The following is a 72,089-nucleotide window of genomic DNA, read 5'->3' on the forward strand; positions in this document are numbered from 1 at the left end:
GAATGTTTTATTTCTCTCCGACTGCAGCCTTGTTGTCTCTCTTACACAGTAGTGCTATGTTTTCTCTGCACTATTCCAGCTTGTCACACAATGGGGGGATTCCCTGGGAGACGGGCCTCTCCTCTGTTAACAGTTCACCTGGGTCATAGGGCACCACGTCCCTGTGGGGATGGGGAGAGCTTTTGAAGTTCCAAAGCTCTTTCTGCACCAGATTCAGAGCCCGTTTGTTTTCGCAGTTCTGTTTACTCCTGCAGGGATCTGCCCAGATAGGTGGGGCCAGGGACGCGGTGAGTTGTGAGAGGTGGCCCAAAGCAATGGCGGTGACCACCACCACGGCTGGTCCTGCTTCCACAGCTCCCTCCCCTTTCCTGGAACTAGTTGGGCTGCGAATCTGTGTCTGCAGTCCACAATTCTCAGAACAGCAAATATTCTGTCCTTTGATCCGACACTGCTACTTTATCGCTTCTAGCACCGGACAGGTGGGGGCGGGGCGAGCTCTGGGAGGGTAGGGAGGAGGCGGCTAGTCTCTGTGCCTAAGGCTTCCGTTCTCTGCTCGGCAGTGAGGGCTTAAACCACCGTTTTCAGCCTTCTTCCCTCAGTCTTTGCTCCGAGGTCTCTGCCGTGAGCATTGGGTTCAGCCATGTTATATGCTGCCCCCTCAGCCCTGTGGGCCGTAAGCGAAGCCCTAGCAGTCCGAGTTCTTCCCTCTCCTGCAGCTGCGGTAGTTCTGGGATGCAGCGAGCTCGGAGCACTGAGCTAGGTCTGCGTCCTGCGCCCCGCAGCTCCGTCTCCGCACTTCTCCCTTCCCTCCTCCCCCACTCGCTATTCTCCCACCTTTAGGTGAATTCAGTAGTGGGCCTCTTCATCTTGCCTGTCTTCTGTGCAGGGAGTCCTTTGTGGGGTTATTGTTGTTCGATTAGTTGTAAATTCCAGGGGAACTTTACACAGGCTCACCTCACGCCACCATTTTGATCGCAAATATGAATTTAAAACTGGTAGAAGGTATTCTGCGTTAGGCAGAGATCTAAAATTCCCAGTCCCTGATGGACACATCCCTCTCCACTCATTTACTTAAACACTAATCTTGGTGCTGCTGTGAAGGGAAGGACCGATTTTTCTGCTGTGAAGGATCAATGTGATTAAGGTCCCACATCTTACCCAATGTGGGGAGGTTATCCAGATGGGCCAGACTTAACCAGGTAAGCGGTTGTAGAAGAGGAAGGCAGACATACAATCCACCTGGCCTGGACAAAGTCAGACACCCTCCTTGTGAGCTGCCTTCAGTTCCACAGGGCAAAGGACTGTGAGCAGCCTCTAGGATCTGAGAATGGTCCCTAGCCAACAGCTAACATGATAATCGGGAAGTCATCACACAGCCACAGGAAGTGAACTCTGCCAAGATGATCTGTGTCAACTAAGAAGGACTGACACCTGGATTTCCACCTGTGAGACCCTGGGCAGAGAATCCCGCCATGCCACACTGGACTTCTGATCTTCAGAAACTATAAAGTGATCAATTTCTGATGCTATGAGCCATTGTGTCATGTTAATTTATTATGGAGCAAATAGAAAAGTAAAACAATTAAAATAATAAAGAACAAGAACTAAATGCTTAAGTAAGAAAAGAACTTCCAGAGATAAGAATGACATTTCATAAAGGAAAACACATACACGGTCAGCAAATGTAGAGGTGCCAAAAAGATATATACACATTTCGGAAAAGAAAAAACTGTATTAATTGTAATACTCAATATATACTGATAACAAGATGAATACAAGTCATGTTTGATTTCTGCAATTACAAGAGGTGCTCAAAGTGGTTACCATCAGCATCCAGACACTTCTAATTATGGCAAACTATTGCTTGAGCATAGATAACATCCCTTAAAATGTATATATATATATATATATATATATGTATATATTTTTGGCACCCCCAGTGTATTAAATATATATTTAACCTCTTTAAAGGGAACGCAAATATAATGTTGATGAAATAATATTTTATACCAAATAAATTGCCACTACTTGAGAAACTTGACAATACTTAAATTTGTAGATAATGGGAATCAAGAATCTCTCACTCATTGTATGTAGAAATGTAAATTGGTATAAGCACTTTAGAAAACAATCTAAAATTATGTTATAAAGTTAAGGATGTGCATGTCTTATTAGGACTAGCAAATTCTGTTCCCAGGAACATACTTAAAAGAAACTCTTGCAAGTGTTCATCAGGAAGCATGTACAAGAAGTTCACAACACTGTCTTTATTAGAATCCTCTTGGGAAAAACGCACGAAGTGTCCATCACCAGAGAATGGACGAGTTGGCTGGTGTGCTCACACGATGGAACACCATATAAATTATGTAATACTCGCAGGCTTACAAAGCCACGTGGATCAATCCCCCAACAGAGCACTGTGTGGAAAAGCCTCAGAAGGCGAGATGTAGCATGACATCATTTGTATAATGTGAAGTGAAACAAGTATGAAAAACACCTTTTCAAAGATTTTAAGAATGTTTTTATATTACAGTGAAAGTTTTTGAAAGCAACAGAATGATGAACACAGGTTTTCATACTGGAGTTACCTCAGGTGGGAGTAAGCAGAAATTTGGGATAGGAAAGATGTAAAAGATAATCAGTGTTCTAGTGAATCATTTAAACATGGGTTAATGTGTCCTGGTTATATTGGAATGAGAGAGATGATGGGAGGGAGGTGGGAAGGGAGGGAGAACTATGCATGGATCCATAATGAAAGCAGCATAATGAACAAATTAGCATGATAGCAATTCAGTACACTCATGCTCCAAGTGCCGTTTGATGACATCCTTTCCAACCAACATATTTCAACTGCCTCAGTGAGCCAGAGGACTTGGCTAAGTCAGCCTTTTTCTGCACAGAAATGCAGAAGCCTGCTGCCCCCCAGGATTAAGTTACTGAATTGATGCAATAACCCAATAAAAAAATGTAGTACTGTTTAGAGTTTGGTTCAAATGAACTGACTACAGTATGCAGGTATTTAGGAGATAATTGAGCAAATTTGACATCAGATATTATTATAGATATAATATTAACTTTATTGTACTGGTTATTTAAGAGAATCCCCATAGTTCTTCGACATATTTTTGACATATTTCATGCATGCTTTTCTGAATCTATAAAAATGTTCACAATAAAAAGTAAAAGAAAAAGCAATTGAAGAGTTGAAATACAAAAGAGGCTCCATTGTAAGTCTAAGCTGGTATTTCTTTTCTCTCCACAATTCATTCCATTCTAATGCCTTTAAAATAGTTGCCTATTTAATTCTTAGTGACATTTTTTCTGTTAAATCATATGCAAGGTACACATAAGAAGTCTGACAGATTCTTGAACTTGTTGCAACAATGTTGCTAACATTTTTTAATATTAGAGGAATTATTCATTATGAATTTGTACCAACTGGACAAACAAGTTAACCAAGCTTACTATATGGAAGTGCTGAGAAGGCTGTGTGAAAGAGTTAGAAGACCTGAAGTTTTTGCTAAAAATTCATTGCTCTTGCATCACAAAAATGCACCAGCTGACACGGCACTGTCTGTGAGGGAGTTTTTAGCCAGTAAACATATAACTGTATTGGGACACCCTCCCTACTCACCTGATCTGGCCCCCAATGACTTCTTTCTTTACCTGAAGATAAAGCAAATGTTGAAAGGAAGACATTTTGATGACATTGAGGACATCAAGGGTCATATGACGACAGTTCTGATGGGCATTCCAGAAAAAGAGTTCCAAAATTGCTTTGAATGGTGGACTAATTGCTGGCCTCGGTGCACAGCTTCCCAAGGGGAGTACTTCAAAGGTGACCATAGTGATATTCAGCAGTGAGGTGTGTAGCACTTTTTCTAGGGTGAGTTTGCGAACTTAATTGTCCGACCTCGTACATAATTATCACTCACATACATACCTACAAAGTTTTCATTGCAGTCACATAGTAGGCACCTTAGCAATCAATACCTAGGAAAGCTTACATCTTAATTATCTAAAAAATGAAAACTAATCATCGATTTGAGGCATAATGATAATTATGGTATCAATTTTTTTATTCATGTCCTCTTGGAGAGCAAATAAAGTTTTTAGAAAAACCTATAGTATCTCAAAAATGTTGAGAACTTAAAAAAAAAAACAAAAAACAAAAAACAAAACAAAACAAACAAACAAACAAAACATGGAAGAGTCCGAGATGACTTATAGAATTAATGGGTAGCATTTGGAACTGCTTTGAGGATCTCATACAAAAACATGAACTATCTACCTAGAAAAATGCACATTTGTATGTACCTATAAAAACTATTTTCCTGGATTCCTGGAGGATTCTTTTCAAGAGATTCAACTCTTTTCAAAATTGAGTTAAGTCAAGAGCAATTCTCATTCTCCCAGCCCCATTATCTTTTCGTCCAGGACTGAGCCCTGGATCACAGCCAAGGTAGGACAAAAGCCAAGATGAAACGGAAAGTTTATAGAAATAGAGAATTGTGGCCATTTAAATGGATCTTCACCTCTTGTTCCTGACCCTCTCTTTTCCAGCAGACCTTCCTCCCACAACCTGCTTAAACCACATTTTCATAGAAAGGTACTAGGCAAAAGCTCACGTTTTTCTTCTCCCTGTGGTTGCTATCAATTAACTATGCATTCCATAAGAAAATGAAAAACAAAAACAAACAAAAAACCTCCAACTATATTGTTTTGCTGTCTCAAGAGGATTTTCCACGTCATTAGGGTAAAAGGTGTTCTTCTCAGCGTGGTGTTCTAGAAGCATGATGGCATTTTCTTTTCTAGTTTTTGGAAGCAGATTAACTTTTACTTTCATAAACTTGTCTATGTTTTTCAAAGAAATACAAGGTTATAAACAAAGGAAATATATCTCATTTACCTGCCAATCAAATCATAAAAATCTTTAAGTTCTTGTCTGTCATAATTCTTTGTACCAATCCCCTTAGCATCAATTTTTTTTTGTTTTTCAAATGCTTTCCATGCTTTCAAAGTATTAAAGAAAGACACGAGGAATGACTTGGAAACTTTCATAGAATAAATCCCTATTGTCCAGAATAGTCAGCAATTGATTTGCTTTAAACTGTTCTGTTTCTCTAGGTCTCAGGTTTAATCAGAAGATATTGGAGGGAGAGGAGCAGAGAAGAGGAAATCAGGTTTTTCTTTTTTCCAACATTTTGTATTTGACCTCATATTACCCCAAACAGCAAAATACTAACCTAAGCACAACAATCTCATCAAAGAACAGAAGTGTAAGTTATAGATGGGAATATGCTATGCATATTAAAATGACACACATATAGAGACTTTAAGGATGTATGTGTATATAAATTTAACTTTTATTTCCAAATATATTCCCTCATATTTCAACATTTCTTAAATTGGGAATGACTTCCATTTTATAATCTGTGGCAAATTGGATTTGGTGGAATACGAATGTGATAGATCCAATACATGGACAGATATCAATATTCTTACTTAACTCTGAGCACTTCACATATGAGGAAGCGGAATTGCCATGAACAGAGTTTGGTGCTCAACCCTGAAGCTGGGTTTATTCATGTCTTGCTACTCAGCTTGTGGTCTGCAAACCAGCATTAGCGTCATTTAGATTCTGTTGGAAATTTAGAATCTCAGGGCCCATCCCAGAACTACTGATTCAAAATCTGTGTTGTATCAAGATCCTCAAGTGATTTGTGGGACATTGTGTGAGAATCACTGCTTGAATAGTTCTAAAGTCCAACTTTACATCCTGTGGAGTCTTTGGTCTACCTCTAAGCCCTGCTTCAGAAAGTCTTTTCCTTGAGGGCAGCTATGAGTAAGGTTTTCCAAATCCATGTGCTCTAACATGGTCTTAGGATTGTTTCAGAGACACCAGAGTCTTTATCCGCATTTCAAAAATTTATCCTCTTCACAAATTATGGGTGGAATATACCAGTCACTCAATAGTGAGGGTGATGAAACAAAGCAGGTATCCCCAAGACAAAAATAAGTTCTAACCCAAACCTATAGTTATCTCCAGGGTTTCCACAGAAATTGCATTAAAGAACTTCATATCCCTACACATATCTTGTTACATCAAACTGGAATTCACCCAGGATAGTCCACTCTTCTGATTTGTTACCTCTGGGATGTAGGCTAGGAATCAAAAATCACAGTGGGAACTGCTGCCATTTAACTGGGGGTCCTTAAACACAGGTATTATGGAATCCTGGGGAGACAGAGGCCCCATATTTAATCCACAGAGACAAGATGGGCATGGTGACAGGAATGGACAGTAGAGCCAAAGCAGTAGCGAGAAGGTCTGAGTCCTAGAGACCCATGCTGTTGGTAGGTTGACTCTGGTGTCCCCAGAACTGAAATGGAGCGGAGGCTTGCTGAATGGGCATCTGTGATGTGCTAGTTCTGTATAAGCAGAAAAGCTCTTAACCTAGTGAACAGATGTGTGACTTGAACCATGAAAACACAGTTCTGGCCTCGCAATCAATTTGGAGACTTGAGTCAGTTCATAGACTGAGAACACCTTGAATGGAAGAGACTTAATTCCCTTGAGGAAGGATCTTGCTACACCACTGGAAATGTATACTGTTAATCTTCCTACCGGCCTTCCTCAAAGGGACTTATGACCATTTACCAGGCTAGCTGTGCATCAGTGAGGGGGGAATAGTACCCTTTTGAGAGATTACTGGACACTGGCCCTGAGCTGACACTAATTCTTGGAGACAGAAAACATCACTGTGGCCCACCAATCAAAGTAGGGGCTGATGGACATCAGGTGATGGATGGAATTTTGGCTCAGGTCCACGTAACATTAGTGGGTCCCATCCAGTGGGTCCTAGACCCCAAGCTGTGGTAGTTTCCCAGTTCCAGAATGAATTCAGATAGGCTCCGCAACTGGCATTGCTCTCACACAGGAGTTGAGATTAAAAAACTTCCATAGGGCCGTGGTTACATTGAGGCACATGATTAAGTCTTAGAAGCCAGGCAGGTAATTCCAGCACGTGACCAGGGTTAAGATCTTTTGCTGTGGACAGCACTTGGGTGAGTAAGCATTCATCATGTAGGAGCTTCTACACCCAGCTGCACATTAGACTTCCCCGAGGAGATAGAAGCATAGATGCTGAGATCTGCCCAGGTCACAGTCTAAGTGAGGACCGAACTGGAACTGCGCTTTGCAGCCCGAGACTCACCAGTTTGTGATTCTTCTTCTGTTTCCTTTTATTTCCTGGATATACCTTAGTAGCAGACGTAGCATATGCTTGTCCCAAGGCAAACAGGATGTGGGTCTATCCACATGCCTCCTAACCCTGCTCCTGGACAGTCTGACTTCTGTTATGGACACATCTTAGCTTTTCCTATGCTCATGCTCACACATATGAGGTCTGACAATTAAGTTCACAAACTTGCCACCGTGCACTAACATTGGCAGCACTGTACAAACAGCCGGTTTAACAGGTTTCATAACCCTGGTATATCAGTGTCTCACAGCTGTGTTCGTGCCAACATGTGGTGGTGTCTTGCTGAGAGGCGTTATTATTGTCGTTGTGTGTTTTTGAGTGCCATCATGAGAATGTCTGAGCTTGAAATAGAGCAATAAACAAACAAAATTTCTTGTTAAACTTGGTAAGAGTGGAAGTGAAATCAGGGACATGGTAGTCCAAGTTTATGGGATTAACGCCATGAAGAAAACAGTAGAGTAGAAATGGATTAAATGTTTTTCTGTGGGGAGAGAATGTGTCACTGATGAAGAGAGGTCAGGAGAACCAGTAACGAGCAGAACTGATAAAAAACATTGCAAAAATTCATCGAATTGTGCTTCAAAATCGTTGGCTGACTATGAGAAGCATAGCAGACCGAGTAAACATCGATAGAAAAACAGTTAGGAAAATCTTAACTGAAAATCTTGGCATGAGAAAAGTGTCTGAAAAAATGGTTCTGAATGAGTTCTTGCATCATGACAATGCACCAGCTCACACGGCACTGTCTGTGAGGGAGTTTTTAGCCAGTAAACAAACAACTGTATTGGAACACCCTCCCTACTCACCTGATCTGGCCCCCAATGACTTCTTTCTTTACCCAAAGATCAAAGAAATATTGAAAGGAAGACATTTTGATGACATTCAGGACATCAAGTATAATACGATGACAGCTCTGATGGACATCCCAGAAAAGGAGTTCCAAAACTGCTTTGAAGGGTGGACTAGGCCTTGGCATGGGTGCATAGCTTCCCAAGGGGAGAACTTCAAAGGTCACCACAGTGATATTCAGCAGTGAGGTATGGAGCACTTTTTCTAGGATGAATTTGTGAACTTAATTGTCAGACCTGGTATACATGTTTTGGGTTTACTGGCCTATTTTTTCCCTCTTATTGTGGCTATATTTTGCACACTAACATATACCTTGCTTGTTTCACATCACATTATATCGTGGATGTTACTCAGTCTACCCAACATTTGTCCATCAATTGTACACCTTTTACAGGGGCATAAAAGCCCAGGCCCCACTGGCCAACAGGCCATTGGTCTCCCAGGAGCGGCCCCATGATGTGAAGGAGCCTGGGCACGCATGACAGAGGCCCCTCTCCTCACCCTGTCTCCTGGCTCCTAGGACAATCTCCCCTCACAGCGTACTGCAGCACAGAAGGCGGGGAAGAGATAGAGAGGACCAGAGAGAGTCACAAACGAAGGAAATAGTGCGGTATAGAAAATATTTAATTCAGTGTTTCTTGGAAGAGACTGTTCAGGCTACTTTGGTATGAGCTAGTGATATGCAATTCAGTACTAAGAAGAATTTTGGAATGTGTAGAATGTACAGGTTGCTTTTTGGGAGGATGTATAATTGAATGTGGACTGTAGGACATTTGTAGTAAATAAAATATTAAATTAAGTCCCCATTGATGTTTTAGTCTCATTTTAGCCAATGGATTTTTTTTTTTACCATACCATTTACTTATACTGCAAATATAACAATATAAAAACATAAAGGAAATTTCAAAATGAAAAAAATAACCAATTATCCCTCTACAAAATTAAATAATTAATTTTAAAGTGATTTTGTGATTGTGTCTGTCATGTCAGTAATTTATTGCACATTTTTTCATTTTGATAATTGGCTTTTGAGTAGAAATTGAACATCCCCACCTCTGTGATGATTTATAGGGACAGATGGTCTGGGGAGTTAATGTAATATGCTGTGCACTAACTGCTTTGGAATAAATCTATTAAGAAATTGTTGACAAACTGGTAGGCTAATTTCATTAGAAGGCGTCAGTTCCCTTCTTCAAACAGCTCCCCTTTCCCAAACAGGCAAGGGAAGGTATAAAAGGAAGAGCTTTTGCCTCAGTCACTGGGCACCCCCATTAGGGACCCTTTCCCATTTGGGAACTCTGAGCCTTTGCTTTCAATAAACTCTCCCCTTTAAGAAAAAAAAAGAAGAAATTGTTGAGTATTATTAATGGATCAGTTTTGCAACTCAAGCTAGCACAGTGTTAGTATATTAACAAATTGTAAAAAATAAAAGTTTTACATCAAATTAATGTTTGCAGAGATGTTCAATTTGCCTGCACTGTGTTGGATTAGAGAACTGCAGAAAACCTAACTGCAGTTAACCCAGCTGTGTACACTTGAGCTGGCCATGTGCCCTCCACGGGCCTGTGCTTCCTTGCGATAGATAAAATGAGGAACTAGATTCGATGAGCTCTACTCTTCATGTCACATCTCAAATTCTGTAAACCTCATCACGAAAAAGAATATTTCAAAACAAGATAATGACAATACCATCATTTGGAAATATTCTTACTTTTTTGGTTAAACTGTTGTTACTCTACAAATAACACATCAAATTTTAACCCATTGCACCCTGGACACATAGAATAGGAAACAACAATAACAAATGAAATCCTCTTTTACATATTAAAAAAAAGTAAAAAACAAGGAAAAGTTAAGGTAATATTGGCAAACCGGACAGTTAAGAGGATTTAAGTAGCATGACAAAACGTGGGGAAACCATGTGACTAAGAAACTGGGTGTGCTCCTCAGGGGAAAAAAACAAGGTTTAGGCCAGAGGTGTATAGAGTTTGCTTTCAGACATTTGAAATATTGTCAAAACAAGGAGATTAAATTTCCTCTATGTAGTTACAAAAGAAGTATTCGAACCAGTGGATAGAATAAGACAGGCAAATATTGAACATCAATTTTTTTTTTAAATCCTTAAATATTAGACCAGTTCCAAAAAGGAATCAGTTTCCTTTGAAACAATGCAATAGAAGTTGCAAAATTATCAGTGTTTGTGGAGAAATATTTTTAATCAACTTAGAAGTCAAATGAAGTGACCCTGAAGTTCCTTCCAATGCTAAGATTCAGTTTCTTATATTCTTCTGACAAGGGAATGTTGTAATAATTTTGTGTTGAATTTTAAATAGCCACCTGTCTTCCAAAAAAGGAAAAGGAAAACAGAAAAACTCAAAGATTAAGTCATTCTCTTTGAGTTAACACTGAAAGATTGTCTTTTTCCCTTTGAGTTATTTCTTTCTAATTGTGGTACAAAAAAAAAAAAAAGCAAAAACAAAAACACAATTTACCATCTTAATCATTTTCAAGTGTACACATCAGTAGTTCTCAGTATATTCACATTGCTGTACAACAGATCTTTAGAACTTTTTCATCTTGCAAAACTGAAATTCTATACCCATTTCCCCCTCCCTCAACCCCTGGTAACCACCGTTCTACTTTCTGTTTCAATGAATTTGACTACTCTAGACAGTTCATATATATGGAATCATATACAGTATTTGTGTTTTTGTGACTGGCTTATTTCACTTAGCATAATGTCTTCAGAGTTTACATGTTGTAAAATGTGACAAGATTTCCTTCATTTTAAGGCTCAATAATATTGTATTATACGTATATACCACTTTTCTTGATCAATTCATTTGTTGATGGACATTCGAGTTTCTTCCTCTTGACTATTATGATTAATGCTGCAATGAACATGGCTGTGCAAATATCTCTTTGAGATCCTGATTTCAATCTTTTGAATATATATTCAAAAGTTAGAATGCTGTAGGAAATGGTTAGTGTATATTTTTAATTAAAGTATAGTTATACAGTATTATATTAGTTTCAGGTGTACACAACATAGTTATTCAACATATATATACCTACAAAGTAATCACTACACTAAAGGGTAGTAACAATCTGTCACCATCCAAAGGTTATTATGATTTTATTGATAATATTCCTTATGCTTTGCATATCTGTGATTTATTTATTTATTATTTGTATTGCAATTATTGGGGTGACAATGGTTAGTAAAATTATATAGGTTTCAAGTGTACATTTCTATAATATGTCATCTATGTCTCACATTGTGTTTCATCACTCAGAGTCAGTTCTCCTTCCATCACCATATATTTATTTTATAACTGGAAATTTGTACTTATTCCCCTTCACTGTTTTTGCCCATCCCTCGCCATTCCTTCTTGCAACCATCAGTTTGTTCTCTATATCTATGAGTCTGTTTCTGTTTTGTTTTGTTTGTTCCTTTGTTTTGTTTTTTAGATTCTACATGTAAGTGAAATTATAAAGTAGATGTCCTCTTCTGTCTGACTTCACTCACCTTACATATACTAGATAGATCCATTTTTTACACTATTAATAACATTCTGTTCTTATTTTTTGATAATTATCTCTAACTTATTCAGATAGACACATTTTTTAATAACTTGAAAAGCTTATTCATATCTATAGTTTCATCCTGAACTAAATGATTACTTTAGTATGCCCATACCTCTTTCTTCTCTCCTGTTACCCACCAGATTACTATATTGCTATTTTCCAAACTTTTAGCTCTGCATTGCCATAGATATATTTTTGAGTTCAGGATGACTTCACCATTTTAAAATAGTCATCCAAAAACTTATTTGATGATAAATACCTATCAATGTAAAAATCATACTTATTTATTTATAAAGCATAGTCTGCTTCTTTTAATAACACAATATTTAGACGAGTGTATTCACATACAGGCAGAACTCAAAAATCAGATTATAATTATGAATTCAGTGTTTTTCTTCCTAAATTCAAAGGCTTTTTCCATGCCACCCTAGGATGAATGGAGTCTACTTTAGAAAGCTCAGTAAACCTCCCTAGGTTACTCATGTATCCTACCTAATTCTTAGTCATATTATTCATACCCCATTGTGTATTCAAAGATGTATTACCTTCTCTCAGAAAAACTTCTCCCAAGAGTGTTTTCAATGACAATCTATTTTCTCTTTGTATTCCATGTTGCTGTTGAACATTCTGATGTAAATCTGAATCTTTCTCCTTTTTATTATTTGTCTTTATCTCAGGAAGCTTTCTGAATTCCTTTCATATTTGAATATTAAATTTTTCCTGTATATGTATTACTTTTTCTTTTTCATTTTTTCTTTGTCTTACTAATAAGAAGTGTTATAAAAGGTTAAAAGATAAGCAACAAATAGAACAAACTATTAATTTTCTGGTGGAAAAATGAGTAAATAATACAAATAGAAAATTCACAGAAGAATAAAAGTAAATGTCTTAGAAGTAATTGAAAATATGTTTGGACTTACCTGTAATTAGTAAAATACAAATTAAAATGAGATAAACTTTGTCATTCATCACATTGTCAAGAATCTTAAAAGTGAAAAACTTCTACTGTTGGTTAAGATGCGGTCAACGTTTTGACCGCATTGCTTATTTTTTTGTGAGGATAAGTTGATAAAATTGTATTGGAAGGTTATTTAGCAGTGTATTACAAAAGGGAAAAAAATCCACATGACTTTGAATCAGCAATTCTCCTTTAACAAATCCATTCTAGAAAAATAAAATTACACACAGAAAAAATATGTATACATAGGCACAAAATCAGTCAAATAGATCCTAGACTTAAAACCATGAAACTCAAAAAATATATATAGGAGTAAATCTTTGTGATCTTAGGTTAGGCAGTTTTCTTAGCTATGACACCAAAAGTTCAAGAAATAAAATAAAATATATATTGGACTTCATCAAAACTATGAAAAATGTAATGCTGTAGAGAATGCCATAAAGTGAAAAAATGACACACAAAATAAAGAATATTTGAAAGTCAAATATCTGAGAAGTTTTTCTAGAACATTTTTGTGCCTAGCATTTATAAAAGCTCTTAGAAGTCAATAATATAAGGACATATAACCCAACTAAAAATGGGCAAAGAATCACAACAGATATTTCTCCAAATGAAATATACAAATGGCCAATAAGCCCATGAAATGATGCTCGACATCGTTAGTCATCAGGCAAATACAAATCAAAATCAAAATGAGATACACTTCACACTCACTAGGCTACCTATTTTTTTTAAAAAAAGAAGAAAATAACCTATATTGATGAGAATGTGAGGGAAAAAATAGACTCTTCATGCATTGGTGGCAGGGATGTACAATAGTGCAGTCATTTTCAAAAAGTTCCACATTTCTTCAAGAAATTAAACATAGGATTACCATATGACCTAGCAATTCCATTCCTAGGTTTACACCCAAGATATTTGAAAATATATGCCCTCATAAACACTTGTACATGAATGTTCACAGCAGCATTATTCATAGTAGTCAAAAAGTAGAAACAGCTCAAATATTCATCTATAGATAAGTTGATAAAAATGTGCTATGGCCATATTTTAATATGCTTTTCAGCAATAACAAGGAAGTATTGATATATTCTACAACGTGAATGAACCTTGAAAACATTATCCTAAGTGAAAGAACGCAGGATAAAGAGAGCCACATATTATTTGATCCCATTTATATAGAATAGGCAAATGTATAGACATAGAAATTGGATTAATGGTTCTTTAGTTCTTGAGGAAATAAAGATAACTGCTGATAAGTTACTAGGTTTATTTTGGGGATGATGAAAATGTTCTAAAATTGATTGAACTGATGGTTGAACAACTCTGTGAATATATTAAAATCATTGAATTGAGCAATTTATATGGGAAAATTTTGTGTGAATTATATATTTATAAAACTGTTATGTGAAAAATTTATATACAAGAACTTTCAGAGGCATTGTGAAGAAAATGGAAAAAAACAGTAAGAATATCTATGAGGCAACTAAACAGCATCCTTCTAGTGGCATACTCTGTTGTCCTCCAGAAGACTATAGTAGAGATATCTATGTACTAACCGATAAGAGTCAAGCTCCAAAACACAATGTTAAATGAAAATTCAGTTTTATATCAATGTTTACATGCTATATTCCAATTTTAAATTTAAAGTGTATATTTTTTAATATCTGTGCAAAACTATAAAACTCGAAAAAATTAAGGACACATATCCAGGTGCTGACATTTTTTTCTTTTACAGTAGTGGGTAGAAGAGGATACGAGAGGTGGAGGGTATATAAAAGTTTTATATATCTGACATTGTTGGGATCTCTTAGAATGAGAATGTATTTCTGTATTATTTGAATAACGAACAAATCAATAGATAAAGTAGAAACACTAAGTGTATGGGGATGAAGAGTTAAAGAAAGATCTCTCATTTGTTCAGTGTCCTCTTAGCCAACTGAGCGTGAGTTGCTGCTGTCAGTACAATAGCTTCCACAGAAGACTTTTCCTGGACTCCAGTTATAAACATGGCTATAAGGAGGCCAAGTTTTCATTTTAAGATAGAAAAGAAAGAGATTCCAAATCTTTTTTTTTCTTTCTCTTTACATTCTATTAAATAATTTCCTCTTCTTTTCCGTTCTTTTTATATTTGTAATCTATTTCTATTTCTAACTATTTATACCTGTTGGTAAAAGATACCAAAGTGTGTCAATCAGGTTCCAAATTTGAATTAACTGAGGAGAGTTTATTCATTAAGAGACTCTTTGATAATATACCAGAGGCTTGTAGGGTTGTCACAAAGATAGTGCAGCCAGCATAAGTACTATTACCACCCTTAGATCCAACAAGAGCAGAAGAAGATCTGGTCAATAGAAGTCGAAATGAGTGCTTGAGAAGAAGAGTGATGTTTGATGGAGGAATTCGGCTCTCCCAAGGTTACCACTGTCTGCCTTCCCTCTGATCTGTCAGAGTTCCCCACTGGAAAACCCAATGGAAAACCCACAGACATGGCAGCCTGTTGTAGCCTCCTAGCATAGAGAACCTAATAAAAACAGTCAGAATTTGGGAAATGAACTAGAGTTGTATGACCCTTACTTGTTGTACAATGTGCCAACCTGCCATGTGACCTTGTCATTTTTATTTTTTTTTAATTCTTTTGATTTCTGACCTATTCTGATTGGCAATTTGTCATAAAAAATTTTTCTGCTTTTTTAAATTATTCAAATGTCAAGAATAGCCTTATAATACCTTCAACACAGTTGCTAAGCAACAAAGTTCAGTGTTGAGTTTATGCAAGGTCCCTCATGGCTACAATTTGCACTTTCATTCAAAATTGCTTTTGAGAGAACTCTTGCCGGCTTAATTTAGCCTTTATCTCAATAGCTTTAGAAAAGAAGCACTTTTTTTTCCAATACTGCCTACAATTCATTTTTAATTACACTTTATTTTTTAATTATTGTTTTATTTTTCAGTTACAGTTGGCATACAATATTATATTAGTTTCAGGTGTACAACATAGTAATTAGACATTTCTATAACTTATGAAGTTATGATCCTGATAAATACAGTATCCATCTGACACCATATATATTTACTACAATATTACTGACTATATTCCTTATGCTATACTCTACATCCCCATGAATATTTTATAGCTGCCAATTTGTACTTCTTGATCCCCTCTCCTTCTTCACCCATACCCCAACTCTCCTCCCAGCTGGCAACCATCAAAATATTCTCTGTATCTATGAGTTTGTTTCTATTTTGCTTGTTTTGTTCATTAGATTCCATACATAAGTGAAATCATATGGCATTTGTCTGTCTCTGTCATGCTTACACCACTTGGCACAATGTCCTCTGGGTCTGTCCATGTTTTTGCAGATGGCAAGATCTCATTCCTTTTTATAGCTGAGTAATATTCCATTGTATATATGGAATATTATTCATTTATTCATCTATCGATGGACACCCAGATTGCCTCCGTATCTTGGCTATATAAATAATTCAAATGTCCATTTTTTCTCTTACTTCCCTCTCGCGAGGGGATATATCAGTGAAAATCTTACTCTGGGTAATGTCCCTGAAGTTTCTTCCTATATTTTCTTCTAGATATTTTATGGTTTCAGATCTTACATTTAAGTCTTTAAGCCATTTTGAATTTATTTTTGTATATGGTGTAAGGAGATGGTCCAGCTTCATTTTCTTGCATGTGTCTGTCCAGGTTTCCCAACAGCACTTATTGAACAGACTGTCTTTACCCCCTCGTACATTCTTGCTTCCATTGTCGTAGATTAGATGGGCATATAGGCATGGATTTACTTCTGGACTCTCTATTCTGTTCCATTGATCTATGTGTCTATTTTTGGAGAACGTATTCAATAATGTAAAGATTTTGTTGGGTATCCGATGGACATGTGTCCTATTTGGGAGACCACCTCAGGGATACTGTGGATGCCTGATCATGGCATTGTACACCAGAAGCTAAACATTAATGAAGGCCAACTATAATTTTATATATATAATGTGATGGCTCGGTGTGAGTCAGAGGGATAGTGGATGGGGGCAAAGGGGCTCACAGTGTGAGGGATATAAATGGTGAACGTCTAAGTATTACCTTGTCTTGTACACCTGAAACTAATAAATTAAAATAAAAAAAATAAAAAATAAATAATTCAAATGTCCCTTCAAAGTAGAGTTTTGGGTTTCTTCAGAAAAGCACCCAGAAGTGGCATTACTGGATCTTTCTTTGTCTTTTGTTATAGCCTTTGTTTAAAGACTATTTTATCTGGCATAAGTATTTGCTCTCCTGGCTGTTTTTCTTTCAATTCCATTTCATTAAATATCTCTTTCTATCCCTTTACTTTCAGTCTCTGTGTGTCTTTCGAACTGAAGTAACTCTCTTGTAGGCAGCATATGTAAGGGTCTTGTTTTCTTATCTATTCAGCCACCCTTGTCTTTTGATTGGAAAATTTAATCAATTTACATTTAATGTGTGTGCTGTTTCAGGGTTTAATTGGTGCATTTAGACCATTCACACTAAAGTAATTGTTGATTTAGTTGGGTACACATATAACATACTTGCAACTGTTTCGTCTTCTTTTCTCTTTTCTTTCCTGTTTTCTTTCTTTACTTTTTGTCTTCCTTCTTTTCTGACTACCTCAGTTTTTATTACATTTTCTCTCCTCCTAACATATCAATTTTACTTATTGTTATTTTTAAGTGTTTAACCTAAAGATTGCAATGTATATTTACACCTAATTTGAGTGCACTCTCAAATGATGTATCAAATACCTACTTCACAGGTAGCGCATGTACCGTCTAACAAAATTTTGCCAGTTCCTCCTTCTTATCTCTCATAACATCCTGGTAACTCATTTTACTTATGCATAAGTTTTAATCACTTAGTGTAGTGTTGCTATTATTTATAGATGAATGGATAAAGAAGTTGTGGTACATATACACAATGGAATACTATTCGGCGTTAAGGAAAGATGATATAGGAGCATTTGTGACAACATGGATGGATCTCGAGAGAATAATGCTAAGTGAAATAAGTCAGACAGAAAAAGCAGAGAACCCTATGATTTCACTGATATGTGGTATATAAACCAAAAAGAACAAGACAAACAAATGAGAAACAAAAACTCATAGACACAGACAATAATTTAGTGGTTACCAGAGGGTAAGGGGGTGGGGGGTGGGTGATGAGGGTAAAGGGGATCAAATATATGGTGATGGAAGGAGAACTTACTCTGGGTGGTGAACACGCAATGGGATTTATAGACGATGTAATACAGAATTGTACACCTGAAATCTATGTAAATTTACTAACAATTGTCACCCCAATAAAATTAATTAAAAAAAAACATTATCTATTAGATCAGTTAAGAATAAAAAAATAAAAGATTTTATTTTTTCTTCACTTATTCCTTTCTAACACTCTTTCTTTCTTTATGTAGCGCTGAGTTCTTCTACATATCATTTTTCTTCTTTTCAAATATCTTCTTTTAAGATTTTTTGCAAGACAAGTCTATAGATGACATATTTTGTCAACTTTGTTTCAGACCGTCTTTATTTCTTTTTCAGATTTTTAAAGGCTATTTTAGAACAGTTTTATGTTTAGAATGAAATTAAGAGGAAGATATATAGATTCCCAATATACTCTCTGCCCCACAAATTCTCCGCTCTTTAAACCCATCTCACCCCCATTTCACCAACCATTGGTCTTTTTATTGTTTCTACTGTTTTGCCTTTTCCAGAATTTCATGTAGTTTAAATTGTACAGCCTTCTCAAATAAGCTTCTTTATTTAGTAATATGCATGTAAGGTTCTTCCATGACTTGATAGCTCATTTATTTTAGCAGCGAATACTAGTCCATTGTTTGCATGTTCCACAGTTTCTTCTTCACTTTTGAAAGAAAAATTTGTCAAATACAGAATTCTTGGTTGATAGCTTTTTCCCACAAAAACTTTAAAGATTTATTTCCACTTTTTGCTTACATGGTTTCTGATAAGAAATATGATATAATTTTTATCCTTGTTCCCCTATAGGTAAGGTTCTTTGTTTTCCTTTCTGGTTTCTTTCAAGATTTTTCATTTGTGTTAGGTTTTCTACAAGTTGAATCAGTTTTTGTGAATTTTTTTTGGAATTCATCTTACTTGGTGTTTTCTAAACATCCTAGATCTGTGTTTTTGCTGTTTGCCATTGATTTTGGAAAATTCTACTTCAAAAATTCTTCAGCTCCTTTCTATTATGGTATTCCCATTATGTGTGTGTTACACATTCTGTAATTGGCCCACAGTTCTTATATATTCTTTATGGGTTTTTTTCTCGTGTCATTTTTCTCATATTTTTTTCTCATGTTATTTTTCTCATATCTCATATTTTCTCATTTCTCATATTATATTTCAGTTTGAGAAGATTCTATTTGACATATCTTCAAGTTCAATGATTCTTTCCTTGGACTTTTAGAGTCTATTAATGAGTCCATCAAAGGCATTATACATTTCTTTCATAATATTTTAATTTTTCACATTTCCTTTTGATTTTTTCTCAGTGTTTCCATCTCTCTGCTTACATTATCCATCTGTTCTTGCATGTTGCTTACTTTTTCCATTCGAACTCTTCACATATTAGTCATAGTTATTTTATATTCTTGATCTTATAATTTCAAAATCTCTTCCATATTTGAGTTTGGGTTTAATACTTGCTTTGTATCTCCAGTCCAATTTTCTCCTGCCTGTCTCATGCCTTATAATTTATGTTGTTGTTGTTAAAAGCTGCAAATGATGTATCCAGTAATAGGGACTGAGGTAAATATGTCTTTAATGTTAGGTTTTATGTTTATCTAGAGAGGAGTTAGGCTGTGTTTAATGCTGGCTATACCTGTAAGTGTAAAAGGCTTCTATATCCTCTAGGATTACTGTTTTTATCCCCCTTATTGTCTTTAGGTTTCCCTACAAATTCCATCTTAAGTAGATTTGTGTCTTGCAGCTTTCTCAGTTGTAATCCACTGTTATGATACTGGAGTTCTGTTGATGTTGTAGTAAGATATTGGGGAGGAGAAGCAGCGTTCTATAATCTTATGATTAAATTTCTGTTTTTTAGTGAACTTGAGTCCTTGGGCTCTGACATTCAAAGTGTTTCTTGGCCTTTTGTATTCCGCCTTATGTGTGTGTATGTGTGAGCTAGAAAGGCCAGAGGAGTCTTGAGCCATCCAATTGCTCTTCCCTTAGGTCAGACATGGTCCCAGCAAAGTATTTTCTCCTGTGAACAAGATCTTGTCATGAAGAAGAGAATACTCTGGCCATATTTCAAAATGGGTACTTTTCCACCTTCTCTGCCTGAAGCACAAGGAGATTATTTTGCCATCTTTGCCATGAGAACTTGGTCAGGCAAATGTAAATGTGGGGAGTCCCTTAAGAAAGGGGCTTCAGGAATTTTTGACTTTCAATCTAGTTTATATTTGGCCTCCCATAATTTGTCAGTTACTATTTCAGTTTTCCTACTAGTTTCTGTCTGCAGTGGCATCTTCTGCTCCTATTAAGCTATGGTTCTCTATAGTCACTTATGTCTATTCTTTTTGGCATAGCAGTTTGCCCTCCACTATCTAGTTGATCTAAGAAGGGTTATTGTTTTTCAGTCTGCTGAGGTTTTTTTTTTTTCTTCTTGTTGTGAGGATGATAGAGAAGCTCCTATTGAAATGGAAAGAGGATGGTAATTTTAAACAATTCTCCTTCCTGATGTACCAAGGTAAACCAATGGCAAAATTATAAACTTTAGGTTGATTATTTGTATAAGTAAATTTTAAGTAATAAAATTTCTAAATAAAATATCTAATATACGTATTTCTTCTTTTGCACATGCTCTGATGGGATAAATTAGATTGGTGTTTAACCTTCATTTTATTGTTTCTTCTAGTATTACAGAAGATGGAAAGCTAAAACTGCCGTTTTCTAGGCTTCCTTGCAGCTAGGGTGCTGCATGTGATTTAGATTCAGATAATGAGATGAATTTCTTCCATATCTCGGAGGGGAAAGTAAATCCACCTTTCTGCAAATTTTGCTGTTGTTGCTATAAGTTTGGTCACACAGGTGTGGTGTGTGTGTGTGTGTGTGTGTGTGTGTGTGTGTGTGTGTGTGTATTCCTGTGCTAACAATAATTGAGTTCCAGTATTATGTTCTTTTGCAGACGTCCAGGCACAGGAAATATGTTCTGCTGGTGCATACCATACTGAAACCTGCTGCTGCTGCAATATCAGAGGTTTAGGATTTCATGGTGCTGGTCACGGTGATAGTAGTGAGATCACAGAACCAGAAACTTCCTTGTTATAGAGGCAATAGCAATTTCCTTGGTAGCATGATTGGGTAGTATGGTGTTTGGAATCTGGAATATTCAACCTGGAGCCATAGTTCTCCATGGCTGCACATGGTAGTCACCTACAGGAGCTGTAATTATGACTACCTGCAGCCAAGTAGTTATTGTCACCTCAGGGACTGAAATCAGAACGTGGATATTTTAGATGTTGATTCCCATGCAGAGACAGGTAAAGAGCTTCTCATCCAATGTCTGTCTCTCCAACTCTCCGAACAAATACTTACACCATTTTCTTTCCTGTAGTAATTTTTTTCTTTCTTATACTAGCTAGAGTAGACTCTGTTTTCTGTAAATAAACCCAGACTAATACATGTTCTTTCTGTATTTGGAAGCCTTCTAATTTTTGTAAATGAATGACTAAAACATGAAATGTTATGAAGAAGGCATTAATATTGAGATATATCATGTTTTCTTTTTTCTCTTTGTCCAGTAAAGAATTTATATTGTAGTTTGTGTTATTGTATTTACTGCAGTTTCACTCTGGTGTGGCTCGAGGATAAAGAGATGAAGTGCTATTAAAGAACAGAATTACAAGACATTTTCAGGGCAGAAATACACTTCCCAACATAAACAAGAGCAACAGAGTCTGGCCCCTGGCCATATTGAAGAATGGTCCCAATGTCTCTATTTTGTTCTTCATTGGTACTTCCTGACTCTCAGGGCTCAGCTGCTTTCCTTCAGATGCCATCGATTTATCCAGTAAGTCAGTAGCTAATAATGATCTTTTAGCCCAGCTGATGACATTGAGGGCACATTTATAAAAATAAAATAAAGTCATAAAGGACTGATTCTACTTAATAGAATTTTATACTTTGGCAAGCCAATGAAGGAAATTCTTTCATGTGGTTGAGAGTGAAGAGAATAAAGACTTCTAATTCCTTTTCAGAGTATGTTCTGACAGTAGCTGTTTATTCTAGTGGATAAGTTGTCATCAATTTACATCAGTGATCCTTTAAACATTAGTGTCCTTATAACAATAAACATCAGTGCTCCCTATGAAAGATCTGAGGAGTTCTGAATATGTAACATGAGTTTTCCAAAGTAGTACACATATGATGGGACTCTTGCTCAGCCTATAATGCATAGAATAAAGGAAATTTAGCATCTATCACTTGACTACATTTCCAGTATTAACGCTCAACATTACCCTACTCAACCTTAATGACAAATGTAATGATTTATAATTGCCCTTTTACTGCTTTGTGTCACTGCACATGCTATTCTCACTCCTTGCAGTATTTTTTCCCTTCTTGACCACATGGAACACTCCAGCATGGTTCAAATTCCAGCTCCAGTGTTATGAATGTGGAGTTGCTCCAGAACTTCTATCATGTTACTGGGTTGGTGCAAAAGTAATTGTGGTTTAAAAGGTTAAAAATAATTGCAAAAACCACAATTACTTTTTCACCAACTTAATAGCTGTGAGTTGTGAAGTCAGGGGCTCCTGAATAAATTTATAAGGAGGAGACATGGAGAGGGCTTGTGAAGATGACAGGCAGCCTGAACCGCCCCACGAGGTCTTCCTGAGAGCCTTCTCAAGTTTCTCTCCGCAAAAGTCATGTCCTTGGTATCGACATCATTCTTTATTTGTATACTGTTGCAATAATAATAATAATAATAATAATAATAATAATAAAATTTGCATTACTTGTAGTATTTATTTATACAACTATCTCTCATTTTAGGAAAGAAATCTTATGCTCCGAGGAGGCAGTTCATGCCACTTTTGAAAGCCCATCAATTTCTAATACAGACGTTTGTTCTCAATACATCCTAAATGAGTAAAGGAATTAGTGGAATCTCATCAGAGGCATTAATTTGCACCTTTGGACTATTAGAGGGTGGCAGCAGGTGTGTATACATGGCTGGTAAAGCAAGTGCAGATGTAAGGACAAGCAGCACCCACTGGTACTCGCTAGAGGTATGAGTGGGGTGGTGCTTGTCATATACATAAGGAGCCATGTTGATGCTGTGACAGAAAGAGGCTGATGGAAGGAGAGCTGACTCTGGGTGGTGAGCACACAATGTGATGTGTAGGTGACGTATCACAGAATTGTACACCTGAAACCTATGTCATTTTACTACCCATTGTCACCCCGATAAACTTTAATAAAATTTAAAAAGGAACAAAATGGGCATCACTTCAATCAGATGTAAATAACTTGAGAACAATGCCAGAGTGGATTTTGGCTAATCCACTACAATCTCACAGAAACAGTCTGCACTGTTTTTGCCATGGCTAATTGACTTGTACGTACCCTGAAGGCGCAGCTTCCACATGCCAGTCAACGCTGCCTGGGCCTGATTGACCAGTTGGCCTCCAACCAGTCGGCAGAATGGCCTTCCGAGAATGAATTGATGGTGTGAGCTGCTTGCAGAGTCCCACTGCAATTGCCAGGAGAGCTCAATCGCATTAATAACCAATGAGACTGTCTAAATAAAAAGAAATGATTTAGTGACAGCACAGCCCGCAGCGGTTATGGGTCTGCATTGTGCTTTATGCAGCAGATGTCACGGCAGCTGTGATAATTTTCCTGTCGTCCTTCAACTTGACATTATACTGTAGTAAAAAAGGGGACTGGGCTTTGCAAATTAGTCTCATTCCCTGGGTTATAAAACCCATTTGAATAAGGTAATGTAATTGAAACAACTGTCTCTTTAAAACTGAACAGTTTTTCGAGCATTTTCAGTGTCAGCACTGAACACCCTCTTCCTCACAGCAATACAGGAAAATGTGGCAGGGGGGTGGGAGGGCAGGGACTCCCTCCAGGTTACGTGGAATGCCTTACACACAGGGCGAGGGACTGTCCCTGGAGAGTCCCAGTGGGATGTTTTTCTCTACTTGGCACTCACACTGTGTTGGATGTGTCCTCCAGGAAGCAGATCCAAGACAGAGCAGAAGGAGTGAGGGGGACGCCTGTGACAGACCCAGAGGATAGGAGCAGGACTGGGCAGGAATGCCTTCTGGTTGAAGACGAAGGGAGAAGGGCCAGGTGGGAAGAGAAAGTCTTGGCCCCTAAGGGGTGAGCTGGAATGCAAAAACCCCACACAGTACAGACATAAGCAGACCCAAGGACACAAAGCAGCTGGGGGCTGCAGGGGTGTGTCCTCAGCTCCAATGCTGCAGCTCACTGCACCCCTAACAGCTGGGTCTGAATGGCCTGTGGACACGGCTGGCGTAGACTCCCATAGAGCGCAGTCCTTACTCCCCTCTTCCCGCTTCATTTCTCCTCCCAGCTCTTAGTCTTTTCTGAAATACTATGTATTCGAAGTCCTTGTTGTTTTCTCCCTTCCCCTCACAGGCACTGGAATGTTCGTTCTTGAAGGCGGGCTCCTTCTGGTTTACACAACGCTCTGCATCAAGACGTGTCCTCAGCAGAGAGCTCGACAATGACGCGTGGAGTGAATGCGAAGAAACTGCCAATTATGGAGTTCCGGAAAGGCACCTGGGAGTATAATAACCCTCCTACATTCCGTACCTCTCACAACTGCCGCTTTCATCCACTGAACAAAGAGTAAAGAGGTCTTGGGAGCCCGTGCCCTGTCCTCTGCCCGGCTGGCACACCGTCAGTGTCTGCACTGCCACGCCGCGCCATGCGCCTCTGCGCAATGGCCCGTCCACACTAGGAGGTATCGGAAGTTCGCAGGCTGACTCTTGTTCTCAGTGTGCCCAGAAGCCATGGAAGCACTTGGTTCACTGAATCGGGAGAATTTTGTCTTATTGTTTACTTGCGTCTGGTCGAAGAACCACTCGGAGGGAGTTTCATTTCCAGCCACAGTTTCAGCTTGCTTCCAGTTTAATCCTCTGGATTAATAGCATCAAGAGTTTTCAAATTTCTGGACCTGCCAAAACACATGCCTATTTTCTCACCTTGACAATTGCCTATTTAAATAGTGTTTCAAGCAAGGGAGACAAAAAAAAAAAAAATGTATTTAATACTGATTTGAAATTTCAGTTCTACAATGCTTATGTTGGGACCTATGCAAACCAGATGTTTTTCTTAAACATATGCCCATGTCCTGAAACTTCATAATGATTCAAGGCTGATTAGTTACAGAGATTAGCACACACATTGTTATGCATGCGCAATATGGCTATATTTCTGTAAGCATAATCATTTATGAATCGTTGCCAAGGTCTATGGGGGCCAAACTGACACTAAGAATTATATTAGATGCACTGGGAAAAAATAGCTTGTTTTCTCTCTTTAGTTCAATTGAAAAATTTAACTAAAAGATTGCTCACTTTATGTTCTGCTATCCTACCCAGATTTAGATATTTTTCCAGCTTTCTAAGTATTTATATCACCTCTTCCCATCTTTAAGGCCTCTTTATTTTGACTTCTCTAATGACCAGCCTAGGATGTGATATTTGCTCTGGTTAGATATTGGTCTGTCCAGCAGGAAAAACCTGAATTACATGCTTACACTGTAATTTAGCGTGTGCATTAAAAGGCCTAACAAAACCAAATCCTTCAAGTATTATCCATAATAACCAAAAACTCTAAACATGTCAAATGTCCATTAACAGAAAAAATAGATCATCAGCTGTGGAATGTTCATACCATGAAATTCTATTCAGCAACAAAAACCAATGAACCATGCTAATGTCACCACACACAAGAATATAAGCAAATTCTGGGTGAGCAAAGAACGACAAAAAGAATACATATTTCATGTTACCCTTACAAAGTGTATAGAAACGCAAAACTGAAATACATTTTTTAAGAATGCATGAATGGTAAGAAGACAATTCATTTTAAAATGTGGATATTAATACCATAAAAGAGACTCACCTTCAGAGAAAAGGAGTATGATTCAGAGGGGGAAATAGAAAGTGCTCCTGGAATGCTACTGCTGCTTAATTTCTCAGCCTGAGGTGGTGGTTACACTTGCATATTCATTTTGTGATAATTCTTTGAAGCACATTCATGTTTTGCGCAGCTTTGTGTTTGCACGTTATGCTTTAGAATTTTAAACAGACTCTGACATGGAAACACATAGCTTCAATTGTAGGCTCCAGTATAATTATTCTCTCCCTCTCCCTGGCTCTCCTCCCTCTCCCTCTCCAATTGTTTTTGTCAATTTCCCTAATCATGACATGAAGGAGATAGATTAGATGATCTCTAAACTCAACTCCAGTTCTAGCGTTTTATGATTCTAATTTACTGATGATTTATAAGACATTATTGTGTGAGAAACTGATCATATCTGTTTCTTCAGTGATGTTTAACTTTTTCTTGGACTTTCTTCCTTTCTTTATTTTTATTATGATGCTCTGATGGAGTGATCAACCACTCTGTCAGCTTGCTTGACATTTGGTAAGATAATGAGCCACGGTGGTGAGGGAGAAAAGCTATTTGTTTTGTTGTCTTCTAACAAAATATCAGTTGAGACAGAAAGTGATGTTAAGGAGAATAGAAGAAAGTGATCACCACTCACTACTGCAAGTGTAAGAGGGCTTTTGGGGAGGAAGTGGGGACAAGGTTCACATTTATAAAGTATCCTGGAGAAAAGTAAACAAAAGCAGATGGAGAAATAGAGTTTTAAAGTATTTTCTCAGTTTTCTCTGAGATAGACAGCCTCTAGGCTTATTAAGAGGCCCGCTGCCATTTGAAGAAGACAGATAATGGACAAAGAGCCGTGAGGGAAAAGTCAGAGGAACCTGAGGTTGCCACTCACCTTGGGGAGGAACCACAGTCCGGGGCCCCATCCTCAGTCTTGGAGGTTCCACACCTGGATGTCACTCAGTGTGGCTCCATCTCCCTGAAGACTCACATTAATGGGGTTCTCAGAGGCAGACGTGTCAAAACCAGAAAGATCGCATTTTCTTCCAGAGAAAACTGCAGCTGTCAAATGGACCGAAGGTCGCATCTACAGATGTCACAAGATGACTTCAGAGATTTCTCTCAATTATGCTTCTTTGAAGCTCTGTACCCATCTTGGGGACAGGTGGTCCAGGTTTGTGGGGAAGCGTTCAGGGTTTTGTTGAGGAGCGTGCTTCTATGACCCTCCTGTTTCTTTGAGTCCCTCCGTTGAGGTCTCTTCCCACACAGGGACAGCACAATTGAACAGGCCTCAGGCTTCTAAATCACAGCTATTCTAATCTTGCCCCATCTCATGTCCCACTATTGTGATTGGACTTTAGATCTCAACTTCATAGTAGTGTTTCAGTCAGCTCTGGCTGCCATAACAGAATATACTGTGACTTAAACATCAGAAGTTTATCTTCTACAGTTCTGGAGGCTAGAGGTGCAAGATCACGGTACCAGCATGGGTTCTTGTGAGAGCTCTTCCTGGCTTGCAGATGGCCGCCTTCTTGATGTGTGCTCAGATAGAGAGAGCTCTGGTCTCCATTCTCTCTTATAAGAGCACTAATCCCATCACCAAACCTAATTACCTCCCAAAGGCTCCATCTCCAAACACCATCACATTAGGGACTAAGGTATTATCACATGAATCTTGAGGAGACATAATTCAGCCCATAGCAAGTAGATTAATTTTCAGAAGGCACAGGGAAGGGGGCTGGAAGACATTTGACTGTCTAGTCCCTGCACCACCTCATCCTGACCACAGTTTCCCCCTCAAACAGCCTGAGGAGGATGATGGGGATGCAGCCTGTCTCTAGGAGATGGAAACTACAGGCTTGGTACTGACTCTTTACAAAGGAAACGGTCTGTCATGAAGAGCAGTCAGGGAGTCTCATCTGTTCCACCCAGCTGGAGCTGCAGATGGGTTCCTGGTTTACAAACTCATCTGAGGGCCTCTCCTGGGGAAGATGCCTGCAATCTTCCTCAGGTTTACCCAAAGACAAATAAGATTAGGGAGCATCTTTCTCAGTGGGATCCTACCTGAGTGCCATCATCCTAGGTCTGTGCATGAGCAGCCAGTGCCAGTCACAGCAACACCCCATGGCCTCCTGCTGGGAAGGTGACAGAGCTGAACTGGAGAGGAGAAGTGCAGGGAAAGTGGAAGTGCAGGTGCTTCCAGGCTGCAGCCCCAGGTGAGCTGAGGGTACAGACCATCCCAGGACCTCGACGACAAAGGGTGGTGGCAGCGATGGGCCTTGGTATTTGAACCTAACTTGGTCAGGGAGGCCAGCATGGTCTGGAGTAAGTCCAGTCTTCAGGCGACCTCTGTAAACCCCGTTTTTCTCATCTAAGACCAAACTGCCTGTATCTTAAATATTAGAAAGAATGGGGAAACTTTCATTACTTTCATTATATTTAGATTTCCAGTGAATTAAAAGAAAAACTAAACAGGATTACAAAAAAATGTTAAATTTCAATGGTCTATATTTAACAAATTTTCTCTTTTTCTGGTCTCCTTCCTCTTCCATTTTGGCATATTAAACCTTCAACAAAGTTACTTATAAATCTTCCAACAAACAATGAACAAATCGAGGGCAAGTGCTTATCTTTGATTCAAATTTAAATTCACAATGCCTAGAACCTATGTTGGACATACCCAATAAAATTTAGTTGCTAAATTTAGCAAATAAAAATATAGAATGCTGTTAAATTTGAATTTCAAATATAAAACAAACTTGTTTTTTAAGTATAAGTGCAATATATGGAACATACTTATACTTAAAAAAAATCAGTTTTTTATTAAAAATTACAGTTTAACTTATCTTTATTTTGTCTGGCAATTCTAACATTTTTATTTGTTAACAGAATAAAATAATAATTTTACCAATATATTCATTTATTTATTCATTGATATTAGAGTCATACTTTGGTTTCCTCTTCTTTACCTTCATACATCTTAAACTAATTCTTCCCTATGAGGTTCAGCTTAAATGATACATCTTCCACATTGTCTTCCAGGAGGCCCCAGTTTCTCTTTTAATTTAATTGCACTTTACTTTTTCCTTTTTCTCGTGTAATTTTTTACAATTATCCATGTATAATTTTCAAATATGTATATATATATATATATATATACACACATATATATGTATATATACACATATATATGTATATGTAAATATATATGCTTTTATATTGTATGACCATTGATAATAGATCCAAATTTAATTCATTTGTGTATGTTACACAGTGTCTTGATCATATATGTGCTCAATCAATATTTAAACCAATAAATTAATTTTTAAAACCTTATAAAAGTCCTATTTATAAATGGGCACAATATATTTTTAAATTACTTTTGGGGTGAATGAATATGCTTGATGTTTCCTACTCCACTGAACTGTACACCTATAAATTCCTAATTGAATATGATGTACATTGTAGAAATATCACAAAATGAAAACTCTGATCGTGATTGTCTTTTAATTTTGCAGTTGACCCACTCCTACCACTTTCTGATTTATCTGGAAAAGGACAGTCACAAACAGAAATATGGACTTGAAAGCAAACTTATTCTGAAATCAAGAGTTTGGTTCATTCTCAAAACTAAAGTCTATGTATCCAGACCCCAAGTTTTACTGCAAGCTAAGAAACATTGCATGAGAAACATTCCCATCACATAGGAGGAGAAAATAGGAATCTTTTCACCATGGATAGAAGTTGCATGGGGGACTCTTGGAGGATATCAGGGTAAGCATGGTAACTGGGTCCTTAAGAAGGAACAACATACTCAATCAGAGTCTGGATCTCTTCAAGAGTAGGTATGGTGAACTAGAAAAAGGATTGATAGAACCCTAAGACAGACTGAGAAATAATCCAAGAACCTCTGGGAAAAGCATTGTGATTATTGCTATGTCCAGCCTGGTGCAGGAATCAGGCAAGGGACAATGGAAAACACAGGGCCTGCTCTCACGAACCTATGTCCTAGTGGAGTAAACACCCAGATAAACAAGAGACTAATAGGGTGTGTAACATTTGAATGTGACATACATGTCATGATGATTACAGAATGATAAAGAATCAGAGTGGGAATTTTTTAAAAGGCTCAAACTTAAGCAAAACATCTTGACAGGAGTGAATGAATAAGCTCAATGAAGATCTGAAGGAAGTACTGTGATTGCAAAGGTGCTGAGAGAGGCTTATTCTTAGGCACCTGAAAAACAGCAAAAACACCCATGTAAGTGGTGCAGAATAAGATGAGAAGAAAGATGGGAGATGAGGCTAAATAGATAAGGAGAGGTAACATACTTAGAGTTGAAAAGCTGATGGTAAGAATGTTGGATATGAGCATTGTCCCTCTCTGTCATGGAAGCAATGGCCAGGTTTTGAGGGGAGGAAGTGAACAATCATATTTACACCTTAAAAAGTTCATTCTTTCAAGAATATAGAGTGGGGCAAAATGTGAAAGGAGTCCATTCTAGAGTTTATTTTTACAGCCCAAGTGAGAGAAAATGTGGGTTGAGTGGGGTGAGAACAGTGAAATTGGCAGGTAGTACTTGTATTTGAGATATATTTTGAAAGAGGAGACAATAAGACTTGCTATTGAATTGGTTGGGCATGAGGCTTATCAAACAAGTGAAAATGATGCCATTAACCAAAATGTGGCAAAATGGGGTTTGTGTAGGTGAGGGGCTGTGTGGCTAAAACCAAGAAACCCTCTGAATGGAACTGTTGAACAGTGACATGGCAAAATGAAGAGGCCAAAGTAGTGATAAAATTTGGTAGTCATTAGGGCACTGTTGGTTCTTAAAGACATGATACTAGACAAGATCACCAAAGGAATGTATGTCAACAGCAAAGAGAAGAAAACAAAGGTCTGATTCCTTGTACTTTCCAACAATCAGATGTGAAATGAATAAAGATGAGTGTGCAGCATGAGGGAAGAGGAAAGTGACAAGAGTAGGCTATTTCAGAAGAGCAGAAAATATGACCAGAGAGAGGTGGAATCAACTTTCTTTATGCTTTCAGTGTACATCTACCTTATATAAATTGAAACCTAGTGATTGGCCAATGTGCATCACAACAAAGGAATCATTCATTGGTCACCATCTTAAGAGCAATTTCCATGAAGTGGTGGGATAAATTCCTTACTAGGGTGAATTAAAGGGGAATGAGAGATGATAATGTGGAGACAAAAGAACAAACTCCTTTGAAAAGTTTTATTATAATGGGACTGGAAGGAACTATGGAAGTCAAAGGAAAGATTTTTTGTAGATAGTGCTTATTTTATGTTGAAGTGTCTTAGCAGAGAGAGAAAAAAATTATAATGCAGAAGAATGTGGAAGCAATGCAACAACAAGTTCCTTGAGAAGGCAAGAGAATGAAATCACTTGCATGAGTGGTGGAGCTGACCTCAGCGGTAGAGACTATTTATCTGTTGTCTCTAGAGGGAAGAACATATAGACATCTCAATAGAGGAAATGGTAGATTCGGTGGGAATGACAGGTTGTTATTCTGTGACTGCTACCAATTTCTCCAGAAAATAATGAACAAGAAAAGCAGAGAGTGAAAAGGGAACAGATATTAGAGGTTTGAGCAAAGTGGAGAAGGCATGACATTATTACATCAGGCAGTCAGAGAACAAAATATTTAGGGAAATATAGTATTATTGTTGTATAGCACCAAGGTTTCTTAAGGTGTGGTCATAAATAAAATGTGGATTTTGTCAGCACAGTTGTGTGTTTACTTGCTTGAGACTAGACTAGAGTGGATGGGAAATTGGGCTTAATAAGGATTGACATTATGCCAAGGGAGTTTAATGGAAGTTGGGAGGATCATGAGATTTCAAGATGTATTGAAATGAATTACTAACAAAATAGACAATGGAATTATCTGTGGTTAAATAAATTGAGGTCATGATGGCAGAGATGAACAATCACAAAGTAGAAGCCTGAACAAATTGGTAGTCTGAGACTTTCTGAAAATTGTTGGAGTAGAGATATCAAAAAGAGTAGACTGGACATATTGGTGGTGAGCTCAAAAAATGTAATGTCTAAAACAGATTTTCAAGGTGATTTAGACAATGGTAATAACAAATTTTTGAGGTATTTCTAAATAAGTGAATGGTTAAAGTGATGTATAGGAAAAGATGGTTAGAAATAAGAAAATCAAGGTATTTGATACATTTTGCATTGGATTTTAAAGGCACCAAGAATGATTTAACAAGAGCCTCCACCACGATGATATTTTTGTTATTATCATGACCTATAAAATAGAAAATTTCCTTAAAATAATTTGCAAAGCTTTAATTTTGTAGGGGTGGGGATTTCTTAGACCGATCATGAAATAAAACACTTTTATTTTATTAATAATACCAGATTGTTCCGAATAACTCCCGCACCTATAGATTATTTTATTTTTATTTCCACTTAGATTTTTCCTATACCCAATAAAAACAGCTTCTCATAATAAATTTATGAGAGGAATTGAAACACCTCTATTTATCAACAGTATTTTGACAGGAGCCACAATTTCGATATCATTAAGCATCTTTTGATCATTATAACTAGTATGGGTTCACATATGGGAGATTCCCCCATGAACGGTAAATGTTGAAGATGGAAAGATGGAAATAAGAGGGGCCATAGAGATAGAGCAAGGGTAAGGTCTGAGCCCTGATACCAGGGAAAGTCAGAAACTTCTAAATGGTAACTAACTGTGTTATCTGAGAAATCCAATGTGATGGTTAGAGCACATCAACAGGAGTTGTCTGGTTTCATTTTGGTAAGGATGGTGATCCTTTGAAATAGCAATCTAGCCTACTGCTAATGAGAAAAAGGTTAAGAACATATACATGATTCATCTCATAAGTATAAGGAATTGGTAACAACCAGAAAGATTGGCAGGACACCAGATAGGCAGTTTTAACTTAAGATTGGGACCTGTCCTGAGTCCTGCAGATCAGGAATGAGAAAATCCAACTGTTTATTCCAGAATTAAGGGAAGACTTCATTTCTCTGACCAGGTTATCAGAGACCTGGGAATTAGGTTCATCAGACCTGGGAATTAAGGTAGCAATCAAATTTGCAGATTCCGTCCTCTCTTGGAGTGAAGTATTGGATTGAACACCATGATTAATTAGGGTAGGTATAGATTTGGGATACTGACATTACTTTAACTCTCCTTAACTAAACATATTTTTTAACCCCAAATCATTTAATCAGAAAATTTATTTTGGAGCACTTCTTACCTTTAAGGCTTAGGAGAAAGAAAATCAATGGTGGAAGTTAGTCTCTGATCTGAAGGAGTTGGGCATTCCCACAAAACTATTCACCCCAACATCACTTTTTCTTTTAAAGTCAAGTGACTGATATGTGCCAAGTCCAAAATCAAACGTTTCACTGTGGAGTTAGAGGAAGTATCAATTGCGGATGAATAAAAGAAACTTAGGAAGATACTAGGAGGAGGGAACATTTGAAGACACTTCCTCAGGGGTTAGAACAAAACGAAAAAAATACAGAAAAGGAACAACAGAGTTGAAGTTTCCATGGAAACCGCTGTCAAAAACTCACTGGAATGTTGGCATAAGTACCCATAAATAGTTTTTTTTGTTGTTCTCAATACTTTCCTGTTTGTGCCTATGGTTCTGTGGACAGACTTTTCCTACCCAATATCCCTTGCTTTGCTGATAGTCTCATGTGTTCAGGAACCACATTCAGCTATGCTGAGTGCAGGCACTGCCCAGATTTCTGCACAAGTGTAATAAAAGTTACAGAATGACTATGAAAGTGGTAATATGCAAGTGGTAATATGCAAGTGGTAATATGCAAGGTAATATGCAAGGTAATATGCAAGGCCATCCTTTGTGGCCCATTCCTGTATAATAACTCACTTTCCCTCTTCTGGAATAGTGGCCTCATGGAGTTAGCAACACCTAACAGAGAAAAGAGGCAAGATGGTTGCCATCACAATGGACCCGTGTTGTGGGAGATCAGGCAATTCCGCAATAGAAAGGCTTGTCTTATAGCTGCTCCACTTTAAGGTTGGCCAGGGAAAGGCTCTTGCCTTTCTCTTTTCTGTTCACTGGACCTGAAGCTCACCTTCTTGCCTCTATTCTCAACCCTCACTCCAGGAAGCAGCAAACCAGATGAACTTGAATGACTGCTTCTACTGACTTCTTTAACTAGCCAATGCTGGTATTCTTTTATTTCCTAGAACTTAGCAAGCTGTTGGCCATTTCAGCCCTTTGTTGGTTTTCCTTCCTCTCCTGGTGCTCTTTGCTTGTTCCCCAGCTTCTCCTCACCTGTTATCAGGTTCCATGCCACGGAGAAAAACTTCCCTGATTTCCCTCTGTAATAAAGATAACCCTACTAACCTTTATTCCAGCACACAGTTTGTTTTCTCTTATTAACACTTTGTACTTATGTAATTGTTTACTGTTTATGGTCCTTATAACCAACTAGAAAGCCATATCCCTGAGAATTTGGGTGATATTAGTAACCCCTTTGAAAGAGTGTCTGCCACAAACATTAATTGGATGAATAATTGTATAAGTTTATAAAAGCAATTCCTTCTTTTAGTGATATTATACCCACCTCTAACTCATCTTTTCCAAGGCAGAAATCGCCCCATTCTGGATTCCCCCAGCTACTCTACTTTATTCACAGCTGAATTCAATAGTCCATAAGAAATCTCAGTAGTTTATAGAACAACTTCATAACCTCCATCCTTTAACAAAGTTTCTTCTCCATTTCACATCACATATATCCACCCCCAGAGAAATCCTAAAATATCAAGCAGTTATATGCCATTTCCTTGTAAATTTAGAACTCATGTCATCCGTGACAGTGCTGATAGGATCTCACACCTTAGATGAGTGCCTCCGCGTCCTTAGTGATCAACACTGAAGTGGCTCGGAATCCTCTCTTCCACATTGTATCCCTGCAAAGAAACAAACAAAACAAATGCAAGTATCAAAACTTTTTTCTTTCCAACCGTTCAAGAACCACATTTTACTCTTTTTTGATTCAACACAGCAATTTCGTTTTAAAAGTACTGTTTACTACTCCATATCTCAGTATCAATAATAAATATAACCAAATTTGATTCCATTTCCTTCAGTGCTTTATGTTCTTCCATGTGATTCTTAGAACAAGCCAATGTGGTACATACTTTTATTCTACTTTTTGACAGTATGGAAACTAAAACTCACAGAAAATGAATATGTTACCCCAAATTCAGAACACAGGTGACAGAGATTTCAAAATAGCCCATCTGACTCTCGTGTCCAGACTTTAAACTGGAGTGCACAACAGAATCACCTAATCTAGCCGTTGCACCTGCCTCCACTCCTCTGGGTATTTTGCATAAATAAACTGCTAATGTGTATTCACATAGATAACACTTAGGAAGTCCAAGTCTAACACTTACAATTCCCCGGCTCTACCCCAACATGAGATACAACAAAGGGCATATTGCCTTTTCTCTCTTAATATAGTAAAACCTGGCTTTGTATACTCCCTGGACAAAAATTCAAGACAACCAACAGCAGTCATCATTGGAGGCTGGTGGACAGAGATGTCTGCACTACTCAGTGTACTTGACAGTCTTTCTGCTATTGATTTTGCATTTTTGATCACTGATATCATTCAAGGCGACATGGTATATTTCAAAAAAGGTCAGTAAAGAAAGGCTTCTATTCCCTTTGTTACAAACTGGAGCACCAGGAACTTTTTGTTCAGGCACCTTATCAGCGATGTCAGAGGAGTTCAGACTTCCCTAGTCACTTCACGCACTTATCCTTCTACCCAATGTTCTTCCATTGGATACTGAGGTCCAGACTTTCTTGTCTTTGGAAGCACACTCTCTTACTCTACAAAGGGCTATGAGCTACCTCTGTTTCTTCACTTCCAATAGCTGCTTCAATTGCATTCTCACCTGGGATGGTCCAAATAAATTTTTCTCAGTGGGACTGGATCCAAAAAGCTGGGATAGTGAGAACATAAGGAATTCTTATATTTTCAAGGAACATAGGCTTGTTATTCTGGAGATGGTGATGGGAAAAAAAACACACATGATTTATTTTGACATAATTAAGCTGTATTCAGTATGTCACTAACTTGAGATGCCTTTGGTCATGAATGTGATTCTCTTAACATCTTTCTTGACCGTCTTAAGAAAAACTTCTTGCACATCCATAGAGACCAGACTCCAGTCTGGGTTCAAATCCCATCTTCTCCCCTTCCAGGCTGCATGATCTTGGATCCACACGATAGATCCTTCTGCTTAAAATGATATAAATAGTAGGCTCTAACTCTTAAGTATGGAAAATTAAATGAGTTCTTATGTGTAAGAATCTGCAAATAGTGTGTGCCCAAATATGAGTGCTATTATTATTTCAAGATTTTTCTAGGTGATTTTATCATGGTAATTGATTTTGGGCCAAGGTTTTTTCATTTCATTGAACCAACAGCTGGTGATTACATGAGACTGCACAATCATGGTTTTCTCCATTGAAACCTGGTTCTTATAAGTTAGAAAAATAAAAGGAGACCATGGCAGACTTCAATTTCCTCATCTGATGAAAAGATAAATCAAAGAAGAGATTAAAAGTGATCTCCAGTATTGTTAAGAGGGTATCACAAATGTTTGTTTATGAACATTTACTACTGGGCAGTGTTTAGTGCCAAGTATTTGAAAAGGTGTGCAGAGGAAACAGCACAGGAATCAAGGCCATGAAGGACTTTGTCCATTCAGGAAATGAAGCTGAGTTGATGTGTTATATCATGCACTGGGTGTATGGCTGTATCGAAGAGAAAATAGAATTGCTGCATATATAAGGTCTTCACATTTTGATAACTAAACAACAAAACATAATGCATATTATCTGCATTAATAACATGGAAATGAGTTAAGTGCAGGTAAAGCTGCTTCTAATATGACTGTGGTTTATCTATGGATGGTATCAAGTCAAGAATTCTGAGTAAGTATAGAACAGCTGAGGGTATCTTATAAGACCATAAGCTTCAAGATCTTCCTGTACTCTTTCTGGTGGGAAGTCTGACTGTTAACATTTCTGTGGAAACAGATGCCAAAGCTCTGTCCACCTCCTCCTCTCCCTCCTCTTCATTATTTCACCATGTTCTGCTTGTCAATGTGATTCTGTCAAACAAATAAAGCCATGGGAAATATAGAGGATACAATTTCATGCTTGATTTTGAGAAAACACTTTTTCTTATGATTAAAAAATAAAGGTTTTAATTGTGAATTAAATTAAAATAATAACATTTGGGCCAGAAAACCTAAAGTGCTATGCTAACTTCATGGTCAGATTCAAGATGCAAAATATTTCAAACCACAATTTTTTTAAAGTCTGTTTTTTTAAACAGGAGGACATTTTTGCTTTGTCCTCTCAGCTGTCATATGTGTGAGTGATTATGACCTGAGTTGTCCAGTATCAGCTACATATTTAGCAATGGGATGAATGGCCACATGAGCTCCTGTGTGATACCCTTTGAGGAAGAAAGTCAAGTTAGTAAAGATTAAGTTAAAGATATTCAGAATTAGTTGAGACTGTGGATTAACCATGCTAATAAATGCAGACTCCACAGAATCTAGAGCCACCCCTGTTAGAATCAGACTTCTCAACAACCACATTAAAACCCAAAAGACATTGTCAAGAACATTGAAATACCTTTGATACTGAAGACAATAACTCTCTACTTAGAGACTGTGCCCCTTGCAAAACTATCTGCAAGTAAATTTAAGTACTGCTGTATAAAATAACAAAACCAATAATAATGATGTCTAATTTGCAGATACATAAAATACAGAGGTAAAACACTGGAAAAATAGTATGTATGTGTAAAGGGGTTTGGAATCATTTTTTTTCTACTGTTCTTATACTTTAGAATAGTATTTAAGATATTGATTAATTTTAGAATAGTTAAATATGCCTATTATAATTTCAAAGATAAGCACTAAAGAATATAGATAAAAGTGTTTTAAATTCCAAATAAAAACAGAAGAAAATAAAAAAAGGAAAAGAAAAACACTGCAATTCTATTTGTATTAAAGACTTGAAAGTTAAAATGTTAAAAATAGTAAACATATAAGGTATCTTGTTTAAGAAATGTTCCTCTACCCCAGTATCATAAGATACTCCCCGATATAGAGGCAGGGGTGGTAGTAGAGGGTAAAGGGAGTCAAACATATGGTGATGGAAGGAAAATCGCCTTTGGATGGTGAACACACAATGCAATACATAGATGATGTGTTGCAGAATTGTACACATGAAATTTATATAATTTTAGTAACCAATATCACCCCAATAAATTTAAATAAATAAATAAATAAATAAATAAATAAATAAAATTTTAAAAATTTAGATATACAGGATGGCCAACAGGTCTTGGAAATACAGGCAAACACATAATAAATGTTTTAGTGTTATACAATTGCAAGTGATAATATATAGGTGTCCAAACTTTATGAACACTATAAATTTTCATATATGCAATTATTAAGTTTTTTTTTCAGAAAACATGGCAAGATAATTCAATGGGAAAAGGATTTTTTAAGAACTTGTGCTGGAAAAACTAGATATCCATAAGGAACAAATTAATCTTGAACTAAAAACAAAAGTTAATTTTAGGTCAATCATAGAACTAAATGTTAAACCTAAAAAGATAAAAAATTATTTAAAAATAGAAGACATATCTTTGTAACCTTGTAAAAGTCAAAGATTTATCTGACAGAACACACAAAAAAACACTAACCAGAAAATTTAAAAAATAATAAAGTAGACTTTAATAAAATTAAAAATTACTGCTCATCAAAAATCACCATTAAGAAAATGAAAATGTAAGCCAAAGGCTCACAGAAAATATTTGCAATACATAAATGCGCCAGGAATAGTATCCAGAACATATAGTCTTGCAAAGCAATGATTAAAACAAACAAACAAACAACCCGACAAAAAAGTAAGAGAGGGGTAGATAAAAGACTTGAACAGACCGTTCATAAGATGATCAACATTATTAGTCATCAGTAAAATGGTAATTAAAATCACAGTAATTTACCATTTCAAACTTCTTCAATGACTAAAATATGAAAGACTGACAACTCCAAGTGTTAACATGGAATGTAGAACTTACATGCAAACAACTGATAGATAGATAGATAGATAGATAGATAGATAGATAGATAGATAGATAGATAGATAGATAGATGATAGATATAGATGTCTCCAAATATCTCTCTCTCTCTCTATAGCTATAGCTATATATCTCCATTTAAATTTATGGCTCTAAACCTCAGCTAAGTCCTAAGTGCTACCTCACAATGCAACTATGCTCTTTTCATCAATGCATTCCTCACTGTCTTCAATGCCATTTTGCCCCTTCTCATCTCCAACACCCCCCTTTCTACTGCTACTTCAGAGAGAAATTATCAACCGTAAGATCCCCTAGCTTTATTTCACATGTACCTTACCTTCCCTACTAGAACAATAGATAAACTCTCCTACTTTCTCTTAAGGTCAAGGACTCATCTGTTTACTGGAACACATTTTTATCCAGTTTCTCATACTATTTGTTCCTCATAACATTTGCTCCAACAATTACTACCTACCCTCTCTCTTGCTTCATTATTTTTCTGTCACTACTGGTTTATTCCCATGAACATACAAATGGACTGTAACAGATCACATATTTAAAAAAAATAGCTCATTGTCTCCACATGTCCTACCAGCTACTAATACCTTTGTTGGAACCCCTGCATAAGTAACACCTTTTCTATGAGTCACCTACATCTGCGGTCTCTGCTTCTTCTCACATTTCTCCCAAACCCAGAACAATTGGGCTTCTGTCCCAGTACTCAGCAGGAGCCACTCTTCAAAATATATCATAATTTCTACATTGCTAAAGTTCAATAAATAGCCTATACCCTCATGCCATTTGATATCTCAGTAGGCTTTAAAACAAATTACTAAATTATTCCACAAATTATTAAATACTTCCTTTTTGAAACACTCTTCCCTGCTAGCTTCTGAAACAACACAGGCTCCTAGTTTTTTGTTTGTTTGTTTTGCTTTTTAACCTCAACAGCCATTCCTTAGTCTCCTTTGCTGGACCATCCAATTCTTCCCACCCTCTAAATGATGCTGTGTCCAGGAGCCCAGTCTTTGTATCTCTTTTTTATCTATCTACTCTTACTCTCTGTGTGATCTCATCAAGTCCTTTGGATGCAAGAACCAATAAAATCACATCACTCACAAATGAATCTTTTTAGGCCTAATTTCCCCTTCTAAACTGGTTTCTGAGATGTCCCTATCTAAAAGAAGACCCTCCGTCACTCTCTTTTCTCATTTTATGTTTCAATTTTCATTATAGCTCTTATCACTGCAAAATATTTCATGAATAGATTGTGTCTATAAGGATTTAATATCTGCCCCTACTCTGTGAATGCATCCTATGTCTTCACTATTGTATTCCCAATGCCTAAAATAATAACTGACACATAATAGACAAGCATAAATGCATACTGAGTGAATGAATGATTGATTAAATTTATAAATGCTCAGAAAAAGAATCTGAAAGGATAGCCAGGTAAGTGTAGTTACATCTGACAAGAGAAATTAAAAGTAGCACTGGTTAAAGTTGGAATTGTGCAATGATCAGTAAGGACATGAGTTGTATCTCTAGGCTGAATTTTATGTAATGATTATATTTTCATGAAGCTTTTGTATTCCAAAAATTATTTTATACAATAATATGTTAATGAAAACTCTTCAAAGTTCTGGGAGTAAATATTTTTGAAATTAGATTCTCTGAGTAGACAAATCATCTCTCAGGAGAAAAACAAAAAGAATGAAAGAAAAAAAGAAATTCTTTTGGATATACAAGGAGTCAGAATTTTATGAACCAAATTGTAATCTGTATGCTAGCAAAACTGAAAATGAATCCCAAAGGTAGATGTGAAATACAAGTAATAACAGTAAAGAGAAAAAGAAGCAAAATGTATAGTTTACATATAGTTTAAGTAAATATGCACCGAAATGTTGATGAGTAAGTATACAAATTAATAACAACCAGAAACTAAAATCCTTGATAGCTTTATGAAGTGACTCATAATAGAAGAAAAGGTATCCTCAGGTTCTTGTCTCATGCAGGGAGAGATTACAGATATTGAAGATTTTTAGAGAGAAGTATAACCTAAATATATATTCAACTGCTATGGTCATTCTTGTAAAATTAAAAATAATATATAAATGGGATGGGCCAGATGGCTCAGTTGGTTAGAGTGCGAGCTCTGAACAACAGGGTTGCCGGTTTGATTCCCACATGGGCCAGTGAGCTGCGCCCTCCACAAGTAGATTGAAGACAACCAGCTGCCGCTGAGCTTCCAGAGGGGCGGCTGGATGGCTCAGTTGGTTAGATCGTGAGCTCACAACAACAAGGTTGTAGGTTCAATTCCTGCATGGGATGGGGGGCTGCACCCCCTGCAACTAAAGATTAAAAACAGCGACTGGACTAGTTGCTGAGCTGCGCCCTCCACAACTAGGTTGAAGGACAATGACTCGGAGCTTATGGGCCCTGGAGAAACACACTGTTTCCCAATATTTCCCAATTAAAAATGGAAAAAGATATTGATTGAAGATATTTAAAAAAATAATAAGATATAGATTGTCCAAGACTTTTAAAAAATAAAATATAATTCCAATAATTTATACAATTCAGTAAAATCCAATAAAGAAAAAAAATAAAGGCATGAACGACAAAGCATGGCAAACAGAAAACATAATATAAAATGACAGGTGTAAATCCATATCTAGCTATAGTGAAAATGAATGTATGTGGGTGAAAAACATCTCCCAAAAACAGATAATTAATTTTTAAAAAATAATGATTTTTGTTTACAAACGACAGGTCTTCAACAAAACAACAAAGCAAAATAAAAAGTATGGGATAGGAAAAAGTATTTAATAGTACAGAGAAATGTTCCATATTGATAAAAAGCTACAATCTACCAGTAGATACAGAAGCTATACACGTCTGCATTTAACACATAGCTTCAGAATACATAAAAGAAAAATTGACAGAATTTCAGAGTGAAAATGAAAAATTTACAATCCTAGTCAGTGATACAACTACTTTGGTCTGAAATAAACAGATGAAATATATAAAAAATAAAAATAAAAGAAGAAGTACAGAGAGGATTTCAATAACAATTAAAATACTTGATCACAAGAATTGCTCTTATAAACTACAGGCATATTTATAGTCAGTAATAAATGATACATTCTTTTCAAACACAAAAAAACCTTGCTATATGTTAGGTCATCCATTTTAAAAACAAAACTCATATAATATCATAAGTTAATGTGGTTAAAGTAATTCTTTAAAGTAATTCTAGTGGACTAGGTGATTAATAACTTGATGCCAATTTCCTATCCATTTGGGGGAAAAAAGCAATATACCTATGTTTCATCTTATACAAAATTAAAATTCAAATGGACTGAAGAGTAAAATGTAAAAAAACAATAGTATTAGAAGAAAATATAGAATACATTTTATTTATCATCATAATGTAATGAATGCTTTCTTAAGCAATATACAAAACATGGAAGTAGTGAATGGAAAGATTTAAATTTAAAACTCCTTTTTGGAAAGAAATAATATATAAGATTAAAAGAAAAGCCACAAGTCACAGACAGTAATAAATCATTTGCAACTAATAAACTATCAAAATATAAACAGTGAGAATTTTCCGTCTTTCATTCATTCAACAAACGCAGAGTGATATGCAAGGCAATGTGTTAAGAACTGGGCAGTAGGTCATGAATGAGAAAACAAAGTTTTTTTCAACTTTCATGCAAGTGGGGAAAACAAGAATCAAAGAGACAAGCCAATTATTACATATGTTGTTAGATAGTGATGAATAATACAAAGGAAGATAAAGCAAGGCAGGATAAGGCAATGATGAGTAATAGCAGATACAATTTTAGATAAAGTGCATCTGTAAATATTGATAAAAGAAGCAGAACTACTGACTGATATGGAATACAGGGTTCTTATAGGCAGTGGGCCTTGTGCAATTGTGCAAGCTGGTAAAGAAGTCTATAGAAGGCTATTGTCTATGGCTCCCGTGTCAGAGCTGAAATCACCACAGGTCACTTGGGGAAACCTGGGCCTGGAGTGGGAGAGGGCTACACTCAAAGACAAACTGGGACCCAGGAGGACAAACTGGACCCGTATGTGTCTCTCATTGCTCCCAACCTCAATGAGTCAGATGACTTATGGGATGTTCCCTTCCTCATGGGACTGCACAGGCACAGAGCATGCACAGGGCCCTGCACTGATGAGACAGGCTGGTACATCAGTGACAGAGTGCAAACCTGCAGCAGTGCCAGGATCCTATACCAATCTTCAGAGCCTTGGGATGGTTGCTGCTTCACACTAGCCTTCACATTTTGCACCATTTCTGTTGTGTCCAACCATTAACCAGAGAGCTATAAGGAAGAGAATTCTGGGACACACAGTTCCAACTTATCTAAGTTGACACAATGTACAGTCACCACACAGAGTATCATCCTTCTTGGAGAAAGTGATAGCCCAGCAGAAACCTGGATGGAGAGAAGAGAGTTCCAAACGGAGCCAACAGTAAGGATGGAAGCCTGATGTGGAGCATGCAGAGAGCACTCCCAGGACAGCAAGGAGGCCAGCATGGCTGCAGTAGGGTGACTGGGAGAGAAAGATGTGATTAAAAAGGTGCCTCAGGCATCAATTGCTTGGGGCTTTGGTCAGCAGCATAGTCCAAACAGTGTACATAGAAAGCATTTGATAAATACATATTTTAAGTAATGAATATCTGTACAAATGAATAATTTCTTTCATAATAATGAGAATTAAGGAACTTGAGTTGTTTTAGGAAGAACCCTAATGTCAAACATTCGAGTTCATGTGACTTTAAGTGTCCACATTTGGTGGCTACAATGTCTTTTCGACATGAGCGTCTGAAGGTTTTCTTATTTGCAGCTCCATAAAACTTACAGAGACAAGCATGTCGAGAATAGGACCAACTTCTATATGCTACTTATATTTAAGATTAACACCTCTAGAGATATAGAAAAAAACTGAAAACATCAGAAAGATTAATAGCAGATGATAGATTAAATTCAGATACAACACAGATCGCAGAGAGGTTACAATTGTTGTTGAGATGGATATCTACAGAATGCAGGACCACATGGCCAACTCCAGACAACAGCTAAACAGCTAAACTATGAAAACAAAAGAAAGGCAAGATAAAAATCTATGAAGCAAAGAATGAGAGCGCGGGCCCATGCTGCTTTACACATAGATTATAAATCATTATCTGACTTACATGTAGATCATACTTCCATTAAAACTCACATACAGACAAGTGCTTCTCCAGGAAACAGCTACATCGATTGAGGCCTTAGAACTACCATTAAACAAACTACACACAGCATAAAAACAAAACAAAACAAAACAAAACAAAACAACTTTGAGGAACACACATAGAAAATATAAATTAGAAGTGTAGGTGAGAAACGATCATATTTCAGTCAATATAAATCAAGATGAATCCATACATTAGACCCTTAAAAACCTGGACCCAAGATAGCTCAGAGTGCAGTGAGGATACTGATAACATTATTAGGTGAGAAGATAAGAGAGCACTACTTTTATTGCGCTTGAATGTGGAAACATCTGCCACATGGACAAGTAACCTCCATGAGACAGAATAGCAGACCACACCTGGACATATAGCACAGATATAGACCGCATACCAAGTACCTTCCAAAATACAAACCAAAGGAGGAAAGGAAGAGACTCTATCCCCAAAGAAAAACTAAAAATGGCCACACTGGTAATTATGAAAAAGCAGGACTTAAGATGGGCACGTAGACAACAGATATCCCTGATTGACTGAAGGAGGCAGACAAATCAACTAAGTTGATAAAAACATAATTGATAAAGAGATATAACATGCAGAAAAGTCACTAAAGAGCTATCCATAATTGTTCTCAGGAATAATATTCAATAGACTAACAGTTTGGCTCTCAAAGAGCCCGTCACAGTACTTGTCAAAGTACAAAATGAACAATAAGATAATGAACAAGAAATGTGGGGAAAACTAACCAAAGAGGAAGTACATCAAATATTAGAACAAATTTACATATCAATCCGACATAGTTCAACATGCCAGAAAGGTAAAGTTCAAAAATCAAAATAAAATAAGGATGTAAACAAATTACCTAGAGTTATAACATTATAAAGGAACCAGTTGGTAGAAATACTAACTAGATAGGTCTATCAGAAAAATTGGACATTTGGAATAAACTTATCAATTACATAGTCAGGTAAAGAATTACTTAAAACAAAACAAAAAAGCCATAGTAACAGTGTAAGATGTGTTCACTAACTAAGGGATATTTAATAACAGAAAAGGGACAAACCAGGGAGATATACTGGAGGAAATATGTCAGATTAACTACTTTGGACCTATGGACCTATGATTTAATCACACACAAAAAAGATGTACTTGAGACCAGCATTTGCACACCCTTCAAAACTCAGGATACAATAGTCATTACCTAGAACATAAAGAGTAAGATAAGGCAACATCTTTACAGCTAAGAAATGCAGGTATGAGTCAATTAAAAGATATCTTATGGAAATTTCATACAGTTTTTAATCCAATTACAGAGGAAATAGTTGAAAAGTTTAATGACCATAAAACATATGACTACCCAAAGAAACAGGGGTTGAAATAAATGAAAAATGAGGCAATGACAGACTGCTTTTCACGTACTACCTTCCAATAATCATAGAATTATTAACACAGTCAAAATATATTCTCATACTCATGTTGGAAAATGTCAAAATTGAAGCTTATGGAGGTGTGTGAATTCATTAACCCAAGTAAAGTCTCCAAATGGGGTAAGTAATAGCACTCTACCATGATATATATGGGGGGATAAAATTTTCTTGATGCTTTGCAAATATCTCAATCTAAAGAGACTTGGAAGAAAATAAGAATGTGTGCAATGACAAATTGTTGACAACTATCGTGATTTGTATCACCCATTTTATTGTAAATGGAATTAATAAAAGAAAACAAAACATAATGTAGCCAGAATGTTTAGTGATATGTCCAACTATCTTAACACTAGAATACAAAATGTGGACTATTTGGGGACCAACCTATACGGACGTGGATGCCCACTGCACTAACAGGAAACCCAGGAGGACAGATAAGGCCATTTAACTTCTCAAGGTTAGAAAAATACTATTGCTAAAGTACTATCTCCAAAGGATACCCCAGGCCGCTGTGAAAGCAGAAGAAGCAAAAGAGCAAATATAACAAAGAATATTTAAATCTTTATAGACATTAAATATGGACTTAACAAACTGAAGAGACATTTGGAATAATTAAAACAGAGGTGCAATGTATAAAGTTAATGTCTTTGGATTATAAAGCACGTTGAAAATGTATGAGACTCTTGCTAAGAATTGAGTTCTTGAACAGATTAGAACATTAGCTACTTTAAAAGCATTTGATAATAAGGATTTGAATCTAGGGTAATGCATAACATACTGGAATGACTTCGAGACAAGGGTGTAGGAGTGCGCAAGTCCCAGAGATGTGGTAGCCATGATACTTTCTCAACACCAACACATAGGAGTTGAAAATTTTTCATCTCTGTGAAGTCTACAGCTGTTTGGGTGAGAGAGGCAGAGTCAACATCGCTGCACTGATCATATCTAGGATCAATATGGTAGGCTTACTAGGCTGTACATTGCCAAACAGTGAGGAAGTGAAAAGCAACATGCCTGGGTAAACCAATCCCAGTGAGAGAGCTCAGCAAGCGTCATGTAAGATCTAAGCTTTCATAACTGTACCACTTACCTCCTAGCACCCAGAGATGAAGTCTATGACCAGAAGACATTTAGATTTTCCTCTGAGAAGTATCCGGATATAGAATTAAATCCAGAAGGAAGCCACAGACAGACCACCAGGAGAGACTGACCAACTATGATAGATACAGTCTAGAAATTAGGGACCATGGTCTAAAGAGATATGTGTGTGTTGTATTACTCAGTAGTTCCTATTTAAATTATCATTATTCCCTTTTGGCTCATTTTAGATGGAAGCGCATTTACTTTAGATAGCAAAGGCACTGGGGAAGGCATGATCTATTATTATTCATACCCTGCTTCAGAACACATTGTTCTGCACTGCTGGACTTATCTAAAAGAAACTGGTATGGACATCCTTCCTAAGATGAGGTATAACACGTAAAGTTTTCTACAGAAACAGGGAGTGGATGAAGCCTTTGCAAAAATTGGAATTAAATATGAACAAAAGTTATTGAAAAGTAGAAAATTAGACCAAACAAATTTCCTTAACTGAGCACCTATAACATATTTTTCAGGATTGGCTCTAACATCTCTGAAACATCTAATAAGTACGGAGGTTTTCTTCCAAACCGCCTGATTGGTGCTAATTGCCTTATATTTACAGAAGAGCAAGATTTCTAAGTGGAAGAAAATGAACCTTTAATTTTATTCACTCTTCATCAAGCTCAGTGGGGGATTCTAAAATCCTTTCAAGTCTGCTACTAGTAGGAATTTTTTTATGCTAGAAACATCTTAATGGAAGTCTCAGGCTACAGAAAAAGAAAAACCATGAATATAAATCAAAGTAAGGCTGTTAAAAAAAATAAACTTTTCATCAAAAGCATGAATATCACTTCAAAAGATAAAAGAAATGGAGAACACATAGGCCACAGACAGTAAATAAAGATAAATAAGAAAACCAAGAAAAAGATGCAGGCTCTTCAGAAGCCCATTGAAAGAGACAGTGTGTGGGTGTGAATGTGTGTATGCACTCATGCATACATGAAGTTAGTCATGTTTCAGCAGCCGGACATGAGAATCTGTGCTGGAAATCCAGGCTTTGAACGTGGAGCATCTCCATGTTAAATGCACTCGCATAATTTACTCTGATTGTTCCAAAAGGCAAATGATCTTTGAATGACCAGTATGTCTCAATCAGAATAGTGAGAAATGACAGGGAGACACGATATGCAAATCCTTGGAAGCTATGAAGGCAAAGGCAACATGTGCAGTTATATGAGAATGTCAGCAGAACAGGGAAGTGAGGGAAATCTCCAATGGAAGTGAGACTGGAGAGAGCTCCATGACATCACAGGTTGCTCTTCACAACGAAGGATATGCTGGGTACAAAGGATGTTGAGATACAGTTGGAAGCAGGACAGTAACAATGTGCACAGGAAGGGTCTCCTGGTCATAGCTTTAATTGCATCTTCTACCCAGTGCCATGACTTTATCCACTAACAGATGCCATTCTCATGCTGCTTGAGGTTCATTTCTATAACAGTCAATAGGTGACCTTAAATGTATTTGCATTGGGGACTTGTGGTGGAAACAGAGACTGTAGGTAAAATTCTAGATTCATTCTGCTACTAACTAAAGTTCTCATGCAGGAAGAAGAAATGAGGAACATGCAATAAATTCTGGTGGTAAATGAATGAACTCCAGTACCTGTTTAGTTCTTTGATGTTATAAATGTTTGTTTGTTTTTCTATACTGGACCTGTACTATACTAAACTTAGTCACCTACCCCTGCAGTGGCATGGAGTACTCCAGTGGGTATAATCCAATAGCCATCTTTACATGCATGCTGCGTGAGTACCAGTCCTGTTGACTGCATTTTCCGGTAGGGATAGCAGTGATGGCCGGATATATGTGTATTTCCAAACAGACTCAGAATCCCCAAATGCCAGTGGCTTTGATATGCTCTGCATAGTACTTCTTAAGCTCCAGTGAAGGGATCATGCCAATTGTCTCTGTGAAATGGTTGAAATCTGCTTCCTCGAGATTTATAGTACATGAAAAGAAAATCCAAAATGTCCTGTTTTTTCTGATGTATTATAAGATTCAAAATGCAAAATCATTTTGGTATAAATATATTCCTCCGTACTATATAACTCTTGTTAAACATGAGATTTAAGTAACAGATGGAAATTTTCCTCATTTTTCAACTTCTGCATGCAAAGGATTATTGTCACCACAGAGAGTAAACAGTTTAAGAGATGTTCTGCCAAATACATATATATATATATATATATATTCCACCATCATTCCTCTTTGAAGTTTCCTTTCACCATTACTCAATCCTGTTTCTGGGCCAGATTTATAAATCTGTAAAGAAAGCATTATTCTGCCTCCTCTGGCCAAGAAACCAGTTTCTTTTTTCTTGCTCTAATAACTCCTCTTTTTTCCTACCCTCAAAAGTGGGTTTCAATAAAATGGACTATGTTCCAAATACATAGCACTATTTTCATTTCCTTCTACTAGAAATACATTTTCTACTGTCTAAACTTTCATTGTAATGTTCAACAGGAGTCCAATTTTATTGGATATCAGAGATCCACTTAGATTTGCTTCTTTAGTTTACCTTGTTGATTTTATTTTATTACAACACACACTTCACTAGTACATAGAGACCAAAGACAAAATTAATGCATTTGGTCCTCATTCCTATGGTTTTTTAATGATGGTTACTGCAAAGCTAAATAAGAAAGTCAAAAAAGAGTTGATGGCGTTGAGCAATCGAGTTACTTTTTATTAACTTTTCTCAAATGTTCCTGTAAAGTCCCCCAAATGAGAGCATCAATCTCATGACAACATGTTCTTCCCAATTTTTGTGATGCACTGTACTTCCTCCAAGGAGCCATCATTCTAGTATTACAAAGTGTAAATTAGAAGTCAAAATCCTATTTTATACAATCTTGGTGGACGGGGAATCACTTTTTATATTATCCTTTTAATAATCCCCAAACAAAACTTTCAATTTTAAAAGATATAAAAATCTCTTTTTTTATCTGTTCATTTTCTAATAAGATTTTTTAATCTTTAGAAATATACTTCATATTTTTATTATTGTATTTATTCCCACAGAAATTCCCATAAATGGGTAGTGAAGATTTTGCAATGTTTATAAATGAGAATTTGAAGTCTTCTGGTGATGATTTTCAGGAGAACATAATAAAGCATCTAGTTGTAGTTGTCAAGAAATGATTGTAGAATGAGAGGTAAAGCAATATCAAGGCTGTGAAAGAAAAATGAGTAAATCACACCATTGATGAGGCACCGAAGAACCAAGAAGGTGGGACTCAAATTATGTTACACAAATTTTAGATACCGTTATAATTTAAATGGTTTCTTATGGCAACACACAGTACATTATCATAATTTACTACGAGGATGTCCACCTGCAATAGACACTCAGGAAATGTGACAAATACATTCAAAATCTTTTGTATGAGTACAAGACAAATAGAACTTAGACAATGAAGTGTTCAAATATAAACATAAATGTGAACTCATGTTCTTTGAAAAATATGTCATTTCTAGCTTTGCCTTAAAATGACTGAAAAAGGATATCACCACTACCTGTGCTAAAGTAAACTAAACTGATGTTTGTTTCCACTAAAAGAAAATAACTCTTTGGAAAGAGCTCTAAGCATTTCAATAGGCAGAAAAATTCAAGTTGAGACTAGACATTTTTTATTGCCAGAATTAAGAATGGTTTAGATTAGAAGATATCCACATAATGCTGGAAAGGACAAAGAATCTATTTAAAGGGACTTTTTCAACAAGTCCAAACCATTTAAGCGATACAAAGAAAATAATAGTGTCATGAAAATCTGTGAGCTTGCAATGAGATTTTAAAAGATTAGCCACTCTCAGGTACCCTAAAGAGCAGGTATACAGGATTTCTAATTTATAAAAATACTGCATACTAATCAATTCAAAGCGTATGTATATTGCATTAAATTTTTGGTTAATGACTAAGCCCATCAATGAAAAGCAATCACTAAAAAAAGTTGAACTCTGTTCAGAGTATGTGTACTAGTTAGAGAAGGCTATGCTGTGGCATGAAATAGCCCCTAAAGTTTCAGTGAAATAAAATAAACTACAATAAGTGTGTTTCGTCTCACACATTTGTGCCAAGTGGATTTCAGGTTAACAAGGTAGCTCTCCAACACATGACCATGTAGGGATCTAGACTGATTGCTGCTTTGCTCCCATGATGCATTGCATTTCCATTCAGTGAAAGGGGAAAGAGCTGAAAATAGACACATCAATCCTGCTCACTTTATTGGCTAAAATTTAGTCACATGGCCATGTCCAACTGCAGAAGTTAAGGAATGTAGATTGTCTGAATACTGAGAAAATAAAAATGGGTTTTGGAATCCAGCTACTGTGCAGAGGAACATCATTTTAATCAGGCAACAAAGTTATAAAAGAGGTTGTGATAAGAAATTTTAAGTTGTTTCAGAAAAATATTTGGAAGACAACAGTGTGTGATACACCATGCTGTCAGAAAACAGGTAAGTGTGAAATGTTCTATCATAAGTAACTGCTAAATCCAATAAAACTCAATTTGGGCTAAACAGTACTGAATTTTAATTTTTTTTTTCACAAGCCTCAGACTCTGATCCTAAATTTGCAATTGATAACCTAAATGTTTTGTTTCACTGGCTCTGGAAGCCTTAGATGGCAATTTTCTTTCCCTGGCTTGGGGAGTAAATGTGCTAACGTGCATGTAGCAACGGAGCGGACTCCGCGTCCCATCCGGTTGTGAATGATGCGTTCTCAGGTGTAGCACAGCGTGGCATTCACGGTACTCCTTTCGTGTAGGCTGTGCTTTTCAGATGTTTGAAGTAGTTCGCTGTATTTATAAGTGTAATTTCCCAGCATTATAAGAACTGCTTAAGTGATCAAAACAGGTTTTGTCAGTTAAATTTGTAAGTCTAGGTGGGTGTTTGGAGGTCTTCAGAGAATCAGATATGTTCATTTTGTGGTTAGGTTTTCTGTGTTACAGTAAAGTGAATGTTTTTAATAATGCCTCTTTTTTTTTACTAGATTATAAAATAAATTGTTAGCTGAATGTAAATATTATTTTAAATATTAAAAATATTCCCAACATTTAATGAATTGAGTATTAACTTAAAGCATTAGTAACAATAATTATAACTTTCCTTGGACAAAAATTTTCCTCAGATACAAAAAATTTCCAACTGGAATATAATCTTAGACCAATCACAGGTTTCATCTACTCTCAAGTATTCTCTCCAGTGACCAAAATTCTCCACTATAGGTGCCCACTATGAAAATGTATAACTGGTAATAGGGAAGATACTATTCGTAAATACACTGCACAGGGAAATTTCAAGAATTATCTTTGTGTGATGTGCCAGAGAAGAAGCTCTTCACAGGGCACATAGTATGCATATATTTTAAATCAGAATGGAAGGAGGAAAACGAGTTTTGGTCAACCTCACATATATTTTGCCCTTAGAAACACCCTTATTAATGGAAATAGAGAAGGCACCAAACCCTGAGATGTGGTTAGAGGAGGTCAGAGAAGACAGAAAAATATTTTCCCTTTAAATGCTTAGATCTCTGAACATAAATCAGTGATCACCCATTTGCAGGGAAAGTATGCTTTAAAGTCAGAAAATCCAAGTCTCACTGTGGCCCACACTCTCCGTAAGCACAAGAGAGTAACTTCTGGGCATAAAGGCATCTTGCGGAGACGTCACCAAAATGGCTGCGTGAGGTGAGCCTCTGTAAAGTTCCCCTGGAATTTACAACTAATTGAACAACAATAACTCCACAAAGGACTCCCTGCACAGCAGACAGGCAAGATGAAGAGGCCCACTACTGAATTCACCTAAAGGTGGGAGAATCGTGCAAGCGGGGGAGGAGGGAAGGGAGAAGTGCGCAGATAGAGCCACGTGGGCGCAGGATGCAGACCTCGCTCAGTGCTCCGAGCTCGCTGCATCCCTGAACTACCGCAGCTGTGGGAGAGGGAAGAACTCGGACTGCTAGGGCTCCGCTTATGGCCCACAGGGCTGACGGGGCAGCATACAAAACCGCTGAACCCAACGCTCGCTCACGGCAGACCTCGGAGCAAAGACTGAGGGAAGAGGGCTGAAATCCGTGGTTTAAGCCCTCACTGCTGAGCAGAGAACGGAAGCCTTAGGCACTGAGACTAGCCGTCCCGTCCCTACCCTCCCAGAGCTCGCCCCGCCCCCACCTGCCCGGTGCTAGAAGCGGTAAAGTAGCAGTGTCAGATCAAAAGAACAGAATATTTGCTGTTCTGAGAACTGTGGTCCGCAGACAAAGATTCGCACCCAATTAGTTCTGGCAAAGGGGAGGGAGGGGTGAAAGCAGGACTGGATGTTGCGGTGATCACAGCCATTGTTCTGGGACACCTCTCACAACTCACCCCGCCCCTGACCCCGCATATCTGGGGAGATCCCTGCAGGAGTAAACAAAACTGCTGAAACATACGGGCTCTGAATCTGGTGCAGAAAGAGCTTTGCAATTTCAAAAACTCTCCACATCCCCACAGGGATATGGCGCCCTATGACCCAGGTGAACTGTTAACAGAGGAGAAGCCAGTTTCCCAGGGAATCCCCCCATTATGTGAGAAGCTGGAATACTGCAGAGAAAACATAGCACTACTGTGTGAGAGAGGAAAAAAAGGCTACAGATGGAGAGAAAATAAAACATTCTACCAACAAGTACTGGAAAACAAAAGAAAGACTGTCCGGGGCCGGCCTGCCCGGACCCGCCCAGACATGCCCGGACTTGTCTGCACCTGGTTGCCCCTGGGCCAAACTTAAGTTTCGATTCTATTGTTTAAGTTTAACTTTCGATTTCTCAAACAGCCCGCCATGACGAAGCACCCTCTGATTGGTCGGCCCCCATATTGGGAGACGAGGTGTTTCTTTGATGTGCCTAAATCTATATATACAAGCTGTTACCTTCAATAAAGAGAGACTTGATCAGATTCCTGTCTTGTCTCCATTTCTCGCGTACCCCTGTCCCCCCGAGCCCCTATTTCTCCCCCAGGTCTTCCGTTGTCGATCCTGCAGGTCGGGACAACGTGGCGCCCAACGTGGGGCCTGGGTACGAGAAAATCCCTAGAGGGAGAGGACGCCTCATCAAGGCCGGCGAATCGAAAGTAAACTGTTCTGCCGCTGCGGGAGCCTGCCGCGCCGAGACAGAAGGTAAGAGGATAAGCGTCCGAAATGGGACAGGAATTAAGTCATCATGAGGTCTATGTTAAGCAGTTAAAAGATGCGCTCAGGACGCGAGGAGTAAAGGTTAAGAGTCAGGATCTTTTTAAGTTTTTTGACTTTGTTAAGGAGACATGCCCTTGGTTTCCTCAGGAAGGCACCATTGACTGTAGACGATGGAGGAGAGTAGGGGATGCACTCAATGATTATTATAAGGTCTTTGGACCTGAAAAAATTTCTGTAACCGCCTTCTCATATTGGAATTTAATTAGTGAAATGATAGGAAAAAGGGAAGGTTGTCCGGAGGTTGAATACGCTATTCAGAGGAGGAAGTAAAGAGGTCAGGGGCATACAAGACTAAAACAAACTTACAGGATTCCTCCTCTTCTGATGATGAAAAAAGACAAAAGAGACATTCCCATAAGACAAAAATCCGTAGACAACAAAATAAAGAGAAGAGGAGAGATAAGCGATCGCCTCAGACATTCCTAGCACGGGAGGTAGATCCCGACCCTTCTGATGTAGATTGGGATGATTTGGCGGATAGAGCAGCAAAAAATAATGACCCTGACTGGCTGCTCCGCCCTCCCTCCTACAATGAGGCTTCCGCCCCGCCTGCGGCCCCCATGGATCCTAATCGAGATTTAAAAACCCAGATTGTAGCCTTGGAAGAAAGGGTCCGCCTCCAAGCCAGGCGCCAGTCCTTAGTGGCACAGCTGAGAGGGATGAATCTAAAAGATCATAACAATGCTAGACAGGTCACAGCCTGTAATCAGGCCATCACCATCCTGCCTCCTTTTGTACCCCCTACACCCGATGCCCCTGTCTCAAACATCTTTGAGAGACAGTCCTGCACGCTGGGAGGCGTCGATGCCTTCCCGGTTGTTGAAGCTCAAGATGCTCAGGGACAGCCCCAACGCTACCACCAACCACATAACTACCAGCACCTGAAGGAATTAAAATCAGCCGTCTCTCAGTACGGTGCCAGTGCCCCTTTTACCCTTACCATTTTAGACTCTATTGCTGAACAATGGCTGACTCCCCAAGATTGGCAGAACTTAGTAAAGGCCGTGCTCGCTGGAGGTGATCACCTCCTGTGGAGAACAGAGTTCCAAGACCTTTGCCGAGATTTAGCCCGAGCCAATGCTAGGGCAGGCACCCCCTGGACTTTTGAAATGCTCACTGGTACTGGAATTTATGCCACCATGAATGCCCAGCTTCAGGCTGACCCACGGCTTTTTGCACAAATCTCATCTGCAGCCACGAGGGCCTGGAGAAAACTCCCCTCCAAGGAGAACGCTGGAGTTTCTCTTGTTAAGATTAGACAGGGATCCAACGAGGCCTTCTCTGATTTTGTTGATAGATTACAGACTGCGGCAGAGCGGTCCCTCGGCACCACCGCTGCCGCCATGGACTTGGTCCGAGAGCTGGCTTTTGAAAATGCTAACCCGGCTTGCCAAGCCGCTATCAGGCCTTTCAAAAAGAGAACAACTGATGTAACTGAGTTTGTTCGTATTTGCTCTGAGATTGATCCTTCTTACCAACAAGGGCTTGCCATGGCAGCTGCATTTAGCGGCCAATCGGTTACAGAGTACATAAAAAATAAGACAGAAACTAAAAGAGGCTGTTACAAGTGTGGAAAACTGGGTCATTATTCTAAAGAATGCCCATCAAGCAATGAATCTTCCCCTGATACAGCCCCCACTAAGCTCCCTGGCCTCTGCCCCCGATGCAAGCGGGGAAAACATTGGGCTCGAGATTGTAAATCCAAGACCGACGCCCAAGGTCAGCCTTTGCCACAGCAGTCGGGAAACGGGAGGAGGGGCCAGCCTCAGGCCCCGAAACAAGCTTATGGGGCAGTCAGCTTTGTTCCAGCAACACCCAACAATCCTTTTCAGGACTTAGTAGAGCAACCCCAGGGAGTGCAGGACTGGACCTCTGTTCCACCTCCCACACAGTATTAACCCCCGAAATGGGAACACAAGCCTTAAACACAGGCGTATATGGCCCCTTACCGCCTGAAACATTTGGATTAATTCTAGGAAGGAGCAGTGTTACCATGAGAGGCCTCCAAATTTACCCAGGAGTTATTGATAATGATTATACTGGGGAAATTAAGATCATGGCTAAAGCTGACAGTAATATTCTCTCTATCCCACGTGGGGAAAGAATTGCCCAGCTAGTCTTGTTGCCTTTTGTCTAGACTGCCCACAAAAGCCAACGGCCCAAAAGAGAAACAGGTAGTTTTGGGTCATCTGATGTCTATTGGATACAACCAATTACAAGTCAAAAGCCCTCTTTGATATTATGGCTAGATGATAAACCCTTCACTGGTCTAATAGACACAGGGGCTGATGTAACTATTATTAGATCAGAGGATTGGCCCTCCCATTGGCCCACCTCAGAGACATTAACTAATTTGAGAGGAATTGGACAAAGTAGCAATCCTCGACAAAGTTCCAAATATCTCGTTTGGAAAGATAGAGAAGGCAATTCAGGCCTCATAAAGCCTTTTATCATTCCTCAACTGCCCGTCAATCTCTGGGGTAGAGACTTGCTTTCCCAAATGAAAGTTATGATGTGTAGCCCCAATGAAGTTGTTACTGCACAAATGCTGGCACAGGGGTTTAGCCCTGGTAAGGGGCTGGGTAAAAAAGAAAATGGGATCCGTCAGCCTATTCCGGCCCTAGGACAGATAGATAAAAAGGGCCTTGGAAATTTTTAATTTCGGCCATTGACATGCCTGCACCCCAAAAATGTGCTGATCCTATCACATGGAAGTCAGATGAACCTGTTTGGGTTGATCAATGGCCTTTAACCTCCGAAAAACTGTCTGCCGCCCAACAGTTAGTGCAGGAACAACTAGAGGCAGGACATATCATAGACAGTTCTTCTCCATGGAACACGCCCATATTTGTCATAAAAAAAAGGTCTGGTGGCTGGAGACTTCTTCAAGATTTGCGCGCTGTCAATGCTACTATGGTCCTCATGGGTTCCCTACAACCAGGACTCCCCTCCCCTGTCGCTATCCCACAGGGTCACCTTTCCCTAAGGAAAGATTGGAGGGGACAGACTGCTAGGTTGCTGTGTGACTACAACTTACAATCTGCTTAATGCCTCTAATTCGGCCCTTGCAGAAGAGTGCTGGCTTTGCATGCAGATGGGGTACCCTGTTCCCCTTGCCATACCCAGCCTCCCTGGAAACTATTCCATAAACGGCAGTTGCCCACTCACTGCCCCTCTTTTAGTCCAACCGGTCCAGTTCCATGACTCCACTTGCTTTAGTTCCCCCTCCTCTAATGATTCCTTTACGCTAGATGTAGGGTTCGTAGCTTTCACTAACTGCATAAAAACAATCAATATATCTATGTCCTTGTGTGCTCCTAATGGTTCAGTTTTTGTCTGTGGAAATAATAGAGCTTATTCGCAGCTACCTCGCAACTGGACAGGATTATGTGTATTAGCCTCCCTTCTACCTAACATAGACATCATCCCTGGGGAAGAGCCAGTCCCGATTCCAGCCATAGATCACATGTTTGGGAGATCCAAACGGGCAGTACAAATTATCCCCTTGCTTGTAGGCCTGGGAGTTAGTACAGCTGTAGCCTCTGGGACTGCTGGCCTGGGGGTCTCCTTAACCCAGTACACCAAAATATCTAGACAACTTATCTCAGAGATCCAGACCTTATCTAGTACTGTTCAGGACCTTCAAGACCAGGTAGATTCCTTAGCACAAGTAACCTTACAAAATAGAAGGGGTTTAGATCTATTAACTGCCGAACAGGGAGGCATCTGTTTAGCATTACAGGAGAAATGCTGTTTCTACGTGAATAAATCCAGGATCGTCAGAGACAAGATCAGACAGCTGCAAGATGACCTAGAGCAAAGAAGAAAAGAATTGGCTGCCAATCCACTATGGACGGGATTGAATGGACTATTGCCATATCTCCTCCCCTTTTTGGGCCCGTTACTATCCCTATTGCTGATTGTCTCGCTTGGGCCTTTCTTATTTAACAAACTTATAGCCTTCATTAAACAACAGATTGAAGCCATCCAGGCCAAACCCATACAGGTCCATTACCACCGTTTGGAAATGAGAAACAAGGGTGGCTCATATTTGTCATTAGACGATATATGATAAGACCCCCTTCCCCTGTGAGATGGACTGGACAGTCAACGACGGGTATGACCAGGAGTCGGGTTCACGGTGATGTCTGGTGACAGGGTCACATAAATGCTAAGAGTCATGGTTGACTCACTGCTCACCCCACATCCTGGCAACCTAAGACAGACGCAGTCCCCGAGGGGCCATCTCTCTATTCCTCAAAACAAAATAAAAAAGGAGGACCTGTCCGGGGCCGGCCTGCCCGGACCCGCCCAGACATGCCCGGACTTGTCTGCACCTGGTTGCCCCTGGGCCAAACTTAAGTTTCGATTCTATTGTTTAAGTTTAACTTTCGATTTCTCAAACAGCCCGCCATGACGAAGCACCCTCTGATTGGTCGGTCCCCATATTGGGAGACCAGGTGTTTCTTTGATGTGCCTAAATCTATATATACAAGCTGTTACCTTCAATAAAGAGAGACTTGATCAGATTCCTGTCTTGTCTCCATTTCTCGCGTACCCCTGTCCCCCCGAGCCCCTATTTCTCCCCCAGGTCTTCCGTTGTCGATCCTGCAGGTCGGGACAAAAGACCACGTCCTGTTGCAGATGAACTCTTATAGATGTCTAGGAAGAGAAATAATAAATCAGTAACTGCCATAAATAACCAAAGCGACAAGACAGCTCAGAAAGAAAGTCAAAAGTCTCCAAAAAAGGAACATAAAGATATGGAAATATGTGACTTAAATGACAGAGAATTCAAGATTGCAGTTCTGAAAAAAACTCAATGAGATGCAAGAAAACACAGAAAGGCTATTTAATGAACTCAGAAATGCAATCAAAGAACAACATGAGCATTTTACAAAAGAGGTTGAAATTTTTAAAAAGAATCAATGGAATTTCTGGACATTAAGAACTCAGCAGAAGAAATTAAGAATGAAATAACCAGCTTAGGTAGTTGACCAGATGGAGGAAAGAATCAGTGACATTGAAGATAGAAACCTGGAAATTACACAGATGGAAGAAGAAAGAGACTTGAGACTTAACAGAAATGAAAGAACTCTACAAGAACTTTCTGACTCTATCAGAAAGAGCAATATAAGAATAATGGGCATATCAAAAGGAGAAGAAAGAGAGAAGGGAACAGAGAATATATTCAAACAAATTGTTGATAAGAACTTCCCAAACTTGTAGACAGAACAGGATCCTCGAATCCAAGAAGCAAATAGAACACCTAATTACCTCAATCCCAACAGGCCTTCCCCAAGGCACATTATATTGAAGCTGTCCAAAATCAACAACAAAGAAAGAATCCTCAAGGCAGCCAGGGAAAAGGCAACCTACAAAGGAAAGCCCATTAGATTATCATCAGATTTTTCAGCAGAAACTCTACAAGCCAGGAGGGAATAGAACCAAATATTCAAACTATTGAAAGAGAGAAATTATGAGGCAAGAATAATATACCCAGCACAGATATCTTTAGGTATGAAGGAGGAATAAAAGACCTTTCCAGATATACAGAAACTGAGGGAATTTTCTAATACATGACCTGCACTACAAGAAATACTAAAGGAGGCTATTCGACCACCATGAACAGGGACAATTTGTGGCAACATAAAAAAGGAGAGAATAAAGGCCTGAACCGGAATATGGGAATGGAGAAAGTATGCATGCTGAAGAAAATGGAATACTCTAAATATCAAACTTTCTTTTACATAAACTTAAGGGTAAACACTCAAAAAAAAAATCCAAAACTGAAATATATACTGTAATAAAAGAAGAAACAGAGGGAAACATCATAGAATACCACCAAACAGAAATAATAGACAACAACAAAAAGGCAAAGAAACAATGGAGACACAGCCTTACCAGAAAACTAAAGACAGAATGACAGGAAATCCTCACGTATCAATAATCACCCTAAATGTAAATGGACTGAACTCACCAATAAAAAGGCACAGAGTAGCAGATTGGATCAGAAAACTAAACCCAACCATATGCTGTCTCCAAGAGACACATCTCAGCTACAAGGGCAAGCATAGACTCAAAGTGAAAGGGTGAAAATTGACACTCCAAGCAAATGGTACCCAGAGAAACTCAGGTGTAGCCATAATGATATCAGATGAAACAGACTTCAAGGTGAAAAAGGTAACAAGAGATAAAGATGGACATTTCATAATAGTAAATGGGACTATACAACAAGAAGACATAACAGCCATCAATATTTATGCCCCCAATCAGGGAGCACTGAAATATACCAAGCAACTACTAACAGAACTAAAGGGAGAAATTGACCAAAACACAATTATACTAGGGGACTTAAATATATCATTGACAGCTATGGATAGATCATCCAAACAGAAAATATATAACAAAATAGCAGCCCTAAATGACACATTAGATGAAATGGATATCATTGACATATATAGTGCACTTCATCCTAAAACATCAGACTATACATTCTTTTCAAGTGTATATGGAACATTCTAAAGGATATACCATATATTGGGACATAAAATCAGCCTCAGCAAATGTAAGAAGATTGAAATCATACCAAGCATATTCTCTGATCACAAGTCTTTGAAATTGGATATCAACTGCAAAAAGAAAGCAGGAAAAAACACAAATACATGGAGATTAAACAACATACTTTTAAAGAACGACTGGGTCAAAGAAGAAATTAGAGGAGACATCAAAAGATACATAGAAATAAATGACAATGAAAATACATCCTACCAAAATGTTTGGGATACAGCGAAAGCAGTTTTAAGAGGGAAATTTATAACATTACAGGCCTATCTCAAGAAACAAGAAAAATCCCAAACAAATAACCTCATGTTACACCTTAAAGAATTAGAAAAAGAAGAACAAGTGAAACCCAAGGTCAGCAGAAGAAAGGAAATAACAAAAATCAGAGCAGAACTAAATGAAATAGAGAACAAAAAGACAATAGAAAAAATTAATGTGACAAAGAGCTGGTTCTTTGAAAAGATTAACAAAATCGACAAACCCTTGGCTAGACTCACTAAGATAAAAAGAGAGAAGACACTAATTAACAAAATCAGAAATGAAAATGTGAAATTATCACGGACACCACAGAAATACAAAGCATCATCCAAGAATACTATGAGGGACTATATGCCACAAAATTCAATAAACTAAAAGAAATGGACAAGTTCTTAAAAACATATAGCCTTCCAAGGCTGAACCATGAAGAATTGGAAAATCAAAACAGACCGATCACCAGCAAAGAAATTGAATCAGTCATCTAAAACCTTCCCAAAAGCAAAAGTTCGGGACCAGATGGCTTCACTAGTGACTTCTACCAAACCTTCAAAGAGGATCTAACACCAATCCTGCTCAAACTCTTCCAAAAAATTGAAGAAGTGACAGTACTCCCTAACTCATTTTATGAGGCTAACATTACCCTGATACAAAAACCTGGTAAGAACAACACAAAAAAAGAAAACTACAGACCAATATCTCTGATGAATACTGATGGAAAAATCCTAAAAAAATTTTAGCATATCGAATACAACATTGCAATAAAAAGATTATTCATCATGACCAAGTGGGGTTCATTGCTGGGGCACAATAATGGTTTAATATTCGCAAATCCATCACTGTGATACATCACATAAACAAAATAAAGGGCAAAAATCATATGATTATATCAATTGATGCAGAAAAAACATTTGACAAGATACAGCATCCAGTTATGATTAAAACACTTAATAAAGTAGGTATAGAAGGAAAATACCTTAACATAATAAAGGCCATATATGACAAGCCCTCAGCTAATCTCATAATTAATGGTGAAAAACTGACGCCCTTTGCTCTAAGTTCAGGAACACGACAGGCCTGTCCCCTATCACCTCTGCTTTTCAATATAGTGTTGGAAGTCCTTGCCAGAGCAATCAGGCAAGAGAAAGAAATAAAAGGAATCTAAATTGGGAATGAAGAAGTTAAATTATCACTCTTTGCAGAAGACATGATGCTATATATAGAAAACCCTAAAGACTCCACCAGAAAGCTGTTAGAAAAAATCAACGAATACAGTAAAGTTGCTGGCTACAAAATTAACGTACAAAAGTCCATTGCATTCCTATACAACAACAATGAAATCTCAGAAAAAGAAATATAGAAAACAGTTCCCTTTGCAATTGCAGCAAAAAGAATAAAATATCTAGGAATAAACTTAACCAAGGATGTGAAGGACCTATATGCTGAAAACTATAAGACATTTTTGAAAGAAATTGAAGAAGACACAAAGAAATGGAAAGACATTCCGTGCTCATGGATTGGAAGAATCAACATAGTTAAAATGGCCATATTACCCAAAGCAATATACATATTTAATGCAATCCCCATCAAAATCCCAAAGGCATTTTTTAAAGAAATAGAAAAATCATCAGATTTGTTTGGAACCACAATAGACCCCAAATAGCTAAAGCAAGCTTAAGAAAAAAGAACAATACTGGAGGTATTGCCCTCCCTTACTTTAGCTTATACTACAGGGCTACAATAATCAAAACAGCACGGTATTGGCAGAAAAATAGACACATAGACCAATGGAATAGAATTGAGAACCCAGAAATAAAACAACATAAATATGGACAGATAAGTTTTGACAAAGAGGCTAAAAACATACAGTGGAGGAAAGACAGCCTCTTCAATAAATGGTGCTGGGAGAATTGGATAGCCACGTGCAAAAGAATGAAACTGGACCGCTATCTGTCACCATGTACCAAAATTAACTCAAAATGGATCAAAGACTTAAGCATAAGACCTGCCACAATAAAGTGCATAGAAGATAACATAGGTACTAAACTTATGAACCTTGGGTTCAAAGAGCATTTTATGAATTTGACTCCAAAGGCAATGGAAATAAAACCTAAAATAAATGAATGGGATTATATGAAACTTAAAAGCTTCTGCACAGCAAACCATCGACAAAATAAAGAGGCAACCAACTGAATGGGAGAAGATTTTTGCAAACAGTGCCTCCAATAAGGGGCTAATATCCAAAATATACAAGGAACTTATTAAGCTCAACAACAAAAAAACAAACAACCCAATTGAAAAATGGGCAGAGGACCTGAAGAAACATTTCTCCAAAGAGGACATACAAATGGCAAATAGACATATGAGAAAACGTTCAACATCACTAATCATCAGAGAAATGCAAATAAAAACCACAATGAGATATCACCTCACCCCAGTCAGAATGGCTATCGTCAACAAGACAAATAGTAACAAGTGTTGGAGAGGCTGTGGAGAAAAAGGAACCCTCATATACTGTTGGTGGGAATGTAGACTGGTACAGCCGTTATGGAAGGCAGTGTGGAGGTTCCTCAAAAAATTATGAATAGAATTACCACATCACTCAGCAATCCCTCTCCTGGGTATCTACCCAAAAAATCTGAAAACATTTATACATAAAGGCACGTGTACTCCAATGTTCATTGCAGCTTTGTTTACGGTGGCCAAAACATGGAAACAACCAAAATGTCTGTCGACAGATGAATGGATAAAGAAGTTGTGGTATATATACACAATGGAATACTATTCAGCGGTAAGAAAAGATGATATAGGAACATTTGTGACAACATGATGGATCTTGAGAGTATAATGCTAAGTGAAATAAGTCAGACAGAAAAAGCAGAGAACCCTATGATTTCACTGATATGTGGCATATAAACCAAAAACAACAAAAGAACAAGACAAACAAATGAGAAACAAAAACTCATAGACACAGACAATAGTTTAGTGGTTACCAGAGGGTAAGGGGGGATGAGGGTGGGTAATGAATGTAAGGGGGATCAAATATATGGTGATGGAAGGAGAACTGACTCTGGGTGATGAACACAATGTGATTTATAGATAATGTAATACAGAATTGTACACCTGAAATCTATGTAATTTCACTAACAATTGTCACCCCAATAAATTTCAAAAAAAGATATCTTGTGGCCATGAGCAGGTGGAAAGCTTTTTAGCTGGAGAGAAGGAGGACTCATTGGCTTTGAAACTCCCCGAGGCTTTGGCTCTGATCTTAGCGGACAATGGCATCTTTGTCGGAGCTTGTAACTAACATCTGTACTGATCCTCTAAAACAATTCCCTGCTAATGAGTGTGTCAAATCACTGAGCCCACTCTTCCCATTTAATTTTTAAAATTAAATGGGAAGCTGGTTTCCAAAATCCATTTCCTCTGTTTTCTCAGTTGGAGGTTCCTTGTGGAATATCAAAAATTAGGGAAGCATGCCAAAGGGATGCGTACAGAGAAACATGGCTATTGACTAATTCTTCACGCCATTTTTATTCCAACTGTCATAGAAGACAGCTTTAACTGTTTTCCATTATGTCCCCACATCAGCCTCCTGTGGGACCATCACTCCTCTTTGGTTTCTCCAATGGTTACCAATAAAATTATAATGCAAATGTGTGGCATTCAGTGCTGAGAGAGACTCAAAGTGAGATGGCAGGTAACTACCTAGGAAGAAGGTGACTTCTACTTTAAAGTAGGCACTGTCTAGCAGGCTGTTAGAATTTCCTCTAAAATATTTATGAAGACACAGATTAAATTAAAATTTATAACACTGAAAAAAAAGCCAGGCAGGCAGTATTTTGTCAGAATCTGGTAGGCATTTCCATTAACTAGGATGTCAGTATTTCTCAACTTGGCAATAGATAGAGTCTCCCAACGAGGTTTTATGCAGTGGTCTCCTGGAAGTCGTTCTGATTTACAGCCAGGTGAGAAGGACAAGCCAGGGTGGATGGCGATGGATTGAGAAATATACACTGCAGGCTATGGTTGACATGGGAATTAAAATGTAGCACATCACCAGCTCAAAGCAAGGCATGATGACTCCTCCTCCCTTTCAGGAAAGTTCACAGTGTGTTGTAGGAATATGAACTCCACACCTCTCAAATGACCTGCACCCTGAGGGAAGTCAGGCTGTGTTTCTGCAGTACCATTCACCTGCCCTCCCCAGCACTCTAACCAAGAGCTCTCTGTAGTCATGTGGAAACTGCACCAAGCAGAAAACAGGCAGAGAGAAGGTGAAAAACTTCACAGTGGTGAATTGTGCCCTAGAAACTGCAGTCGCCATAGTGAAACTCTCTGGGAATAAGGCTAGGATAGGAAGAGCCTTCACAGATGTACAAAGAATAACTGAATGCAAAGTGCCATGCAATCTCTCTCTTTAGAGCATTAGGGAGCAGCCCAGGGAATAGCAAAATTCCTATTTTTCCAGAAGAGCATCTGAAAAATTGGATGCACTTGGACGCACGCCTGGCCCAATGTATGCAGCAGAGGAAACAGAAGCAGAGGCGGACACCACCAGGTGACCAAAGTTATGTCTGAAATGACAATATCTCTTGAAAAGAAAAGCAGAAAATGGTAAGGCACATGTAGAAATGGTGCAGATTAAAACATAGGAAAGTGTTAGCTATAGAAATTGGAAGACAGTTTCAGAATACATGATTAATACATTCAAGAAAGCAATAGCTAAAAGAAATGGAGCCCAAAACTATAATTTGGAACAGGCTAATATAGAATGGAAGATAGATGAGATAACCAACAATGTACAACAATGAAAAGTGTAACAATCTAATTAAAAATCTGCACTGAGATAGTCAGAGGCTGAATTGACACTGTAAGATATTATGTCAGAGATTTGGGGAGATAAATATAAGCTTTCCTAGAATACACAGTGCAACCCAACTGGGCCTTTCTCTCATCATTCTCTATTGTCACATGGTTTCTACCTGATGGTCACGAAATGTCTGCAGCAATTCCAGACTCTCTTTCAAAGCCCACGCAGGGAGGAGGCGGAAGGGTAACATCAAAGCACAAAGTCATCTTTCTCTCAAAATGGTTTGATGTTCTGTGACTACTCATATGTTGAGAAGAGAGCTTCTTTTCACCTCTGAGATGCCCTTTGGGAGAGAAGAGCCAAATCATGGAAGCTTTTGCCACTGGTTTAATGCAATTGTAACTATCAGAGAGCCTTCCAATTTTCTCTGCAGCCTCTGAAATTCTCAGGCAGGGGACCTGGGAGCTCAATGGGAAGGCAAATTTTAACCAGTGTCTCCTCTTTTCTAGCCACCTAAGTTTTTTAACAGAGCCAAGCTTATACCTCTTCTGGTAAGATGGTGTTCTCTTCGAAGAAGTGTCTCAGCCTTTCAAGTAGATAGATTTTTGGTCACGCCAACCTCACCATGTTGCTCTCTGTGTCCTAATCTATGGTATACAATCCTTAAGATGCTGCTTGCCAAAGAATCATCTTTTGCTTCAGTTGTGGTTGTTTTAACTTTTTAAAACAACATTTACCCTAATTTAATAGGTCTTTGAAGTCTATATCACAGATTATGGTCTTTATAACATTTTTAAAAACTAATGATGCTGCTGGGAATATGGAGTACATGTATTTTCCCCTATTCCTCTCATTAAGTACAAATTTAAAAATCTTTAGATTGTATGTAAAATAAGCACAAGCATACTCTGAAAGTGACACAGTATAAGGAAGGCCAGCTAGAGACATAGGGATCTAAGAAAATACAGTGGTATTTCTTTGGGCTTTAGTATCATCTCATATATCTTACAATGGATATTGTATCCCCAACAACCTGGAACTGTGAACAGGTACAAACAAGAAAAGCCCCAACAAAAGCCTACGCTCCAGTAAAAGGAACATGAAAAGGGCACCCTGACAAGAGTGAAGACTTTGAGATAATAATCACTCTAGTCAAATACTTCAGAAAAAATAAAAATAAAAACATTCATACCACTAAAAGGAGAGAATAAAACTGTCCGTATTTGCAATCACAATTATCAACATGACAATCCTAAGGAATCACCAAAGTAAACTCCATGAACTAACAATTGTGTTCACCAAGATCTCAGGATACAATATAAATACAAAATAAACACAAAAATCAATGGCTTTCTACATGCTAGCAATGAACACATAGACACTAAAATTAAAAATACAATGCCATTTACCATGATTAAGAATAAAGAAATACCTAAGTATAAATCTAACAAAATATTTGCAGGACTTAAGTAATGAAAACACCACAATGTTGATTAAAGAAATCAAGAAGATCTAAATAAATGGGTACACAAAACATTTTTATGTTGGTAGATTCAACATGGTCAACATACTAATTCCCCCAAATTGAAATACAAGTTTTATGCAATTTTTTATTAAAATCTCAGCAACATTTTGTTACAGATAAAGACAACATCATTGTAACATTTATATAGAAAGACAAAGGAAATAGAATAATAAAATAATTTTTAAAAAGAAGAATAAACTTGGATGACTTTTTGTCTACAAAATTCCAGGATTTATTATGTAGCTACAGTAATCAAGACTGTGTGGTATTAATGAATGGACAATTATAGACACACAGTTCAATAAAATGTAATAGAGAATTTATAAATAGACTGAGAGAAATATGTCCAACTGATGTTTGAAAAAGGTGCAAAAATAATTGAAAGGAGAAAGGATAACACAGGGAGGCAGCCAAAATAAGAAGACAAAGGAACATATCCCAAATGACAGAACAGAACAAAGCTCCAGAAAAATAACTAAACAAAATGGAGACAATCTGCCAGACAGAGTTCAAAACACTGGTTATAAGGATTCTCAACGATCTCAGTGAGAACTTCAACAAAGAGACAGGAATCATAAAAGTAGAGATAGAGAACATTAAAAAGAACCAGTCAGAAATTAATACATTGGAAGGAATCAACAGTAGATTAAATGAAGCAGAGGATTGGATCAGTGATTTGGAAGAGAGGTAATAGAAAACGTTAAATTGGAACAACAAAAAGAAAAAACAATTTAAAAAATGAGGCCTCTGGGACAACATCACAAATACCAATGTTAGCATCATAGAGGTACCAAAAGGAGAAGACAGAGAGCAAGGGATTGAAAACTTATTTAAAGAAATAATGACAGAAAACTTCCCTAACCTGGTGAAGGAAATAGATACACAAGCCGAGGAAGTGCAGAGTCTCAAACAAGATGAACCTAAACAGGCCTATACCAAGACACATCATAATTAAAATGGCAAAGGTTAAAGACAAGGAGAATCTTAAAAGTAGCAAGAGGAAAGCAGTTAGTTACCTACAAGGGAGCTCAAGACTGTCTGCTGACTTCTTAACAGAAACTTTGCAGATCAGAAGGGATTGGCAGGAAATATTCAAAGTGATGAAAACCAAGCACCTACAAGGAAGATTACTATACCCAGCAAAGCTATCACTTAGAATCGAAGGGCAGATAAAGAGCTTCCCAGACAAGAAAAAGCTAAAGGAGTTCCTCACCACCAAACCAGTATTATAAGAAATTTTAAAGGAAGCTTTTGAAAAAGAAGAAGAAGAAGAGGAAGAAGAAGAAAGATAAAAATATGAATAATAAAAGGGCAATAACTATATATCTACCAGCAATTACTTTAAATGTAAATGGATTAAATGCTCCAGTCAAAAGACATAGGGTGGCTGAATGGATAAGAGAACAAGACACTTATACAGTCTGCCTACAAGAGATAAACTTCAGAGCAAAGAACACGCACAGTGTGAAAGTAAAGGATGGAAAAATATATTTCATGAAAATGGAAGCAACAACAACAAAAACTAGGATAGCAGGACTTATACCAGAGAAGAGGGACTTAAAACTAAAGCTATAACAAAAGACAAATAAGGACCTAGGAATTCCACTCCTGAGTATTTATCCGAAGAAACCCAAAACACTAATTCGAAAAGACATGTGCACTGCAATGTTCACTGCAGCAGTATTTACAATGGACAACATATGGAAGCAACCTGTTTCTGTCAATAAATGAATGGATAAAGAATTGATACATATATATACAAGGGAATATTACTTGGCCATAAAAATAATGAAATCTTGCCATCTGCACAAACATGGATGGACATAGAACATATTATGCTAAGTGAAATAAGTCAGACAGAAAGACAAATACCATGATTTCACTTATATGTGTAATCTAAAAAACAAAATAAATAAACAAATTAAACAGAAGCAAACTCATAGATACAGAGAACATTTTGATATTTGCCAGATGAGAGGGTATTTCAGGGGATGAGTGAAAAGGGGGAAGGGATTAAGAAGTACAAATTGGTAGTTTCAAAATAGTCATGGATATGTAAAGCACAGCATGGGAAATATAGTCAGTAGTACAGTCATAACTATGCATAGTGCCAGGTGAGTACCAGACTAATCAGGGGTTCACTTCTTGAATTATACAACTTTGTAATCATTATGCTGGACACCTAAAACTAATATAAAGTAATATTTAATGTCAAGTGTAATTGAAAAATTATACTGTGTGGGGAATATAATCAACAATGTTGTAAAGATCATGTAAGGTGCCTGATGGGCACTGGACTTATCAGGGGAATCATTCGATAGACTGTGTAGACTGTATATATATACACACACTCACACATACACACACACGCCACACACACACAGCACACAGTCACTGGAGGTGGAGTACAGCATAAGGAAGATAGTCGATGGTATTGTAACAGCTATATAAGATGTCAGAGGGGTAGTAGCTTGGGAGAAGAGGGTTATCAATTTGTGAGGGGTGTAAATGTCTAACTATTGCATTGCTTTGTACACCTGAAACTAATAAAAAGGGGGGGGAGTGAAGGGCAATAAATGGTCTAAATTTCCAGCTATAAGACAAGTCATGGGGATGTAACGTACAGCGTAGGGGATATAGTTAATAACATGTGACACCGTGGTACAGTGTCGGATGGCTGCTGGACTTATCACGGTGATCACTTCTCTAGGTATATAAATGTTGAACAACTATGATGCACACCTGAAACTGATATGTTATATGTTAGTTATGTTTTTAAATAAAAATCTAAAAAATAAGAAAGATATAATAAATCTTTTACATTTTGCTGTCTGCTTTTTTTATTACCTTGTGATGTGCAGTTTGTAAACAGATTTTTGAATATTAGAGGGTTTTTTTTACCACTTTATTCGTCCTTTGAAAAGGGGATCTTTTCAGGTCACTACAGTGAAAAGAGGGTCCTTCCAAACACGTCACGGACCTTTGGTCTTGTTTCTGCTCTCCTCTGAAAGTCAGGTCCAGGCCCAGCGCTCCTTGCTCAGTACAGGTCACCTGCCAGCCAGAGCTGAGTAAGGACTGCAGGACGACACCCACCCTCTCCTCAGTGGTGGTGGGCTGGTACTCATGTTACGGACATAGCTGAGACTTTGAAGCTGATGCTCTTCAGGTGTGTGAAAAACGTATTGATCTGAAATCTTTCTGTTTTACACCTGGACAACAAATTTTATTTTAACTGAAGAGAAACAGATTTCAAAATGTTGTCTGATTCTGCTGAGACTACTGATCTGTAGGGGAGATGTCCCCTTTTGTTCAAGGTTTAGAATGGGGAAGGGCACTGGGCAAAAGAAAGGAAAGGGAAAAGAACAAATAATACTCCACAACTGTCTCCTGTTTCTTATGTGTATAAATATTTTATAATTAAAATGCCTAGTTTATGTAGGGGGCGGGTGCCTATAAGGCACCATCACATAACTGAGAAGCATGAGATAGAGGAAGTTACTTGGGTCTTTAGATAACACCCACATTTCTGTAGGGGGTGTCTGGATGGCTTAAGATGCTAGCCTGCGGCAACCCTTCTTATGTTAATGCCCCTCCACCCAGCAGAAGAATGTATATAACCCCTGATTGAGCTGCAATAAAGAGAGACTTGATCAGAACTCCTGTCTTGTCTCCGGTCTTTGTGTCTCCCATTTTCCTCCCTTCTAGGTGCTTCGGGGTCCCTTGTGTAGTGTCCCGCGGGTCGGGACAACTGGCGCCCAACGTGGGGCCTGAAGTCTCCTAGAAGATGAGATGCCTGAGTTCGTCCGGTCTAAGGAGCTGCAGCATATTTCTTCTTTGATCACCATAAGACTACCCAACTTGTGGGAGATCTGTACAGGTAAGCGGACGACTCCTTCAAAAAATGGGACATATATTTGTGTTCTAGACTTATGTATAGTCTACAGGCTTCCCCTCAGACACTTAGACTAGGGTTCCCCTTTCCCCTAACCTGTTGTCCCAGTCTCCCTTTTTATCTGCTCTCAGCTCACTTTGGGTTTTAGTCGTTCACCAACGAGACAGTTTTCTAGGTGTTTGGGACCGTTTGAGCGAGATTTTGCCTGCTTACTTTGAGCTCCAATCGTCCACCCAGAGGATTTCCCGACCGGTTGAGTCCCGACTGGCTTTCGCCTGAGGGTCGTTACCAGCCGCGTCGCCTCTCGGGGTCCGTGTTGGCGGATTATACCAACCGATTGCTCACGTAAGGGCTTTTTCTCCTCTCATCCCAACACCCCCGTCGCTCCGGCCGGGTGAGTCCCAAAAGACATTCGTCTGCGGGTCGTTACCATCCGAGCCGTCTCGTTTGGGTCCGTGTTGGCGGATTGTACCAACCGACTGCCTACGTGAGGAGAGTCTTTATTCCTTCTCATAATGGGACAAGAGGTTAGTGTTCATGACAAGTTTATCTCAGGACTAAAAGAGTCCTCACCTAATTGTCCTGATTTTAATGTAAATTCGAGCCCACCTGAGGACGATCAGTTAAGCTCTGAGGATGAGGCTGATTTAGAGGAAGCTGCCGCTAATCCTGACTGGCAGTCTCTGGCCTCTAATCAATTGCCCCCTCCCTATAATCCCCAAAAGTTAAAAAGTGGAGAATTGTACACTATAAAAAATTCCCCAAAAAATGTTGTTGCTCATGCGCTTTTTATTCTAAACTTCCTGCAACTTGACAAAAACTCAAAAACTGCTGCTGACCGCCTCTGGCATCCATCCACAGCTCATAATTTTGCCTCCGTTTTGTGGCGAGACCCCATAACAAATCTATGGTCAGGCCCAGATCCTGTCCTCATTTGGGGACGAGGATCAGTCTGCATTTTCGATAATAAAACCCAAGCTGCCCGGTGGCT

The sequence above is a fragment of the Rhinolophus hipposideros genome (genome assembly GCF_964194185.1).
Source record: "Rhinolophus hipposideros genome assembly, chromosome: 11".
Lineage (NCBI taxonomy): Eukaryota > Metazoa > Chordata > Mammalia > Chiroptera > Rhinolophidae > Rhinolophus > Rhinolophus hipposideros.